The sequence below is a fragment of the Triticum aestivum genome, chromosome 5B (genome assembly GCF_018294505.1).
Source record: "Triticum aestivum cultivar Chinese Spring chromosome 5B, IWGSC CS RefSeq v2.1, whole genome shotgun sequence".
NCBI lineage: Eukaryota > Viridiplantae > Streptophyta > Magnoliopsida > Poales > Poaceae > Triticum > Triticum aestivum.
In genome coordinates this window covers 554,008,030-554,080,118 of record NC_057807.1, presented here as the reverse complement: position 1 = coordinate 554,080,118, position 72,089 = coordinate 554,008,030, and the positions used below count along the sequence as shown (strand labels likewise).

The 72,089-nt window shown below is 42.7% G+C and overlaps 2 protein-coding genes across 4 annotated transcripts; one reads left to right on the top strand and one right to left on the bottom strand.

Annotated features, from left to right (window-relative positions):
- The first annotated feature begins 34,975 nt into the window (after window positions 1-34,975).
- LOC123113166 (glutamyl-tRNA(Gln) amidotransferase subunit C, chloroplastic/mitochondrial) lies at window positions 34,976-37,805 on the top strand. The gene is made up of 5 exons (XM_044534320.1): window positions 34,976-35,274; window positions 35,372-35,412; window positions 35,749-35,804; window positions 37,235-37,289; window positions 37,374-37,805. Exons 1-5 carry the CDS (start codon window positions 35,062-35,064, stop codon window positions 37,447-37,449), a joined length of 441 nt encoding a protein of 146 aa, XP_044390255.1. The 5' UTR covers window positions 34,976-35,061; the 3' UTR covers window positions 37,450-37,805.
- Window positions 37,806-51,843: 14,038 nt separating this feature from the next.
- On the bottom strand, window positions 51,844-57,393 carry LOC123113165 (rhomboid-like protein 15). 3 transcript variants are annotated; one of them, XM_044534316.1, is made up of 13 exons: window positions 57,173-57,393; window positions 56,520-56,685; window positions 55,762-56,065; window positions 54,908-54,940; window positions 54,729-54,820; window positions 54,553-54,626; window positions 54,350-54,444; window positions 54,190-54,277; window positions 53,224-53,366; window positions 52,794-52,845; window positions 52,657-52,710; window positions 52,293-52,367; window positions 51,844-52,198 (listed from the first exon to the last, which is right to left on the bottom strand). In XM_044534316.1, the coding sequence occupies exons 1-13, from the start codon at window positions 57,194-57,196 to the stop codon at window positions 52,193-52,195; spliced, it is 1,206 nt and encodes a 401-aa protein (XP_044390251.1). In that variant the 5' UTR covers window positions 57,197-57,393; the 3' UTR covers window positions 51,844-52,192. The 3 variants fall into 3 exon arrangements, with proteins under 3 accessions (XP_044390251.1, XP_044390253.1, XP_044390254.1); XM_044534318.1 differs by having other exon boundaries at window positions 53,269-53,366; XM_044534319.1 differs by having other exon boundaries at window positions 56,596-56,685.
- Window positions 57,394-72,089: the final 14,696 nt, after the last annotated feature.

The window sequence follows — 72,089 nt, the reverse complement described above, 5'->3', positions numbered from 1 at the left end:
TGGAGGATTATATCAATGACCGAGTCATCTGGAAGATTAACTCCCAGTTGAGACAAGTGGTTATGCAACCCAGACATTTTGAGTATATACTCGCTGACAGAACTATTTTCCTCCATCTTACAACTATACAACTTGTCGGAGACTTCATATCTCTCGACCCGGACAAGAGCTTGGAAAACCATTTTCAGCTCTTGGAACATCTTGTATGCTCCGTGTTGCTCAAAACGCTTTTGGAGCGTCGGTTCTAAGCTGTAAAGCATGCCGCACTGAACCAGGGAGTAATCATCACGACGCGACTGCCAGGCGTTCATAACGTCTTGAGTTGCTGGGAAAATGGGTGCTTCACCTGGCGGTGCTTCAAGGACATATGCTTTATTGACAGCTATGAGGATGATCCTCAAGTTACGGACCCAATCCGTATAGTTGCTACCATCATCTTTCAGCTTGGTTTTCTCTAGGAACGCGTTGAAGTTGAGGGCAACATTAGAGTGGGCCATTGGATCTACATGATAGATTGTAAAGACAATTTTAGACTAAGTTCATGATAATTAAGTTCAGCTAATCAAATTATTTAATGAACTCCCACTCAGATAGACATCCGTCTAGTCATGTAAGTGATACATGATCCGAATCGACTAGGCCGTGTCCGATCATCACGTGAGACGGACTAGTCATCAACGGTGAACATCTCCATGTTGATCGCATCTACTATACGACTCATGTTCGACCTTTTGGTCTCTCGTGTTCCAAGGCCATGTCTTTACATGCTAGGCTCGTCAAGTCAACCTAAGTGTTTCGCATGTGTAAATCTGGCTTACACCCGTTGTATTCGAACATTATAATCTATCACACCCGATCATCATGTGGTGCTTCGAAACAACGAACCTTCGCAATGGTGCACACTTAGGGCGAACACATTTCTTGAAATTTTAGTGAGGGATCATCTTATTTATGCTACCGTCGTTCTAAGCAAATAAGATGTAAATAGGATAAACATCACATGCAGATCATAAAGTGACATGATATGGCCAATATCATCTTGCTCCTTTGATATCCATCTTCGAGGCGCGACATGATCACCATCATCACCGGCATGACACCATGATCTCCATCATCGTGTCTTCATGAAGTTGTCTCGCCAACTATTACTTCTACTACTATGTCTAACGGTTAGCAAAAAGTAAAGTAATTACATGGCGTTTATATTGACTCATAGGTCATACAATAAATTAAGACAACTCCTATGGCTCCTGCTGGTTGTCATACTCATTGACATGCAAGTCGTGATTCCTATTACAAGAACATGATCAATCTCATACATCACATATATAATTCATCACATTCTTTTGGCCATATCACATCACATAGCATACTGCTACCTCTTGAGCATGCGTTCGTTTTCCCTTGAAGAGGAAAGGGTGATGCAGCAAAGTGGCGTAAGTATTTCCCTCAGTTTTTGAGAACCAAGGTATCAATCCAGTAGGAGGTTACACGCAAGTCGCCTTGTACCTGCACAAACAAATAAGAACCTTGCAACCAACGCGATAAAGGGGTTGTCAATCCCTTCACGGCCACTTGCAAAAGTGAGATCTGATAGAGATAATAAGATAAATATTTTTTGTATTTTTGTTGTATAGATTGGAAAGTAAAGATTGAAAAATAGTAAACGAGATGCAATGTAAATAAAAGAGATATAATATGATGGAAAAGAGACCCGGGGGCCATAGGTTTCACTAGTGGCTTCTCTCAAGATAGCATATCTTATGGTGGGTGAACAAATTACTGTCGAGCAATTGATAGAAAGGTGCATAGTTATGATAATATCTAGGCATGATCATGTATATATGCATCACGTCTGTGAAAAGTAGATCGAAACGATTTTGCATCTACTACTATTACTCCACACATCGACCGCTATCCAGCATGCATCTAGAGTATTAAGTTCATAAGAACAGAGTAACGCATTAAGCAAGATGACATGATGTAGAGGGATAAAATCAAGCAATATGATATAAAACCCATCTTTTTATCCTCGATGGCAACAATACAATACGTGCCTTGCTGCCCCTGCTGTCGCTGGGAAAGGACACCGCAAGATTAAACCCAAAGCTAAGCACTTCTACTATTGCAAGAAAGATCAATCTAGTAGGCCAAACCAAACTAATAATTCGAAGAGACTTGCAAAGATAACAAAACATACATATAAGAATTCAGAGAAGAATCAAATATTGTTCATAGATAATCTTGATCATAAACCCACAATTCATCGGATCTCGACAAACACACCGCAAGAAGTATTACATCGAATAGATCTCCAAGAAGATTGAGGAGAACTTTGTATTGAGAACCAAAGCGAGAGAAGAAGCAATCTAGCTAATAATTATGGACCCGAAGGTCTGTGGTAAACTACTCATACATCATCGGAGAGGCTATGGTGTTGATGTAGAAGCCCTCCGTGATCGATTTCCCCTCCGGCGGAGTGCCGGAAAAGGCCCCAATATGGGATCTCATGGATACAGAAGGATGTGGCGGTGGAAATAGGGTTTCGTGGTGTTCCTGGATGTTTTGGGGGTATATGATATATATATAGGCGAAAGAAGTAGCTCGGTGGAGCCACGAGGGTGGGGGCGTGCCTACCCCCTGGGCGCGCCCTCCTACCTCGTGACCGCCTCGTTGCTTCCTTGACGTCCACTCTAAGTCTCCTAGATTGTGTTTGTTCCAAAAATGATTCTCCCGAAGGTTTCATTCCGTTTGGACTCCGCTTGATATTCCTTTTCTGCGAAACACTGAAATAGGCAAAAAACAGCAATTTGCACTGGGCCTCCAGTTAATAGGTTAGTCCCAAAAATAATATAAAAGTGCATAATAAAACCCATTAAACATCCAAAACAGATAATATAATAGCATGGAACAATCAAAAATTATAGATACGTTGGAGACGTATCACATACCCTGCAAAAACAAGTTAGACGTCCTCTAATTATTATCGCATGTTTTACGTGGCTGCTATGGGTTTCTGGCAAGAAAGTTTCTTACCTACGCAAAAGCCACAACAGTGATATGCCAATTGCTATTTACCCTTCATAAGGACCCTCTTCATCGAATCATATCCGACTAAAGTGGGAGAGACAGACACCTGCTAGCCATCCTATGCAACAAGTGCATGTCAGTCGATGGAACCTGTCTCACGTAAGCGTACGTGTAAGGTCGGTCCGGGACGCTTCATCCCACAATGTCGCCGAATCAAGATAGGACTAGTAACGGTAAGAAAATTAAACAAATCATCGCCATAAGTACTTGTGTTCTACTCATGCATAGAATCTACGCATAGACCTAGCTCTTATACCACCATTGGGGAACGTAGTAATAATTCAAAAAAATTCCTACGTGTCACCAAGATCAATCTAGGAGATGCTAGCAATGAGAGAGAGGGAGTGCATCTTCATACCCTTGAAGATTGCTAAGCGGAAGCGTTACAAGAACGCGGTTGATGGAGTCGTACTCGCGGCGATTCAAATCACGGAAGATCCGATCCAAGCGCTGAATGGATTGCGCCTCCGTGTTCAACACACGTACAACCCGGGGACGTCTCCTCCTTCTTGATCTAGCAAGGAGAGAGGATAAGTTGAGGGAGAACTCCGGCAGCACGACAGCGTGTGGTGGAGCTCGTGGTTCTCCGGCAGAGCTTCACTACGCTCAACGGAGGAGGAGGAGGAGTTGGAGGGGGAGGGCTACGCCAGGGGCAAGGGGTGCAGCTCCCATGCGCCTCCCCACTATATATAGGGGTGGAGGGGGCTGGTTTCTTGCACTCCAAGTCCATTGGGGCGTTGGCAAAGGTGGGAGAAAAGAAATCCCATCCTTTCCCTTTCCCACTGTTTGTTATCCCACCTTTTTAGGGATCTTGATCTTTTCCCTTCAGGATATGATATTATTCCTTCTAAGGGGGGATCTTGGTGCGCCTTGACCAGGGGTGTGGGGCCTTGCCCCCACTACCCACATTCATGTGGGCCCCCCCATGCAGGTGGGCCCTGATGACCCACAAGTGTAGGGGATCTATCGCAGTCCTTTCGATAAGTAAGAGTGTCGAACCCAACAAGGAGCAGAAGGAACTGACAAGCGGTTTTCAGTAAGGTATTCTCTGCAAATACTGAAATTATCGGTAACAGATAGTTTTGTGATAAGGTAATTCGTAATGGGTAACAAGTAACAAAAGTAAATAAAGTGTAGCAAGGTGGCCCAATCCTTTTTGTAGCAAAGGACAAGTTCTTATGTAGAGAAAAGCACTCCCGAGGACACATGGAAATTATCGTTAAGCTAGTTTTCATCACGCTCATATGATTCGCGTTCGTTACTTTGATAATTTGATATGTGGGTGAATCGGTGCTTGGGTACTTCCCTTTCTTGGACAAGCATCCCACTTATTATTAACCCCTATTGCAAGCATCCGCTACTACAAAAGAAGTACTAAGGTAAACCTAACCATAGCATGAAACATATGGATCCAAATCAACCCCTTACGAAGCACCGCATAAACTAGAGTTTAAGCTTCTGTCACTCTAGCAACCCATCATCTACTTATTACTTCTCAATGCCTTCGTCTAGGCCCAAACAATGGTGAAGTGTCATGTAGTCGACGTTCACATAACACCACTAGAGGAGAGACAACATACATCTCATCAAAATATCGAAGGAATACCAAATTCACATGACTACTTATAGTAAGACTTCTCCCATGTCCTCAAGAACAAATGTAACTACTCACAAATCATATTCATGTTCATAATCAGAGGGGTATTAATATGCATATAGGATTTGAACATATGATCTTCCACCGAATAAACCAACTAGCATCAACTACAAAAAGTAATCAACAGTACTAGTGACCCACAGGTACCAATCTGAGGTTTTGGGACAAAGATTGGATACAAGAGATGAACTAGGGCTTGAGAGGAGATGGTGCTGGTGAGGATGTTGATGGAGATTGTCCCCCTCCGGATGAGAGGATCGATGGTGATGATGATGGTGACGATTTCCCCCTCCCGGAGGGATGTTTCCCCGGCAGAACAGCTTCGTCGGAGCCCTAGATTAGTTCTGCCAAGGTTCCGCCTCGTGGCGGCGATGTTTCTTCCTGAAAGCTTGCTTATGATTTTTTTCCAGGGTAAAAGACTTCATATAGTAGAAGATGGCCACTGGAGGTCTGCCAGGGGGCCCACGAGGCAGGGGGCGCGCCCCCCACCCTCCTGGCCAAGGTGTGGGCCCCCTCTAGTACTTTCTTCGCCCAATATTTTTTATTAATTCCAAAAATAACTTTCGTGGAGTTTCGGGACTTTTGGAGTTGTTCAGAATAGGTCTCTAATATTTGCTCCTTTTCCAGACCAGAATTCCCGCTGCCGGCATTCTCCCTCTTCATGTAAACCTTGTAAAATAAGAGAGAATAGGCATAAGTATTGTGACATAACGTGTAATAACAGCCCATAATGCAATAAATATTGATATAAAATCATGATGCAAAATGGATGTATCAACTCCCCCAAGCTTAGACCTCGCTTGTCCTCAAGCGAAAGCCAAAATCGAAAAATATGTCCACATGTTTAGAGATAGAGGTGCCGATAAAATAAAATACGGATATGAGGGCATCATGATCATTCTTATAAGAGCAGCATATGAATCAGAAACCTCATTGAGAACCAACAAACTATGATCTCGGTCATTGAAGCAATTGCAATTTATCATAACATCGGAAAGAGTCAATATAAGAGATTTTCAGCAAGTCCACATACTCAACTATCATTTAGTCTTTCACAATGTCTGACACTCACACAATACTTATGGGTAATGAAGTTTTATTCGGACACAGATAAAGATAGGGGCTTATAGTGTTGCCTCCCAACCTTTTACCTCAAGGGTAATGTCAACAATAATAGTTCATGCTAACTTACATCCAATTGGATATATGTATCAGGATCTTTCCAGCACAAGGTGCTTGCCAAAGGATAAAATATAAAAGGGAAAGGTGAAGATCACCATGACTCTAGTAAAAGGTATAAGACAAAAGTAAAAGATAGGCCCTTCGCAGAGGGAAGCATAGGTTGTCATGTGCTTTTATGGTTGGATGCACGAAATCTTAATGCAAAAGAACGTTACTTCATATTGCCACTTGTGATATGGACCTTTATTATGCAGTCCGTCGCTTTTATTGCTTCCATATCACAAGATCGTATAAAGCTTATTTTCTCCACACTAATAAGTCATACATATTTGGAGAGCAATTTTTATTGCATGCAACATGACAACTTACTTGAAGGATCTTACTCAATCCATAGGTAGGTATGGTGGACTCTCATGGCAAGACTGGGTTTAAGGATATTTGGAAACACAAGTAGTATCTCTACTTGGTGCAAGGAATTTGGCTAGCATGAGGGGGAAAGGCAAGCTCAACATGTTGGATGATCCATGACAATATACTTCATTTCGGATATAAGAAAACATAACCCATTACGTTGTCTTCCTTGTCCAACATCAACTCTTTAGTATGTCATATTTTAATTAGTGCTCACAATCATAAAAGATGTCCAAGATAGTATATTTATATGTGAAAACCTCTCTTTCTTTATTACTTCCTATTAATTGCAACGATGACCAAAACTATGTTTGCAAACTCCCAACAACTTTTACTCATCATACTCTTTATGTGGAGTCATTACTCTCCATAAGATCAATATGATCTCTTTTATTTCTTTTTATTCTTTCTTTTATTCCCTCAAGATCAAGGTAAGATAACAAAGCCCTTGACTCAACACTAATCTTTATTATATATAGCTCACGGACTCGATTACATAGAGGAATCATAAAGCAAAACTCAAAACTAAATCATACTAAAACTTTATTCTACTAGATCAAGATATTACTAAAAGGATCGAACTAAGTAAAATGGTAAAGATAGGAGTGTGATGGTGATACGATACCGGGGCACCTCCCCGAAGCTTGGCAGTTGCCAAGGGGAGTGACATACCCATGTGATTATGTCTCCTTAGGAGGCGGTGGTGATGGAGTTGTTGATGATGTAAGCTTGTCGTCCGTTTTCCAAGGCATAGGCTCACCATCATAGAAGGATGATCGAGTCTCCGGGATCCTCAAATCTACAGCCAAACTCATCCTCTTGAATCTATATTCATACTAACAGTTTTGGTTTTGCAGGTCATAGATCTGGGCTTGGAGGTGCTCGATTTTCTCATGAAGCTGGAAGATGGCCTCCCCAATGTTCTTGTCGTCCAGCTTGTGGTTGTTGGTGAACTCCGCGATCATCATCTGGTTGGCATTGAGTCCACGTTCCACCATCCCTTGGCACTTGAAAACTTGTTGTTCCATTGCTTCGAATCTTGTCTCCACGCTTCCGGTCCTCCTTGGCCCCTCAACATCACGGATGTGCAGCACCCCCTCACGCATCTCAATGGTTTGAGGGTGTTGCAGCACCTCCGCGAGGTAGGGGTTGATGACCTTCTCGGAAAACTTGTCCTTTGGGGCACTTGAAGACGTCATGGTGATCTAGATCTGTTAGAAAAACAGCTCAAAACAAAGACATAGAATATTTGCGTGATACGGTGGTCAAAACCTTCGGGAGATTATATAATGAATTTTTACCGACCAAAAGAAGTATCATGCAAGAAAACGGAGTCCGGAGAGCACACGAGGTGCCCATGAGGCAGGGGGTGCGCCCAGGGGGGTAGGGCGCGCCCTCCACCCTCGTGGATGCCTCGTGTCCTTCCTGGACTACTTCTTATTTTCCTATTTTCTTAAATATTCCAAAACGGAGAAAAATTGCTATGAGAACTGTTTTGGAGTCGGTTTACTTACCGTACCACATACCTATTCCTTTTCGGAGTCTGAAATGTTCTGGAAAGTGTCCCTTATGTATTCCTCCGAGGTCACGGTTTCAATAACATTAGTTTCAACATTTATTGGATTACCTGCGATATAATGTTTGATTCTTTGGTCGTTCACCATATTTGGATTTGTGCCTTCGAAGTTGTTGATTTTTATGGCACCAAAACGGTAGACCTCCTCGATAATGTAAGGCCCTTCCCATTTAGAGAGAAGTTTTCCTACAAAAAACCTTAAACGAGAGTTGAAAAGCAACACATAATCACCTACATTAAACTCGCGCTTTTGTGTCCTTTTGTCATGCCATCTTTTAACTTTTTCTTTAAACAGTTTGGCATTCTCATAGGCTTGAGTTCTCCATTCATCAAGTGAGCTAATGTCAAATAACCTCTTCTCACCGGCAAGTTTGAAATCATAATTGAGCTCTTTAATGGCCCAATATGCCTTATGTTCTAGTACGAGAGGTAAGTGACATGCTTTTCCATAAACCATTTTATATGGAGACATACCCATAGAATTTTTATATGCAGTTCTATAAGCCCATAATGCATCATCAAGTTTCTTGGACCAATTCTTTCTAGATCTATTAACAGTCTTTTGCAAAATCAATTTAAGCTCTTTGTTACTCAATTCTACTTGGCTACTAGACTGTGGGTGATATGGAGATGCAATTCTATGATTAACATCATACTGAGCAAGCATTACGAAAAGCACCATGAATAAAATGTGAACCACCATCAGTCATTAGGTATCTAGGGACTCCAAACCTCAGAAAAATAACTTCTTTAGGCATCTTAATAGAGGTGTTATGATCAGCACTACTAGTTGGAATAGCTTCTACCCACTTAGTAATGTAATCAATAGCTACTAAAATATGTGTATACCCGTTAGAGGAAGGAAACAGTCCCATATAATCAAAGCCCCAAACATCAAATGGTTCAATAACAAGAGAATAATTCATAGGCATTTCTTGACGTCTACCAATATTACCAATTCTTTGACATTCTTCACAAGACAAAACAAACTTACGGGCATCTTTGAAGACAGTAGGCCAATAAAAAACAGACTGCAATACCTTATGCGCAGTTCTATCTCCAGCGTGGTGTCCTCCATAATCCTCAGAGTGACACTTGCGTAGGATCTGTTCCTGTTCATGCTCAGGTACACAACGTCTAATAACACCATCTACTCATTCTTTATAAAGGTGTGGGTCATCCCAGAAGTAATGTGTTAAATCATAGAAAAACTTTTTCTTTTGCTAGTATGTGAAACTAGGTGGTATGAATTTAGCAACAATGTAATTAGCATAATCAGCATACCGTGGAGTAGTACGAGAAGCATTTATGACAGCTAATTGTTCATCAGGCAAGCTATCATCAATAGGTAGTGGGTCATCAAGAACATTCTCTAACCTAGACAAGTTGTCTGCAATGGGGTTCTCAGCTCCCTTTCTATCAATAATATGCAAATCAAATTCTTGTAGGAGGAGAACCCATCTAATAAGTCTAGGTTTAACATCTTTCTTTTCCATAAGATAGTTAATAACAGCATAATCAGTGTGAACAGTTACTTTAGAATCAACGATATAAGGTCTGAACTTATCACAAGCAAATACAACTGCTAAAAATTCTTTTTCAGTAGTAGCATAATTTCTCTGGGCACTGTCTAGAGTTTTACTAGCATATTGAATAACATTTAGTTTCTTATCAACTCTTTGTCCTAAAATAGCACCTACGGCATAATCACTAGCATCGCACATAATTTCAAAGGGTAAAATCCAATCAAGTGGTTGAACGATAGGTGCAGAAATCAAAGCTTTCTTAAGTATTTCAACTACTTCTACACAATCATCATCGAAGACAAAAGGAACATCTTTTTGTAAGAGATTAGTCAGAGGCCTAGAAATTTTAGAGAAGTCCTTAATGAACCTCCTATAAAAACCGGCATGACCAAGGTAACTTCTTATACCTTTAATGTCCTTGGGACAGGGAATATTTTCAATACTATCAACTTTAGCTTTATCAACTTCAATACCTCTTTCAAAAATTTTATGCCCCAAGACAATGCCTTCATTAACCATAAAGTGGCACTTTTCCCAATTCAAGACAAGACTAGTATCTTCGCATCTCTGCAAAACTCGATCAAGGTTGCTCAAGCAATCATCAAAAGAAGATCCATAAACGGAGAAGTCATCCATGAAAACCTCAACAATCTTTTCACAAAAGTCAGAGAATATAGCCATCATGCATCTTTTAAAGGCAGTAGGTGCATTACATAAACCAAAAGGCATATGTATATAAGCAAAAGTACCGAAAGGGCAAGTAAAAGTGGTCTTTTCTTGATCCTCTTTTGACATAGGTATTTGAGAGAAACCAGAGTAACCATCTAGAAAGCAAAAATGTGTATGTTTGGATAATCTTTCTAGCATTTGATCAATAAAAGGTAAAGGGTAATGATCCTGTAACCTGTAACAATTCTTTGCAGGATCAATTCATCTTTATCATTAGGAACAACAGTAATACCTCCCTTCTTAGGGACACAATGGACAAGACTTACCCACTGACTATCAGCAACGGGATAAATTATACCTGCCTCCAGGAGCTTTAATATTTCTTTTCTTACCACTTCTTTCATCTTAGGATTTAACCAGCGTTGGTGATCAACAACTGGTTTGGCGTCTTTCTCCAATTTTATCTTGTGTTGGCATAGAGTGGGACTAATGCCCTTAAGATCATCAAGAGTATATCCAATAAAAACACGGTGCTTCTTCAGAGTTTTCAATGATTTATCCTCTTCTTGCTCTGAAAGGTTAGCACTAATAATAACAGGATATATCTTCTTTTCACCAAGATAAGCATATTTAAGAGTATCAGGTAATGGTTTAAGCTCAAACACGGGATCACCCTTGGGTGGAGGAGGATCCCCTAGGATTTCAACAGGCAAGTTGTGTTTCAAAATAGGTCCCTGTTTAAATAATACTTCATCTATCTCCCTTGTTTCATTCATAAACATATCATTTTCATGGTCTAGCAAATATTGTTCTAAAGGATCATTAGGAGGCACGAGAATATAAGCAAGACCAATAATTTCATCCTTACTAGGCTATTCTTTCATGGGGTTGTCTACGAAATTTAGCAAAGTTAAACTCATGAGACATATCCCCAAACCAATGGTAAGAACATCCTTCTTGCAGTCTATCTTAGCATTAACAGTATTCAAGAAGGGTCTACCAAATATAATGGGACAAAAGTCATCTTGTGGGGAACCAAGAACAAGAAAATCAGCAGGATATTTAACTTTCCCACATAAGACTTCAACATCTCGAACAATCCCAACTGGTGAAATAGTATCTCTATTGGCAAGCTTAATTGTAACATCAATTTCTTCTATCTCAGCAGGTGCAATATCATGCATAATTTATTTGTATAAGGAATGAGGTATTGCACTTGCACTAGCACCCATATCACATAAGCCATGATAACAATGATCTCCTATCTTAACAGAAATAACAGGCATGCCTACAATAGGTCTATGTTTATTCTTAGTATCAGGTCTAGCAATTCTAGCAGCTTCATCATAGAAATAAATAACATGCCCATCAATATTATCAGCCAAGAGATCTTTAACCATAGCCAACTTTAATTTGCTCAGGTGGTGTAGGTGTTTTAGTATTACTCTTACGAACCACAGTTGAAGCTTTAGCATGATCCTTTATCCTAACAGTGAAAGGTGGTTTCTCAATATAGGTAGTAGGAACAATAGGATCATTATAAGTGATAGTCTTTTCTTCAACTTTAATAGGTGCAACTACTTTTACTTCAGTGGGAGGATTATATTTAAACCACTTCTTCTTAGGGAGGTCAACATGAGTAGCAAATGATTCACAGAAAGAAGCTACTATCTCAGAGTCAAGTCCATATTTAGTGCTAAATTCACGAAAAGCATCAGTATCCATAAAATATTTAACACAATCAAACTTAGGTGTCATACCTGACTCCTTACCTTCGTCAAGATCCCAATCTTCAGAGTTGCGTTTAATTCTTTCCAATAAATCCCATCTGAATTCAATAGTCTTCATCATAAAGGATCCAGTACAAGAAGTATCTAGCATGGAGCGATTGTTGAGAGAAAGCCGAGCATAATTTTTTTGAATAATCATTTCTCTTGAGAGCTCATAATTGGGGCATGAATATAACATTGACTTAAGCCTCCCCCAAGCTTGAGTGATGCTTTCTCCTTCGCGAGGCCAAAAATTATATATGTAATTACAATCACGATGAACAAGATGCATACGATAAAACTTCTGATGAAATTCCAATTTCAATCGGTTGTAGTTCCATGATCCCATATCATCACATAGCCTAAACCATGTCAATGCCTCTCCCTTCAAAGATAAAGGGAAGACCTTCTTCTTGATAACATCCTCGGGCATACCTGCAAGCTTAAATAATCCACAAACTTCATCCATGTAGATTAGGTGCAAATTGGGATGCAATGTTCCATCTCCTGTAAAAGGATTACCTAGCAGTTTCTCTATCATACCTGAAGGAGTTTCAAAGTAAACATTTTTAGTAGGTTCAGTAGGTTGAGGAGCGACTCTTTGCTCTACTGGTTGGGGTGAAGATACCCCGAACAAGCCCCTCAAAGGATTATGTTCCATAGTAACAAGTGACAGTAAATTTTAGCACACTATATAAATTTTTCTTTAACAAGTTCCACTTACCAAAGGTGCTTCACTCTACGGCAACAGTTCCAGAAAAGAGTCTAGATAACCCACAAGTGTAGGGGATCTATAGTAGTCCTTTCGATAAGTAAGAGTGTCGAACCCAACAAGGAGCAGAAGGAAATGACAAGCCATTTTCAGTAAGGTATTCTTTGCAAGCACTGAAATTATTGGTAACAGATAGTTTTGTGATAATGTAATTCGTAACGGGTAACATGTAACAAAAGTAAATAAAGTGCAGAAAGGTGGCCCTATCCTTTTTGTAGCAAAGGACAAGCCTGGACAAATTTTTATATAGAGAAAAGCGCTCCTGAGGACACATGGGAATTATCGTCAAGCTAGTTTTCATCACGCTCATATGATTCATGTTCGTTACTTTGATAATTTGATATGTGGGTGAACCGGTGCTTGGGTACTGCCCTTTCTTGGACAAGCATCCCACTTATGATTAACCCCTATTGCAAGCATCCGCAACTACAAAAGAAGTGTTAAGGTAAACCTAACCATAGCATGAAACATATGGATCCAAATCAGCCCCTTACGAAGCAACACATAAACTAGGGTTTAAGCTTCTGTCACTCTAGCAACCCATCATCTACTTATTACTTCCCAATGCCTTCCTCTAGGCCCAAACAATGGTGAACTGTCATGTAGTCGACGTTCACATAACACCACTAGAGGAGAGACAACATACATCTCATCAAAATATCGAACGAATACCAAATTCACATGACTACTTATAGCAAGACTTCTCTCATGTCCTCAGGAACAAACATAACTACTCACAAATCATATTCATGTTCATAATCAGGGGGGTATTAATATGCATATAGGATCTGAACATATGATCTTCCACCGAATAAACCAACTAGCATCAACTACAAAGAGTAATCAACACTACTTGTGACCCATAGGTACCAGTCTGAGGTTTTGGGACAAATATTGGATACAAGAGATGAACTATGGTTTGAGAGGAGATGGTGCTGGTGAAGATGTTGATGGAGATTGACCCCCTCCCGATGAGAGGATCGGTGGTGATGATTTCCCCCTCCCGGAGGGATGTTTCCCCACCAGAACAGCTCCGCTGGAGCCCTAGATTGGTTCCGCCAAGGTTCCGCCTCGTGGCGGCGGTGTTTCTTCCCGAAAGCTTGCTTATGATTTTCTCCAGGGTAAAAGACTGCATATAGCAAAAGATGGCAGGGGGCCCACGAGGCAGGGGGCGCGCCCCCACCCTCGTGGCCAGGGTGTGGGCCCCCTCTGGTACTTTCTTCGCCCAATGTTTTTTATTAATTCCAAAAATAACTTTCGTGGAGTTTTAGGACTTTTGGAGTTGTTCAGAATAGGTCTCTAATATTTGCTCCTTTTCCAGCCCAGAATTCCAGCTGCCAGCATTCTCCCTCTTCATGTAAACCTTGTAAAATAAGAGAGAATAGGCATAAGTATTGTGACATAACGTGTAATAACAGCCCATAATGCAATAAATATCAATATAAAAGCATGAAGCAAAATGGACGTATCAGGCCCCACACTGGAACCTTCTAGAACCTTTCCGGCACAATACCGAAAAATCCCAAACATTTTCCGGTGGCCAAAATAGGACTTCCCATATATAAATCTTTACCTCTGGACCATTCCGGAACTCCTCTTGACGTCCAGGATCTCATCCGAGACTCCGAAAAACTTTCTGTAACCACATACTATTCCCATTACAACTCTAGCGTCACCGAACCTTAACTGTGTAGACCCTACGGGTCCGGGAACCATGCAGACATGACCGAGATGCCTCTCCGGCCAATAACCAATAGCGGGATCTAGATACCCATATTGGCTCCCACACGTTCCATGATGATCTCATCGGATGAACCACAATGTCGGGGATTCAATCAATCTCATATACAATTCCCTTTGTCCATCAGTATGTTACTTGCCCGAGATTCGATCATTGGTATCCCTATACCTTGTTCAATCTCATTACCGGCAAGTCTCTTTACTCGTCCCGTAACGCATGATCCTGTGTCTAACTCATTAGTCACATTGAGCTCATTATGATGATGCATTACCGAGTGGGCCCGGAGATACCTCTCCATCATACAGAGTGACAAATCCCAGTCTTGATTCATGCCAACCCAACAAACACTTTCGTAGATACCTGTAGTGCACCTTTATAGCCACCCAATTACGTAGTGACATTTGATACACCCAAAGCATTCCTATGGTATCTGGGAGTTGCACAATCTCATGGTCTAAGGAAATGATACTTGACATTAGAAAAGCTCTAGCAAATGAACTACACGATCTTGTGCTATGCTTAGGATTGGGTCTTATCCATCACATCATTCTCCTAATGATGTGATACTGTTATCAAGGACATCCAATGTCCATGGTCAGGAAACCACAACCATCTATTGACCCACGAGCTAGTCAACTAGAGGCTCACTAGGGACACGTTGTAGTCTATGGATTCACACATGTATTACGGTTGCCGGTTAATACAATTATAGCATGAACAATAGACAATTATCATGAACAAGGAAATATATTAATGAATATTTTATCATTGCCTCTAGGGCATATTTCCAACACTATACAGGATGCATATGAAGAGTCCGACCCAAGCAAACCAAATACCCCACTACCGATTTATCCCTTGATGCATTCCGTCCAACCTATCATGAGATACGTGACCGTAACAAGAATTTGTAAAGAAAGCATGAATGTAACGAGCACCCATGCTAATCCTAATGCCTCTTCCATCAGCTGATAGTCACTACTTCAGATATTGCTATTAGTGGTAGACACAAATGGCTATCAGCGACGAGCATCTGTAGCCATCTGCCACCGGTAGATAACTTACGGATAAGATAAATCAATAACCATACATATGTTCATATGTTTCTCCCCACTAGAAACATATATCTCTCCTCTCCTGTTTATCTATTGCTATGCTTTGAAGTTAGATAATCTTTGATGTGCATACCCCCCCCATTGAAATCAATTTCCAAGAAGGGTTTATTCTTATTGTTTTGTAGGTCAAATGGTAAGGGACCTGGACTTGCGCATGAAGCAGAATTATAATTGGAAAATCTTTGTAGAGGAGGATCATTGAGTGGAGCTGGAGAAAATAGATGTAACTTTCTTGGCAAAACATTCTTTTTCCTTGCACATGAAGCAAAATTATAGTTGGAAATTCTTTGTAGAGGAGGATCATTGAGTGGAGCTGGATAAAATAGATGTAACTTTCTTGGCAAAACATTCTTTTTCCTATGCACTTCAGTGTCCCCACAAGATAGTAGTCAAAATTCTGAAGCTTCAACTGAGGCTTGGATCTTCTGATTGATCACATCGGTGTCGAGCCTTGTCGGTCAAACCGAAGAACTGCTATGCATTGGTTAAATTTGACCTGGTGTCACCAAGGAGTTTGGATCGGAGAGACTGATTGCACATGATAAAGTAGGTTTTGTCAAGAATCATCTCACTTTGCAGTTATACCAGTAAAGGGTTTGCAATGAATTGATAGAGAAAATAGAAAGAAGATAAAATTAAAGAAGTTTTTGGTTTTTTATAATAAAAAATTCCAAATGATATCACAAGAAAAACATGAATCCGTTTCAGAAAAAAAATTATCCGTTTCGACAAGAAAAATATGAACATAAAGAAAAATATGAACAACAAAACACATGAAAGAAAATGCAAAACTTCAACTAAGATAGGGTCCGTGAGTAAGTCATCAATATTTGAGTACATTGGCTTAGAAGTCAAGTGAGAACACGTGATCATAGGTCGTACTCATTGTTTAAGCTCAAATAGGGTTGACATTTCAATGCATTCACATCTTCTAGAGTTACTTTGGCTCATGAATTGGAGTAAAACTTCCCTTAGATGTGCGGAATTACATTGGGGTTTGTTGTTGACGAAATCATGTAGTTGAACTTGTTGTCGATGCTCACGGATGATGATGTCCACCATGAGTTGGGAGCAATCCATTGAAGTTGAAGTTCATCTTCCTAATTAGTCACACAAGAAACAACATGTATACCCAAATTGATAAGAGTGAAGATTTGAATCATATGTTGTCAAAGGACACTTTTAGTTGTCTTGTTCCTTAAACACAACAAAGGAAGTCTTTGATACTTGGTTCATGTGAGGTTGCTCAATATACGAGCTGAAGCAATCTTGTAGAATGTAGCTCATCTAAGTATACAGTACAAGGAAGCAATGTATCCATGATATAGGATAGTCCATCATAAGAGAATTATTAAAGATTAGTCGTGAAAGCTCATATCCTTGTATGCATCCAATTGAGTTTCTAGTTCACATTGGAAACATCAAGAATGTTTAACTCACTCCTCAAGCGTCAAAATGTCTTCTCATCAAGTGATTTTGTGAAGATGTCCGTCACTTGTTTGTCGATACATACATGCTTAAGGTCAATACCATCATTAGCCACATGGTCAAGTATAAAGTGGTGATGAACATTAATATGCATAGTTCGAGAATGTTGAACGTAAGTGTGTGCAATCTTAATAGCACCCTCATTGTCACATAGTAATGGGACATGTCTCACAATCATGCCATAATCTTTAAGAGTTTGTATCATCCATAGTAATTGAGCACAACACGCAATGTATTCTACTTCGGCGGTAGATAGAGGTACCAAAATTTGCTTCTTGAAAGACCAAGACACAAGAGACCTTCCAAGGAATTGGCAAAAAAATCCGATTCAAGAGACCTCACAAGACACACTAAAATGCTGGAATTTTGTCTATTTTGGGCCAGCCCAATAGCAGTTTCAGAAATTCCTAATAAATCATAGAGGCCCACGCAGCCCATTCATGCAAGGCAAGAGGTGGAACTAAAGTTTAGTCCCACATTGCTAGTTTAGATGGAGTTGGACCTCTTTATAAGGGAGGTTCTTTACCCACATGTATGAGCATGAGAACAAGAGGGACATCCATGCGCGCTCCTCCTCCGCCGCCGCCCGCCTCACCACACCACGCCTCATCACGACGCGCCACGGGTTGCGGGAATGAGCCGAGCCGATGTCTAATTTTTGCCACGCATGATGGGATATGAACGGTCACACGGGAGCTGAAACGTTTTTGCTGTAGTGGAGATTGAATACGAACAGCGCACCTCTTCGCCTGTTGCCTGTTCGCTTCGTCTCCCTTTGTTGCTTCACCTCCCGTCGCAGCCTGTTCGCCTCTCTCTCTTGTGCCTATATAAGAGAGGTCGCTCCTCTCCAAAGACACACATCAGAAAGACGATCTCCCTCTCGCCACCAAGTTCCTGAGCACTGCGCTGCTGCTACGTTCTTCCCCATCCCGGCTTGCGGCGTGCACCGCAGGTGGGGCCAGTAGGCCTCCGAAACTGCACCTTTTGAGTCATGTACGGGAGAAGGCTGATAAGGTTTTTGGGGAGCGCTCTGCGCGACTACTGACTCCTTCGTCACGGACTCCGACAACTACTTCCCCGATGACGACTTCTTCCTCGACGTCGACAACCTCCTCGATGAGATGGCTGGCGAGGACACCGACCCTAAGTCTAGTGTTACCGCTACTGATGTTGTCCCGTACGTGTTCTTACTCTTTCTGTTAGAGGTCCTACCACTGTTCCTTGTTCTAGTGTTTGCCCTACATATGTTAGGCTCTACTTCATATATGTTGCTTGCTCTAGATATGTTTGCCTACAGTTCATATGTGAAGATGCTATTTACCTTCCCTCTGTCAGATTGCATGACTTACTTTATCACTGCTATATTAGTCATGCTTTATCTAGTATTTCCGTTAGTAAAATTATTCGGTAAATTGCTCATATTTCCAACATTCCAAAAACCTTACTATAGGCAATTTACCCCAAGTGGTTTTGCTGCTTCCATGAGACCTCCTATGTTTGAGGGTATACACTATAAGAGGTGGAGCGTGAGAGCCGTTCTATGGTTTCAAACCATGAGCTGCTATGACGCCACTCTTGGCAAACCTGGAGGAGAGCATGATGCTCAACAGGCACAAGCTTTTCACAAAATGGATACTCTATTTAAGCTTTTGAGTGTTCTTGGTGAGAACATAGTTGATGCTTATGCGTCAATTGATAATGGAAAAGATATGTGGGACGCACTCGAGGCCAAGTTTGGGGTCTCGGATGCCGGCACTGAGCTGTACATCATGGAGCAATTCTATGATTACATGATGACTGAAGAGCGCTCCGTGGTTGAGCAAGCTCATGAGATCTAGTCATTTGCTAGAGAACTTCAGCACTTCAATTGTATCCTACCAGACAAGTTTATTGCTGGAGGTATCATCACTAAGCTTCCTCCCACGTGGAGGAACTTTGCTACCTTACTGAAGCATAAGAGGCAGGAGTTTTCCGTTCCAGATCTCATTGGTACTCTTGATGTGGAAGAAAAGGCGAGAGCAAAGGACAACTGTGCTCGAGGTATTAAGGGAGGTTCTAGTGCAAATCTGGTACAGAAGAAAAAGTTCCAGCCCCACAAGTTCAAGAACAAGGGCAAGTTTGATGGTAAAGCAAAGTTTGATGGGAAGAACAAGGTTGTATAGCACACGGACTTCAAGAATAAGAATGACAAGAAGAAAGGTGTTTGTCATGTGTGTGGAGATCCTGATCATTGGGCACCTAGTTGCCCTAATCGCTATGACAAGTGTCATCTTGGGAAAGGCGACAAGACTGCTAATGTTGTCATTGGAGACACTGACATGAAGGATGCTGGGTATGGTATATTTCCCACTATTCTTTCAGTATGTCATTCTCCTAATTGGTTAATTGGCACGGGTGCTAATGTGCATGTATGCGGTGATATTTCCATGTTTTCATCTTATCATATGCAGGGACTTCCACCGTGCTGATGGGAAATGGTTCAAGTGCTTCTGTTCATGGTGTTGGCACGGTTGATCTAAAGTTTACTTCGGGGAAGATCGTGCGGCTAAAGAACGTGCATTATGTCCCCTCCGTCAATAAAAACCTTGTTAGCGGATCTCTTCTGTGTAGAGATGGCTACAAGCTTGTCTTTGAGTCAAATAAATTTGTAATATCCAAGTATGGAACCTTTGTTGGTAAAGGCTATGAGTCAGGAGGGTCTGTTTCATTTATCCTTATCAGATGTTTGCAATAAAGTTGTTAATCATGTTTGCAACAATAGTGAATCAAATGTGTGGCATTCATGTCTCTGTCATGTTAATTCTGGTTGCATGTCGCGACTAGCGAAATTAAACTTAATCCCTAGTTTCACCACTGTCAAGGGATCTAAGTGTCAAGTGTGTGTCCAAGCTAAGCAACCTCGTAAGTCTCATGTGACTGCGGAAACAAGAAATCTTGCACCACTAGAGCTCATACATTCAGATCTATGTGAAATGAATGGTGTTTTGACAAAAGGTGAAAAGAAGTATTTTATGACGTTAATTGATGACTCCACTAGATACAGTCATGTGTATCTTCTGAAATCTAAGGATGAGGCTTTGAACTATTTCAAGATCTATAAAGTTGAAGCGGAAAACCAACTTGATCGAAAGGTCAAGAGGCTTAGGTCCGATCGTGGTGGAGAGTATTTCTCAAATGAATTTGATTCCTTTTGTGCGGAACATGGTATAATCCATGAGAGGACGCCTCCCTATTCACCTTAGTCAAATGGGGTGGCTGAAAGAAAGAACCGTACTCTAACTGATTTGGTTAACGCCATGTTAGACACATCGGGTCTCTCCAAGGCATGGCGGGGGAGGCGATATTGACGGCATGTCATGTCCTAAACCGAGTACCCACAAAGAACAAAGAGATAACTCCATTCGAGGAATGGGAGAAGAAAAGGTTAAAGCTCTCTTATCTACGAACCTGGGGTTGTTTGGCGAAAGTCAATGTGCCAATTCCAAAGAAGCGGAAGATGGGACCAAAAAACTATGGATTGTTTTTCCTGGGATATGCTTTTCATAGCATTGGTTATAGATTCTTGGTTGTAAAATTGGAGGTACCAGACATGCATGTCGGTACGATCATGGAGTCGAATGATGCGACTTTCTTTGAAGATATCTTTCCCATGAAGGATATGGCTACCTCATCTAATTCGAAGATGCCTAGATCATCGAATCAGGAACCAGTTACAACTACTGAACCTGCCATTTTGATGGAACACTTTGAAAACCCTGTGGAGGAGAACAATGAAGTTCCTACTAGGAGCAAGAGACAGAGGATTGCAAAGTCCTTTGGTGATGATTTTCTTGTGTATCTCATAGATGACACTCCCAATTCTATTTCAAAGGCCTATGCATCTAAAGATGCTGACTACTAGAAGGAAGCGGTCTGTAGTGAGATGGATTCCATCTTGGCAAATGAAACTTGGGAGATAATTGATCGTCCTTATGGGTGCAAACCTATAGGGTGCAAATGGGTATTCAAGAAGAAACTTAGGCCTGATGGTACTATTGAAAAGTACAAGGCTCGGCTCGTGGCCAAGGGTTATACCCAAAAGGGAGGTGAAGACTTCTTTGATACTTACTCACCTGTGGCTCGACTTGTTGGGTAACGTAGCAGAAATTCAAAAATTTCCTACGTGTCACCAAGATCTATCTATGGAGAAACCAGCAACGAAGGGAAGGAGAGTGCATCTACATACCCTTGTAGATCGCTAAGCGGAAGCGTTCAAGAGAACGGGGTTGAAGGAGTCGTACTCGTCGTGATCCAAATCACCGGAGATCCTAGTGCCGAACGGACGGCACCTCCGTGTTCAACACACGTACAGCCCGGTGACGTCTCCCGCGCCTTGATCTAGCAAGGATAGAGGGAGAGGTTGAGGAAGAATCCGTCCAGCAGCAGCACAACGGTGTGGTGGTGGTGGAGGAGCGTGGCAATCCTGCAGGGCTTCGCCAAGCACCGCGGGAGAGGAGAAGGGAGAGAGGTAGGGCTGCGCCAAGAAGGAGAGAAACTCATGTGTTGGCAGCCCTCAAGACCTCAACTATATATAGGGGAGAGGGAGGAGGGTGCGCCCCCTCTAGGGTTTCCACCCCAAGGGGTGCGGCTTCCCCCAATCCCATCTAGGGTGGCGGCCAAGGGGGGGAGAGGGGAAACTTGCCCCCCAAGTTAGGTGGGTGCGCCCCCTCCCCCAACCCTAGGCGCCTTGGGCCCTTGTGGAGGGGTGCACCAGCCCACCTGGGGCTGGTCCCCTCCCACACTTGGCCCATGCAGCCCTTCGGGGCCGGTGGCCCCACTTGGTGGACCCCCGGGACCCTCCCGGTGGTCCCGGTACGTTACCGATAAAACCCGAAACTTTTCCGGTGACCAAAACAGGACTTCCCATATATAAATCTTTACCTCTGGACCATTCTGGAACTCCTCGTGACATCCGGGATCTCATCCGGGACTCCGAACAACATTCGGTAACCACATACAAACTTCCTTTATAACCCTAGCGTCATCGAACCTTAAGTGTGTAGACCCTATGGGTTCGGGAACCATGCAGACATGACCGAGACGTTCTCCGGTCAATAACCAACAGCGGGATCTGGATACCCATGTTGGCTCCCACATGTTCCACGATGATCTCATCGGATGAACCACGATGTCAAGGACTCAATCGATCCCGTATACAATTCCCTTTGTCTAGCGGTATTGTACTTGCCCGAGATTCGATCGTCGGTATGCCGATACCTTGTTCAATCTCGTTACCGGCAAGTCTCTTTACTCGTTCCGTAACACATCATCCCGTGATCAACCCCTTGGTCACATTGTGCACATTATGATGATGTCCTACCGAGTGGGCCCAGAGATACCTCTCCGTTTACACGGAGTGACAAATCCCAGTCTCGATTCGTGCCAACCCAACAGACACTTTCGGAGATACCTGTAGTGCACCTTTATAGCCACCCAGTTACGTTGTGACGTTTGGTACACCCAAAGCATTCCTACGGTATCCGGGAGTTGCACAATCTCATGGTCTAAGGAAATGATACTTGACATTAGAAAAGCTTTAGCATACGAACTACGATCTTTGTGCTAGGCTTAGGATTGGGTCTTGTCCATCACATCATTCTCCTAATGATGTGATCCCGTTATCAACGACATCCAATGTCCATGGTCAGGAAACCGTAACCATCTATTGATCAACGAGCTAGTCAATTAGAGGCTTACTAGGGACATGGTGTTGTCTATGTACCCACACATGTATCTGAGTTTCCTATCAATACAATTATAGCATGGATAATAAACGATTATCATGAACAAGGAAATATAATAATAATAACCAATTTATTATTGCCTCTAGGGCATATTTCCAACAGTCTCCCACTTGCACTAGAGTCAATAATCTAGTTCACATCGCTATGTGATTAACACTGATAGGTCACATCGCCATGTGACCAACATCCAAAGAGTTTACTAGTGTCACTAAACTAGTTCACATCACCATGTGATTAAGACTCAATGAGTTCTGGGGTTTGATCATGTTTTCCTTGTGAGAGAAGTTTTAGTCAACGGGTCTGCAGTATTCAGATCCGTATGTACTTTGCAATTCTCTATGTCATATTGTAAATGTTGCTTCCACGCTCCACTTGAAGCTATTCCAAATGGTTGCTCCACTATACGTATCCGGTTTGCTACTCAGAGTCACTCGGATAGGTGTTAAAGCTTGCATCGACGTAACCCTTTACGCCGAACTCTTTGTCACCTCTATAATCAAGAAACATGTCCTTATTTACTCCAAGGACAATTTTGACCGCTGTCCAATGATCCATTCCTGAATCATTCTTGTACCCCTTGACTGACTCATGGCAAGGCACACTTCCGGTGCGGTACACAGAATGGCATACTATAGAGCCTATGTCTGAAGCATAGGGGACGACCTTCGTCCTTTCTCTCTATTCTGCCGTGGTCGAGCTTTAAGTCTTAACTTCGTACCTTACATCTCAGGCAAGAACTCCTTCTTTGACTGATCCATCTTGAACACCTTCAAGATCATGTCAAGGTATGTGCTCATTTGAAAGTACCATTAAGCGTTTTGATCCATCCTCATAGATCTTGATGCTCAGTGTTCAAGTAGCTTAATCCAGGTTTTCCATTGAAAAACACTTTCAAATAACCCTATATGCTTTCCAGAAATTCTACATCATTTCTGATCAACAATATGTCAACAACATATACTCATCAGAAATTCTATAGTGCTCCCACTCACTTCTTTGGAAACACAAGTTTCTCACAAACTTTGTATAAACCCAAAATCTTTGATCATCTTATCAAAGTGCATATTCCAACTCCGAGATGCTTACTCCAGTCCATGGAAGGATCGCTGGAGCTAGCATACCTTTTAGCATCCTTAGGATCGACAAAACCTTTCTGATTGTATCACATACAACCTTTCCTTACGAAAACTGGTAAGGAAACTCGTTTTGACATCCATCTGCCAGATTTCATAAATGCAGCTAATGCTAACTTGATTCCGACGGACTTAAGCATCGCTACGGATGAGAAAATCTCATCGTAGTCAACTCCTTGAACTTGTGAAAAACTCTTCGCCACAAGTCGAGCTTCATAGACGGTGACATTACCGTCCACGTCCGTCTTCTTCTTAAAGATCCATTTATCTCAATGGCTTGCCGATCATCGGGCAAGTCCACCAAAGTCCATGCTTTGTTCTGATACATGGATCCTATCTCGGATTTCATGGTTTCTAACCATTTGTCGGAATTTGGGCCCACCATCGCTTCTCCATAGCTCGTAGGTTCAGTGTTGTCTAGCAACATGACCTTCAAGACAGGATTACTGTACCACTCTGAAGTAGTAGCATCCTTGTCACCCTACGAGGTACGGTAGTGACTTGATCTGAAACTTCATGATCACTATCATAAGCTTCTACTTCAATTGGTGTAGGTGCCACAGGAACAACTTCCTGTGCCCTGCTACACACTGGTTGAAGTAATGGTTCATTAACCTCATCAAGTCTCCACCATCCTCCCACTCAATTTTCGAGACAAACTTTTCCTCGAGAAAGGACCCGATTCAAGAAACAATCCCTATTGCTTTCGGATCTGAATTAGGAGGCATACCCAACTGTTTTGGGTGTCCTATGAAGATGCATTTTATCCGCTTTGGGTTCGAGCTTATCAACCTGAAACTTTTCACATAAGCGTCGCAGCCCCAAACTTTTAAGAAACGACAACTTGGGTTTCTCCAAACCATAGTTCAAACGGTGTCGTCTCAACGGAATTACGTGGTGCCCTATTAAAGTGAGTGCGGTTGTCTCTAATGCCTAACCCATGAACGATAGTGGTAATTCGATAAGAGACATCATGGTACGCACCATATCCAATAGGGTGCAACTATGATGTTCGGACACACCATCACACTATGGTGTTCCAGGCGGTATTAATTGTGAAACAATTTCCACAATGTCTTAATTGCGTGCCAAAGCTCGTAACTCAGATACTCATCTCTATGATCATATCATAGACATTTTATCCTCTTGTCACAATGATCTTCAACTTCACTCTGAAATTACTTGAACCATTCAATAATTCAGACTTGTGTTTCATCAAGTAAATATACTCAACATCTACTCGAATCATCTGTGAAGTAAGAACATAACGATATTCACTGCATGCCTCAGCACTCATTGGACTGCACACATCAAAATGTGTTACTTCCAACAAGTTGCTATCTTGTTCCATCTTACTGAAAACGAGGCTTTTCAGTCATCTTGCCCATGTGGTATGATTTGCATATCTCAAGTGATTCAAAATCAAGTGAGTCCAAACGATCCATCTGCATGGAGTTTCTTCATGCGTATACACCAATAGACATGGTTCGCATGTCTCAAACTTTTCAAAAACGAGTGAGTCCAAAGATCCATCAACATGGAGCTTCTTCATGCGTTTTATACCAATATGACTTACATGGCAGTGCCACAAGTAAGTGGTACTATCATTACTATCTTATATCTTTTGGCATGAAAATGTGTATCACTACGATCGAGATTCAATAAACCATTCCTTTAGGTGCAAGACCATTGAAGGTATTATTCAAATAAATAGAGTAACCATTATTCTCCTTAAATGAATAACCGTATTGCGATAGACATAATCCAATCATGTCTATGCTCAACGCAAACACCAAATGACAATTATTCAGGTTTAATACTAATCTTGATGGTAGAGGGAGCGTGCGATGTTTGATCACATCAAACTTGGAAACACTTCCAACACATATCGTCAGCTCACCTTTAGCTAGTCTCCGTTTATTCCGTAGCTCTTTTATTTCGAGTTACTAACACTTAGCAACCGAACCGGTATCTTAATACCCTGGTGCTACTAGGAGTACTAGTAAAGTACACATTAACATAATGTATATCCAATATACTTCTATCGACCTTGCCAGCCTTCTCATCTACCAAGTATCTAGGGTAATTCTGCTCCAGTGGCTGTTCCCCTTATTACAGAAGCACTTAGTCTCGGGTTTGGGTTCAACCTTGGGTTTCTTCACTAGAGCAGCAACTGATTTGCCGTTTCATGAAGTATCCCTTCTTGCCCTTGCCCTTCTTGAAACTAGTGGTTTCACCAACCATCAACAATTGATGCTCCTTCTTGATTTCTACTTTCGCGGTGTCAAACATCGCGAATACCTCAAGGATCATCATATCTATCCCTGATATGTTATAGTTCATCACGAAGCTCTAGCAGCTTGGTGGCAATGACTTTGGAGAAACATCACTATCTCATCTGGAAGATCAACTCCCACTCGATTCAAGTGATTGTTGCACTCAGACAATCTGAGCACAAGCTCAACGATTGAGCTTTTCTCCCTTAGTTTGCAGGCTAAGAAAATCGTCGGAGGTCTTATACCTCTTGACGTGGGCACGAGCCTGAAATCCCAATTTCAGCCCTCGAAACATCTCATATGTTCCGCGACGTTTCGAAAAACGTCTTTGGTGCCTCAACTCTAAACCGTTTAACTGAACTATCACGTAGTTATCAAAACGTGTATGTCCGATGTTCGCAACATCCACAAACGACGTTTGGGGTTCAGCACACTGAGCGGTGCATTAAGGACATAAGCTTTCTACTGTCCGCATAATCGCTACTGTCAACTTTCAACTATATTTTCTCTAGGAACATATCTAAACAGTGGAACTAAAGCGCGAGCTTACGACATAATTTGCAAAGATCTTTTGACTATGTTCAGGATAATTAAGTTCATCTTATGAACTCCCACTCAGATAGACATCCCTCTAGTCATCTAAGTGATTACATGATCCGAGTCAACTAGGCCGTGTCCGATCATCACGTGAGACGGACTAGTCATCATCGGTGAACATCTTCATGTTGATCGTATCTACTATACGACTCATGCTCGACCTTTCGGTCTCTTGTGTTCCGAGGCCATGTCTGTACATGCTAGGCTCGTCAAGTTAACCTAAGTGTTTCGCGTGTGTAAATCTGGCTTACACCCGTTGTATGTGAACGTAAGAATCTATCACACCCGATCATCACGTGGTGCTTCGAAACGACGAACTTTCGCAACGGTGCACAGTTAGGGGGAACACTTTCTTGAAATTTTAATGAGGGATCATCTTATTTACTACCGTCGTTCTAAGCAAATAAGATGCATAAACATGATAAACATCACATGCAATCAAATAGTGACATGATATGGCCAATATCATTTTGCTCCTTTTGATCTCCATCTTCGGGGCTCCATGATCATCATCGTCACCGGCATGACACCATGATCTCCATCATCATGATCTCCATCATCGTGTCTTCATGAAGTTGTCTCGCCAACTATTACTTCTACTACTATGGCTACCGGTTAGCAATAAAGTAAAGTAATTACATGGCGTTGTTAATGACACGCAGGTCATACAATAAATAAAGACAACTCCTATGGCTCCTGCCGGTTGTCATACTCATCGACATGCAAGTCGTGATTCCTATTACAAGAACATGATCAATCTCATACATCACATATCATTCATCACATTCTTCTTGGCCATATCACATCACATAGCATACCCTGCAAAAACAAGTTAGACGTCCTCTAATTGTTGTTTGCATGTTTTACGTGGCTGCTATGGGTTTCTAGCAAGAACGTTTCTTACCTACGCAAAACCACAACGTGATATGCCAATTGCTATTTACCCTTCATAAGGACCCTTTTCATCGAATCCGTTCCGACTAAAGTGGGAGAGACTGGCACCCGCTAGCCACCTTATGCACCAAGTGCATGTCAGTCGGTGGAACCTGTCTCACGTAAGAGTACGTGTAAGGTCGGTCCGGGCCGCTTCATCCCACAATACCGTCGAAACAAGATTGGACTAGTAACGGTAAGCATATTGAACAAAATCAACGCCCACAACTACTTTGTGTTCTACTCGTGCAAAGAATCTACGCAATAGACCTAGCTCATGATGCCACTGTTGGGGAACGTAGCAGAAATTCAAAATTTTCCTACGTGTCACCAAGATCTATCTATGGAGAAACCAGCAACGAGGGGAAGGAGAGTGCATCTACATACCCTTGTAGATCGCTAAGCGGAAGCGTTCAAGAGAACGGGGTTGAAGGAGTCGTACTCGTCGTGATCCAAATCACCGGAGATCCTAGTGCCGAACGGACGGCACCTCCGCGTTCAACACACGTACAGCCCAGTGACGTCTCCCGCGCCTTGATCCAGCAAGGAGAGAGGGAGAGGTTGAGGAAGAATCCGTCCAGCAGCAGCACAACGGCGTGGTGGTGGTGGAGGAGCGTGGCAATCCTGCAGGGCTTCGCCAAGCACCGCGGGAGAGGAGAAGGGAGAGAGGTAGGGCTGCGCCAAGAGGGAGAGAAACTCATGTGTTGGCAGCCCTCAAGACCTCAACTATATATAGGGGAGAGGGAGGGGGGTGCGCCCCCTCTAGGGTTTCCACCCTAAGGGGTGTGGCTGCCCCCAATCCCATCTAGGGTGGCGGCCAAGGGGGGGAGAGGGGAAACTTGCCCCCCAAGTTAGGTGGGTGCGCCCCCTCCCCCAACCCTAGGCGCCTTGGGCCCTTGTGGAGGGGCGCACCAGCCCACCTGGGGCTGGTCCCCTCCCACACTTGGCCCATGCAGCCCTCCGGGGCTGGTGGCCCCACTTGGTGGACCCCCGGGACCCTCCCGGTGGTCCCGGTACGTTACCGATAAAACCCAAAACTTTTCCGGTGACCAAAACAGGACTTCCCATATATAAATCTTTACCTCCGGACCATTCCGGAACTCCTCATGACGTCCGGGATCTCATCCGGGACTTCTAACAACATTCGGTAACCACATACAAACTTCCTTTATAACCCTAGCGTCATCGAACCTTAAGTGTGTAGACCCTACGGGTTCGGGAATCATGCAGACATGACCGAGACGTTCTCCGGTCAATAACCAACAGCGGGATCTGGATACCCATGTTGGCTCCCACATGTTCCACGATGATCTCATCGGATGAACCACGATGTCAAGGACTCAATCGATCCCGTATACAATTCCCTTTGTCTAGCGGTATTGTACTTGCCCGAGATTCGATCGTCGGTATGCCGATACCTTGTTCAATCTCGTTACCGGCAAGTCTCTTTACTCGTTCTGTAACACATCATCCCGTGATCAACCCCTTGGTCACATTGTGCACATTATGATGATGTCCTACCGAGTGGGCCCAGAGATACCTCTCCGTTTACACGGAGTGACAAATCCCAGTCTCGATTCGTGCCAACCCAACAGACACTTTCGGAGATACCTGTAGTGCACCTTTATAGCCACCCAGTTACGTTGTGACGTTTGGTACACCCAAAGCATTCCTACGGTATCCGGGAGTTGCACAATCTCATGGTCTAAGGAAATGATACTTGACATTAGAAAAGCTTTAGCATACGAACTACGATCTTTGTGCTAGGCTTAGGATTGGGTCTTGTCCATCACATCATTCTCCTAATGATGTGATCCCGTTATCAACGACATCCAATGTCCATGGTCAGGAAACCGTAACCATCTATTGATCAACGAGCTAGTCAATTATAGGCTTACTAGGGACATGGTGTTGTCTATGTACCCACACATGTATCTGAGTTTCCTATCAATACAATTATAGCATGGATAATAAATGATTATCATGAACAAGGAAATATAATAATAATAACCAATTTATTATTGCCTCTAGGGCATATTTCCAACACGACTGACCACTATTCGAGTACTAATTTCTCTAGCGGCCTCACATGGTCTTCTCGTTCATCAAATGGATGTTAAGACTGCTTTCCTAACTGGAGAATTGGAAGAGGAAATTTATATGGAACAACAAGATGGTTTTGTAGTACAAGGTCAGGAAAGGAAAGTGTGCAAGTTGTTGAAGTCTTTGTATGGACTTAAGCAAGCACCCAAGCAGTGGCATGAGAAGTTTGAAAGAACTTTAACAGCCGCAGGCTTTGTTGTAAACGAAGCTGATAAATGTGTGTATTATCGCCATGGTGGGGCGAGGGAGTTATCATTTGCTTGTATGTTGTTGACATACTGATTTTCAGAACAAATATGAAGGTTATTAAGGAGGTCAAGGATTTCCTATCTCATTGCTTTGAGATGAAGGATTTATGAGTGGCTGATGTCATTCTGAACATCAAGTTGTTGAGAGACGATGATGGTGGGATTACATTGCTGCAATCCCACTATGTGGAAAAGATCTTGAGTCGCTTTGGCTACAGTGACTATAAGCCCTCTCCAACACCATATGATGCTAGTGTGTTGCTTCGAAAGAATCAAAGAATTGCCAGAGACCAATTGAAATATTCTCAGATTATTGGCTCGCTTATGTATTTAACCAGTGCTACAAGACCTGACATCTCTTTTGCTGTTAGCAAACTGAGCTGGTTTGTCTCAAAACCAGGAGATGTGCATTGGAAAGCTCTAGAGAGAGTTTTGCGTTATTTGAAAGGCACTGCGAATTATGGAATTCACTACACTGGGCACCCAAAGGTGCTTGAATGGTATAGTGACTCAAACTGGATCTCAGATGCTGATGAGATAAAGGCCACGAGCGGATATGTATTCACTCATGGAGGTGACGCTGTTTCTTGGAAGTCTTGTAAGCAGACCATCTTAACGAGGTCAACAATGGAAGCAAAACTCACAACACTAGATACAACTACGGTCGAAGCGGATTGGCTTCGTCAGCTCTTGAATGACTTGTCGGTTGTTGAGAAACATGTACCGGATATCCTTATGAACTGCGACAATCAAACTGTGATCACGAAAGTGAGCAGCTCAAAGGATAACATGAAGTCATCAAGACACGTTTAGAGAAGGTTAAAGTCTGTCAGGAAAATGAGAAACTCCGGAGTTATTGCATTGGATTATATCCAAACATCTAAAAATCTGGCAGATCCTTTTACTAAGGGTCTATCACGTAATATGATAGATAATGCATCGAGGGAGATGGGTATGAGACCCACAATATGAGTTGTTATCAATGGTAACCTATTCTTTGTGATCGGAGATCCCGTGAATTAGATGTGGAAGACAAGCTGTTGGTCAACTGGGAGGAGAGTATCCTTACTATTAAAAATACCACTCCATGAAGATGCAATACTCTCCTAAATTTGCATGGCAGGTTGATGCATATCTTAATGTGTTCTAAGAGGCTCTTTGAAGCAAATATGTTATCATGCAGAACATCTTTTGAAGAACACACCTATATGAGTCTGATTGTTAAACGTTGCAATCTATCAGAGTAGGGTTCTCTCTAGTAAACTCATGAAAGGTCTCGGAGTATGACGCATAAGCTCCACCCGCGGGGAAGACCTGCGGTAGCCACGTATCGGTCAAGGCTTTGTGTGAAGCTAGATTCACAGAAAACTTGCAGTTCAAGGCCCAGTCCACTGTTCAAGTTGCTTACTAGTGTAGCATAGAATTCTAGGTGGAAGTTCAACTTAATAGTCTTCACTGCAGTACCGGTATATAAAACAGTGTTTTGGAACCAAAGGTAAATTTTGTGTGCCTCTGGGATCTGGTGGGGGATTGCTGGAATTTTGTCTATTTTGGGTCAGCCCAATAGCAGTTTCAGAAATTTCTAATAAATCCTAGAGGCCCACGCAGCCCATTTGTGCAAGGCAAGAGGTGCAACTAAAGTTTAGTCCCACATTGCTAGTTTAGAGGGAGTTGGACCTCTTTATAAGGGAGGTTCTTTCCCCACATGTATGAGCATGAGAACAAGAGGGACATCCGCGCGCGCTCCTCCTCCGCCGCCCGCCACACCACGCCACGACGCGCCGCGCCGCACCGCGGGAATGAGCCGAGCCGATGTCTAAAATTTTGCCACGCACGATGGGTATACGAACGGTTACACTGGAGCTGAAACGTTTTTGCTGTAGTGGAGATTGAATACGAACGGCGCACCTCTTCGCCTGCTGCCTGTTCGCTTCGTCTCCCTTTGTTGCTTCACCTCCCGTCGCAGCCTGTTTGCCTCTCTCTCCTGTGCCTATATAAGAGAGGTCGCTCCTCTCCAGAGAGACACATCAGAAAGACGATCTCCCTCTCGCCACCAAGTTCCTGAGCACTGCGCTGCTGCTACGTTCTTCCCCATCTCGTCTTGCGGCGTGCATCGCAAGTCGGGACAGTAGGTCTCCGAAACTGCACCTTTTGAGTCCTGTACGGGAGAAAGGTGATAAGGTTTTTGGGGAGCGCTCTGCGCGACTACTGACTCCTTCGTCACGGACTCCGACGACTACTGCCCCGATGATGACTTCTTCCCCGACGTCGACAACCTCCTCGATGACATGGCTGGCGAGGACACCGACCCCAAGTCCAGTGCTACCGCTACTGCTGCTGTCTCGTATGTGTTCTTACTCTTTCTGTTAGAGGTCCTGCCACTGTTCCTTGTTCTAGTGTTTTCCCTACATATGTTAGGCTCTACTTCATATATGTTGCTTGCTCTAGATATGTTTGCCTACAGTTCATATGTGAAGATGCTATTTACCTTCTCTCTGTCAGATTGCATGACTTACTTTATCTCTGCTATATTAGTCATGCTTTATCTAGTATTTTCGTTAGTAAAATTATACGGTAAATTGCTCATATTTCCAACATAAAACGCATCTATATACATCTGATTCAAAAAGCTAGAATATCTTATAATTTAAAAACCTGAGTATTATTAATATTTACCTACTAATAAAGCGGCTATCGCTTCTGCCCATCCGTCATTAAAACTGCCCCTAAAGTTGCAAAAAATTACCCACCAATGCCACCATTAAGTGAGAAAAACGTTTGGCCTTTTTCTTTTTTTTGTCCGCGCTAGCCCATCACTTAAAAAGCGTAGATCCCCTCAAGGACAACAACCATAGGACCATCGCACTGGTTGGTTCCTTGGCCTAGCTAGCTGCAGGTTGTGGGTTCGATTCCCACACCCTCCTTTTTTCTTTCAAAGATCAAATATTTTTGAAATTTTCATATCTTTAAAACCCTTACTCAATGTGACATGTCATATATGAAAGTTCATCAGAAAAATGTGTAGATTCCAAATATGCTATTATCATTAATTTTTAAAATTATGTTCAGGGTGCAAACTTAAATAATACCTTCTTTATATGATGAGATATTTTAGAAATGCCTATTGCATATGTCCTTATAGATTGGTTATTTTTGGTGGAGCTATCCAATATGTTTGCAACCAGATTAAGTAACTGAATTATGATGCTAAACACACACAAACTACATAGATTCCAAATATGCTATCATCATTAATTTTTAAAATTATGTACAGGGTGCAAACTTAAACAATACCTTCTTTATATGATGAGATATTTTAGAAATGCCTATTGCATATGTCCTTTATAGATTGGTTGTTTTTGGTGGAGCTATCCAATATATTTGCAACCAAATGAAGTAACTGAATTATGATTGCAAACACACACAAAATACGTAGATTTCAAATATGCTATCATCATTAAATCTAACTTGGTGCTAGATACATCCATTTGAGGGACAAGTTTGGGACATGCTTTTTTGGATGGGGGGAGTATATGACAAAAATAATGCTCTTATGCACATGTTATCATTAAATACTAAAATGTACTTTGCTATTTTCATTCTAATGCAATATTTTTTTGGGCATCACCGAGAAACAACAACAAATGCGTAAACATATACTGGCAACTAGGTAGATATTTGTGTTGTATAATGAATTCTAAACACCTTGAGTACACTTCAAAAATCATCACACCTTTATGTTTTTGCACAACACCACTTATCATGTTGCTTGTTGTGTGGCATATCTTTAAAACCCTTACTCAATGTGACATGTCATATATGAAAGTTCATCAGAAAAATGTGTAGATTCCAAATATGCCATTATCATTAATTTTTAAAATTATGTTCAGGGTGCAAACTTAAATAATACCTTCTTTATATGATGAGATATTTTAGAAATGCCTATTGCATATGTCCTTATAGATTGGTTATTTTTGGTGGAGCTATCCAATATGTTTGCAACCAGATTAAGTAACTGAATTATGATGCTAAACACACACAAACTACATAGATTCCAAATATGCTATCATCATTAATTTTTAAAATTATGTACAGGGTGCAAACTTAAACAATACCTTCTTTATATGATGAGATATTTTAGAAATGCCTATTGCATATGTCCTTTATAGATTGGTTGTTTTTGGTAGAGCTATCCAATATATTTGCAACCAAATTAAGTAACTGAATTATGATTGCAAACACACACAAAATACGTAGATTTCAAATATGCTATCATCATTAAATCTAACTTGGTGCTAGATACATCCATTTGAGGGACAAGTTTGGGACATGCTTTTTTGGATGGGGGGAGTATATGACAAAAATAATGCTCTTATGCACATGTTATCATTAAATACTAAAATGTATTTTGCTATTTTCATTCTAATGCAATATTTTTTTGGGCATCACCGAGAAACAACAACAAATGCGTAAACATATACTGGCAACTAGGTAGATATTTGTGTTGTATAATGAATTCTAAACACCTTGAGTACACTTCAAAAATCATCACACCTTTATGTTTTTGCACAACACCACTTATCATGTTGCTTGTTGTGTGGCATAATGAAAGATTTTAAGGGATTTGTTGATGTCGTTGTGTTTATAAGGCATGCATTTTTTTTCTCCCGTTGCAACGCACGGGCATATTTGCTAGTTAATCTAAATGTTATATATGTAAAATCTGACACGTTTTTTTTTAGCCACGTGAACCGTGACGAGGCTCGCAGCACAGCAAATCGGAGGCGCGGCCCAGCCACCAGGCGAGGTGGATCCATAAAGCCCAGCCAGAGCTCCATCAAATGTCGCAGCCCTCATCACAGCCGTAGAGTAGAGATCGGACGGTGCACATGGAGAGTGGAGAGCGTCAGCAGTGGATAATCCGCTCGGATCGCCTCTGGTCCAAATCCAAACCCCTCCTCTCTTTTAGCATCGCCGGCAGCAACGACGGCCATGCTCTCCGCCGCCGCCTCGGCCATTCCCAGGCTCCGCTGGGCCGCCGCGCCGCCGGGGCACGCTTCGCCGAGCAACCGGTGGTCTCTGCTGCGGCGGCGCCCGCTCTCCTCCTTCCCGAACGTAGCGCCCACCGCGGGGCCGGGGCCCCTGGAGCCGCCGGACCTTCCCCGCCTCGCCAACTCTGCCCGCATATCTCTCTCGCCGCAAGAGGTCAGCACGCCACTCTTTCTCTCTCGATGGGAACCCTCTCGAAACTTCCCGTGCGCTGCGTATAAGGCTGATGATTTGCTGCCTGTTCGACTGCTAGGCCGAGGAGTTCGCGCCCAAGATTCAGCAGGTGGTTGACTGGTAATTTACGACCCCTTACCTGTTTTTATCACTCTGCACAATGCAAACCTTAGCGTTTGCTACCTGGTAGTTGGAATTGTTGGAGTCTGTATGTAGATTAGACTCGAACGGTGGTTAGAAGGAACATCCTGTGGTTCTTCATGGCAAATTGACGGTTCCTGTAAACCCATCAGAAGTGATTACCACAAGCGCTCACGGTTGACTTAAGCCCAGTAAATTATGCTCTTTGTGGTGGTGGTTGTTTAGGTGGGCTGTGAGAAACCGTGCTTGATTCGGGAGACTGAATTTATGCCATCAGAAGCAGTTAGAAATTATTATTTTCTCTTTTCCTTGCAGGTTTGGGCAACTTCAGTCGGTTGATCTTGAATCCATTGAGCCTTCACTTAGAGCTGGTACTCATCCATGTAACTCTTCACATTTCCATGTAGCATGGTTGCTTATCACTTACTAGTGTGCTAGTGCCCCTTAGGCTAGTCACAGTGGGGAGTAAATTGACTAGTGTCATGCATATGACACTAGTCTATGTTACTACCTTCATAGTGCAAAGTAACATAGAAGTAGTATCATAGATGATTGCATTTATTATCTTGTAGACTCATTTATCCTTTGGAAGCGCTATGTTACACTAACATATTATCTTACTAAGCAAATTTGTCCTTTGGAAGCACCTCTCTCCTCATTAGTTCTTGCTACATAAGCAAATTTATCCTTTGGAAGCACCTCTCTCATTAATTCTTGCTACATAAGCAAATTTGCATTGGGGTGTGTTATGTTACTAGCTAAGTTACTCCCACTATGACCAGCCTTAGTCCAAAGACAATTTCGAATGCTTATGATGTACGTTGATCATGCCATATGGTATAGCAAGATCCCTCAAAATAATCTCAATAGCTATGACAAAGTATCATGCCTTGCTGTGTTTAACTAACAAAATTACGCATTTGCTTCAGGATTGCCTCTCTGTTTTATGCCATTGTGCAGTTCATAATATTATGTCCATTTTTTATTAGACAAGTTCATTATAACAGTATGCATGTGCTCTTGAATCTTGACATGTATGTGTTCGGTAGTACCACATTTGACAATAGTCACAGTCCATACTTTATACCCTTTTTTCTCTCTGTACCCAGATTTTCTGACTGCACGGCGACTTTTTAAGTTCTCTTAAATTAATGTATAATATAGGGAACAGACCTGAAATCGAAGGATTAGAGAAGAACAAAAAGAATCTCGTGAATTATTTATGTTTGTAACAACTAATTTTGAATTTTAATATGTAGCAGAACAAGACAGTGAGCCATCTGAGTTGTGAGAGAAAATATATCTTTGCTTTCTTCTTTGACTAATTTAATTCACTGTTTCTAACATTGTATATCTTTCGTCATGCAATAATTGATCCATGGTATGTGGCGCAAACGGAACCTTTTGAACACACGCAATAATTGATCCACCAACATGCTGTCCTCAGGCAGCCGAGATGCTGTTGCGCGGCGTCCTGTGCAAAATTGTAGTGGATGAAAGGAGCCACACTGTATCCCGGCTGCATGGCACACATAGGCATTGGTGGATCAATTGTTGCACATGCTCACTGAAATATTGTTTTTCTACAAAATAAGTTCCTTCATCTACACACATTTATGTTGCTTAAAATATACTATAATCTTGCTCCCTTGGTTTGCATTTGTTGTACAAACCTACAGCTTTTTTTAAGCTATCAGAGTTCCTAGAAATTCCACTAAGCAATTATGTTGCCCATGTCTTTTATTCTGTCTGTCTGCCACCTTCTGTTTCCTGTTTTCATGTTTGACTATCTTGGTCACAGATACTGCAGCTGGTAGTTCTTTAAGAGAAGATAAGGCGGAACCATTTGCTAACAGGTAACAAGGCTCCATGTCTTCGATTGACCTGTTATCAAGCTTTGCAGCAAAGGCTGAGTATCTTTTCTGTTTCTGTCAATGCAGAGATGCCATAATAGAGGCCCTTCCGAGTTATGATGATCCATACATCAAAGTGCCAAATGCGCTGACCAAAGAATGACATGTGGGTCTGTAAATCAAAGTTATGATATTGTTAACATTCTATTTCATTATACAATGAGGCATGGTGAATCAACTGCGCTCAAAGCATCGAGCGAGCAATCAGCAAGCCTGAGTTAATTTTGACATCCTCGGCTAGAACAGTACAACTCAACAATATGAGCGGTGGATCTGCAGTGCCTGCAACAGAAGATCCATCCTTGCGTGCCATCATGCGTTCGGACCAAATACATGTCATTTTCTTAATATGCTTTTATTTATGTTTCTGGAATGTGGGGGCTTCTAGCGCTATGCCTCCCAAACGGCGATAGGATTCATGTGATGCTATCACCCGGTAATTTGTCTTCAATTTGTTAATCTTGTAAGTTTTCTGGGTTAGGGTGAACCTCAGGACTTATCGTGATTTCTGTTTGAGTTTTCTGCAGGTTTTAGCTTTTTAATCCTGTAAAATATTCTGGGTTAGGCGGAATTCTATAGTTCAATCTTGCATTGGCCAGATCATGTTCCCGTACTGTTGGAGTGCAATAACTAGGGTTGGTCATTCTCTCTCTAGTCTACGCAAATCGGATGATAATAAGCTGGATAGTGCGACAATAAAAAAATGGTACCAAATGAACGCAGTGTGGAGTCATTGGGATGTCATGCCTTCTTCAAACATCAGTCACACTTTTTTTGACAAAGAAGTTTGATGGCTGTTCTCAGATAGAAAGCTATTGTGTTGGCCAGAACATGCAGTGTTTTCTTTTTAAAATTTCCAGTCAAGTTGCGCAACCCCAAGCCTAAAATTTAAATTTAAGTTATTTATCTTTGGTGCATTTATTGTTGAGGCGTCCAAACACAAATGATAGAGATACGCAAGTGTGACCAGAAATGTCACACTAATTCAGAAGCCAGGGCCAAAAAGTTAAAGAAGCTGGAAAGTGTGATCATCACAAAAATAGTGCCAGAAATGTCACACTAATTCAGTAGCCAGGGCCAAAAAGTTAAGCTGGATAGTGTGATCATCACAAAAATAGTGCCAAATGAATGCAGTTTTGGAATCAAACGGATGCCATCCCTTCTTCAAATTCTCAGTCACGCTTTCCCCAATCCTTGCCGCTTATATATATACACTCATGGATGTTGCTGTTAGATGGAAAATTAGCATATTGGCCACAACCTGCTCTGTTTTCAGGTTCCATGTTACAATTCGTTTGTGCATTTATTGTGTGGGCGTTCAGGCTCGTGTGAGGGATTGGAGAAAAACAAATTATGAATGGACGAACGACGTGAATCTACTAGGTTGGTGACACTTGACTTCCGATCCATCCTATCGCCTTGCAAGGGTACCACTGCTCCACTGATCATGATCCATGGTGGATCAGGAAGGCAGCTATCTTTGACAATGCGACCTCACCGGCCTGCTCAACAGGGGCGTAGCCAGGCCCAGGGCTGCCAGGGTCATGCCCTGAGGCGTGGGGTGTGGTTTCTTCGTTGACGCTAGTTGTAGTACCGCAATTGCTACTGTATATACACTCCTGGCCCGGGGGCGTACGAGGAACCTGGCTACGGCACTGCTGCTCGACAAAGTCACCCATAGGCGAAAGCGGTGTAAATTTGGAGTGTTGGCACCGTCATGGTTTGTACATAGAAATTTATTCTACCAGTGCACAAGATGCAGAGGTTTTGCTTGTTCCTCCGGAAGAAAAATGCCCACTAGCGCAGATTCTTGGGTTCGTCAACTTCTTTTGAGGAGGTGTATACGCGGTGATGATATTAGTCAGCTAATGCTTGGAACTGGAGCCCTTGACACTTCCATGTTCCAGCATAATCAATGGCACCTTTTCCGGAAAACCATGCTGTCACCAAGATCTCCTCTGTGCTCCGTTCTCAAAGTGCACTATCCATCCAGACTGAACCTAACCTTCAGATAGGCAACAGATATGTTGCTCGAATGCTTGTGCTGATTCATGTGAATAAAATACCAGACATTGGTCATGTCATATGGTACAGCAACATTCCTCAAAATAATCTCAGTACTATAATCTTGCTCACTCGGGTTGCATTTGTTGTACAAACATACAATTTTTTTAAAAGTTATCAGAGTTCCTAGAAATTCCACTAAGCAATTATGTTGCCCATGTCTTTTATTCTGGCTGTCTGCCACCTTCTGTTAATTGTTTTCATGTTTGACTATCTCGGTCACAGACTCACAGATACCGCAGCTGGTAGTTCTTTGAGAGAAGATAAGGCGGAACCATTTGCAAACAGGTAACAAGGCTCCATGTCTTCGATTGACCTGTTGTCAAGCTTTGAAGCAAAGGCTGAGTATCTTTTTCTGTTTCCATCAATGCAGAGATGCCATAATAAAGGCCCTTCCGAGTTATATGATCTATACATCAAAGTGCACATGTGGTCTGTAAATCAGAAGTATGACATTGTTAACGTTCTATTCCATTGTACAATGAGGCATGGTGAAACAACTGAACTTGCAAAGCATTGAGCGAGCAATCAGCAAGCCTGAGTTAAGTTCAGCCATCCTCTCGGCTAGAACAGCACGACTCGACAATTTGAGAGGCGGATTTGGGGTGCCTGCAATAGAAGATCCCTCCTTACATGCCCTTGTGCATTCGGACCAAATACATGTCATTTTCTTAATATGCTTTTATGTTTCTGGAATGTGGGGGGCTTCTCGGGCTATGCGTCTCAAACAGCAATAGGGAATATGTGATGCTATGCCTAATAATTTGTCTTTAATTTGTTAATCTTGTAAGTGTTTTGGATTAGGCTTAACATCAGGGCTTGTCTTGCTTTCTGTTTGTGTTTTCTGCGGGTTTTAGCCTTTTAATCCTGTAAAATATTCTGGGTTATTCAGAGTGTTATCTCTAAATTTTGCATTAGCCAGATCATGTTCCTGGACTGTTGGAGTGCAACAACTAGGATTGGTCATTCTACCTCTAGTGCACACAAATCGGATGATAGAAAGCTGGACAGTGGGACCATAAAAAAATGGCACTAAGTGAACGCAGTGCGGAACAAAGGGGTGTCATGCCTTCTTCAAACCATCAGTCATGCTTTTTTCAAGTATATACATGTGAAAGTTCGATGGTTGTTGTTCAGATGGAAAACTATCGTGTTGCGCAGAACATGCACTTTTTTTAATCTCATTCAAGTTGCACAACCCCAAGCCTAAAATTTAAATTTAAATTATATTTATTTGACAAGGCGTCCAAACTCAAATGAGGGATTGGAGAAAAACGCATGTACTACCAGAAATGTCACACTAATTCAGAAACCAGGGCCAAAAAGTTAAAAGAAGCTGGAATGTGTGATCATCACAAAAAAAAGTGCCAAATGAACGCATTTGTGGAATCAAACGGATGTCATGCCTTCATTAAATCCTCAGTCACACTTTCTTTGATCCTCGCAACATATATATACACTCATGGTTGTGGCTCTCAGATAGCAAATTATCGTGTTGGCCGCAACCTGCTCCGTTTCCAAGTTCCATGTTACAATTCTTTGTGCATTTAGTGTGGGCGTTCAGACTAAGTGGGGGATTGGAGAAAGACAAACGAAAATGTGTATTGGTTAGTCGGATAGGCGGTGACATAAAGGGTCGAAATAGCCAGAAATGTACCGGTTTTTTTGGTGCTGGGAGAAAGGGATGGAGCACCGGAATTCGTAACATGTCGCCGTTGGTGTTACCTGTTTCCGTTTGACATGTCCTACAGCCGCAAGTTGCTTGTTTCATTGAAAATCATATCAGATTTGTTATAGTTGACATACTCTGGAGAGGAAAGTGCCCACTTAGGGCAGGTTGTTAGGTTCGTCAAGATCTTTTGAGGAGGTGTATGCGCGGTGATGAAAAATCAGTTAAGTGATGCCCGGAGCCCTTGACACTTCCGTGTTACTGTAGTACATAAGATTGGAGAAATGTAGGCACTAAGCAGGTAGTAGCTTCTGCACCTATACAAATTGCATAATCAATGGCACCATTTTCTGAAACCACTCTGTTATGAAGATCTCCTCTATCACTCTATGCTCCGTTCTCAAACTCCACTATCCATTCCGAACCTAACTTTCAGATAAGCAAGAGGGCAATATGCTGCTCGATAACTGCACTCACTTTGAATAGAATTGTGTGGCTAATCCCTAATTCTGGAAAGCGAAAGTAACGTCAGAAGGAGTCACAGAACTCTGACAATCAATTTAAAGACAATATCTGTAGGAACCTGCTTACTCAAGAGAATCTCAATGGCAACATTTGGGTCTCCGTCAGCGGTGGCAAGAGCAACTTGAGCCTGAGCCTGCAACAACGAAAAAACCATCCGTGAGATTCTTGCAAACCCCTGACTGTACCTAAAACAGTTCAGGCCTCCAACATAAATATTGCTTTAGATTGAGTTGAGTTGGCTTGTCCTCCGATACTAGTAACATCAAGCATGACCGTCAACATATATTTTCTTAAATCATCTAAGTAATCCAGTTTGTTTTACCCACTTGCTTCAATTCTAGTATGGGTCTCTTACATACCAATGGAATTATAAGACATGCATTAGCATGATACAAACTGCAAGCAGGTTGTGCGGAGCAAGTACCCTTTCAAAGCCCATCCCAACCAGCTTCTTAAGCTCTTCATCTAATGTATCAGTCTGCAGAGGATAATTTGTCCAGTAATCATTACTAAACCAATAGCAACATCCGACGGGAAATCAAAGAGTACATAACACAATACCTGGTAAGCTGTTACTGTTGCATCAGCTCTCACTGTGTTTGCTGTTGTATGCCTATTACAACCAAGGTCCAAAATTACAAACTAAATAAGTAGTGCCTCTTTTTTCAAGTAATATAACCCTCGAAAAGCTAGATAGCGGCTTATGTAAGCTTATTCCATTTCCTGAAGAGACACTAAGCAAAACAATTTATCCTTGCTATTACATAACACAATTCTGAAGTAGTATTTACGGAGTTTTTTTCCAATATGTACCTAATTAAGTGTTCTTTTTCATCAAAATAAAATCATCCTTAAAATGACGACCCCTTGATTATATGCTTGAAGCTTTTTATTAAAAAATATGCTTGTGATTATATCCTTCTAAACACTACCGCTTTTCTGATTTCAATATACAAGTGACAACAACATAAATGTCTAATACATTGACAAGCTGTCGAGCGGAAAATGCATTTCTGTGAATTTTTTAGAATGTCACATTGGTTGTGTTTGTTAGAGATTAGGAGTTAGAGATAAGATAGGTTTAGACCATATACGACTTGCCCTCTACTCCAAGTCTCTCTCCCTCATATTGTACTCTACATATACCCTACACAAGGGTCAGACCAAAACAACGAATATTGTAGGTTCTATACTCTTTCTACAGTGTTATCCAACAACCTAGCATGCAAATCTGCACTGGCCTGCCTTGCAGTTGGTTCAGTTCCTGTAGAAGCACTGGCCTCCCTGGCAGCTGGTTTAGTTTCTGTAGAAGCATGCAATCCTCACCAGGCAGCCGAGACTCTGTTGTGCTGCGTCCTGTGCAAAATGGTAGTGGATGGAAGAAGCCACACAGCATTCCGGCTGCATGGCGCACATAGGCATTGGTGGATCAATTGTTGCACATACTCACTGAATTATGTTTTTGGTACAGAATAAGTTCCTTCATCTTCATACATGTATGTTGCTTAAATGATTATACTATAATCTTGCTCCCTTGGGTTGCATTTGTTGTACAAACATATACTCTCTCCTTTCAAATTTTAACTAAAACCACGAGAAGAAATATGGAGCGGAGGGAGTAGCTTTTTTAAGCTATCAGAGTTCCTAGGAAATTCCACTTAAGCAATTATGTTGCCCATGTCTTTTATTCTGTCTGTCTGCCACCTTCTGTTACTTGTTTTCATGTTTGACTATCTTGGTCACAGATACTACAGCTGGTAGTTCTTTGAGAGAAGATAAGGTGGAACCATTTGTTAACAGGTAACAAGGCTCAATGTCTTCGATTGACCTGTTATCAAGCTTTGCAGCAAAGGCTGAGTATCTTTTCTGTTTCCATCAATGCAGAGATGCCATAATAGAGGCCCTTCCAAGTTATGATGATCCATACATCAAAGTGCCAAATGCCCTGACCAAAGAATGACATGTGGGTCTGTACCGAAACTATGGCATTGTTGACATCCTATTCCATTGTACAACGAGGCATGGTGAATCAGTTGAACTTGCAAAGCACCGAGTGGGCAATCAGCAAGCCGAGTTAATTTGACATCCTTCCGGCTAGGACAGTATGACTCAACAATTTCAGCGGCGGATTTGGAGTGCTTGCAACAGAAGATCCACCCTTACATGCCATTATGCGTTCGTACCAAATACATTTCATTTTCTTGATATGCTTTTATGTTTCTGGAATGTGGGCGGCTTCTGGGGCTATGCCTCCCCACACGGCAATAGGGATTTTGTGATGCTATCACCTGGTAATTTGTCTTTAATTTGTTTATCCTGTAAGTGTTTTGGGTTAGGGGAATTCTATGTTTCATGTTCCCGGACTGTTGGAGTGCAATAACTAGGATTAGTTCTCTCTCTAGTGCACACAAATCGGATGATAAAAAGGTGGATAGTGGGACCATAAAAAAATGGTACCAACTGAACGCGGCGTGGAGTCAATGGGATGTCATGCCTTCTTCAAACCATCAGTCATGCTTTGTCGGTTATATACAGGCGAAAGTTAGATGGATTTTGCTTAGATGAAAAACTATCTATTATATACAGGCGGAAGTTAGATGGATGTTGCTCAGATGGAAAACTATTGTGTTGGCCAGACCATGTGCTGTTTTATTCTAAAAAAAATCTCACTGAAGTTGCACAACCCCAAGCCTAAAATTTAAATTTCCATTATTTTCCTCTGGTGCATTTATTGCCTAGGCGTTCAAATTCAAATGAGGGATTGGAGAAAAACGCGTGTATAGACAGGAATGTCACACTGAGACAGAAACCAGCACCAAAAGATTAAAGAAGCTGAAAAGCGTGATCATCACAAAATTAGTGCCAAATGAACATATTTGTGGAATCAAACGGATGACATGCCTTCTTTAAATCCTCAGTCACGCTTTCTTTGGTCCTCGCGGCCTATATATACACTCATAGCTGTGGCTCTCATATGGCAAATTATCTTGCTGTTCGCATCCTGCTCTGTTTTCAGGTTTCATGTTGCATTTCGTTTGTGCATTTAGTGTGTGGGCTTCAGACTTCAGACTCGAGTGAGGTATTGGTGAAAAACAAACTCTAACTGGGTGGACACCGAGAATGTGGCTTGCTTAGTCGGGTACATAGACACAAGGGTATAAATAGCTCGAAATGTAGGGGTAGGAGCACCGGCTCGTTTACTAATTACCCCGCTATTCTCCTCCTGTTTTGATAGAATAAGTTCAAAGAAGTAAAGCCAGTAAGAAGCTAATGCTTGTCTGAGCTTATTCTCGAACATACGGTAATCATACTTCTCTATCTCATGTTTCTCTATCTCATGTTTCTCTATCTCATGTTTCTCAAGTATGGTCTTCTTTTATAAATGCCTTGTCGTCCAGCAACAAGGGGCTGAATCATACTCTTGGCCATCGTTTGGGATAGTATTGTGTATAGAACACAAGACCGCAACCATAGCGGATGGTACGGTATGTGTTGCAACGATGCTATCCTTCCGACAAGATGGTATCAAGTTGCAAGTTACTAGGTTTGTTTGATGAAAAATCATGTCAGATTTGTTAATAGTTGTAGGTCACATTTTTACCTTACTGTCCCTTTTGACTCTCTCTCTCTATTAGAGAATGTTAGTGTCCACACCATGCGTACGTCCATACGCGCAGCGCCGCGGCACTAATTGGCACACGCTGGAGAGGAAATGCCCACTAGGGCAGGTTGTTGGGTTCGGGTTCGTCAAGTTCTTTTGAGGCGGTGATGATATCAGTCAGCAGATGCCTGGAACTGGAGCCCTCGACACTTCCATGTTTCAGTAGATAAGATTTGAGAAATGCAAGTAGGCAGGCACTAGGCAGTATCTCTGCACCTATACAAATTGGATAACCAGCATTATCATTTTGGATAATACTTTGAAGTCTGAGGTGTATACGAGGTGATGAAATCAGTCGACTGATGCCTGGAGCCCTTGACACTTCCATGTTCAGTACTATACTGAAGTACTCCCTCTGTAAACTACTAATATATTGATCTAAAAAGTCTTATACGAGTATTAGTTTACATAGGGAGGCACTAGTCAGTAGCTTCTGCACCTATACAAATTGCATATGCAATGGCACCTTTTTTGAAAACCACCATCTCCTCGATGCTCTGTTCTGAAAGTCCACTATCCATCCACAGACTGAACCTAACCTTCATATAAGCAAGAGATATGCTCTCGATAACTGCACTCACTTTGAATAAAATTGTGTGGCTAATCCCCAATCCTGGAAAGTTTCCACAGTAAAGGCAAAAAAAAGGAATACAGAACTGTGAAAAAATCATTGAAGAGAATATCAGTACGAATCTGCTGACTCATGAGAATCTCAATGGCAACATTTGGATCTCCGTCCGCAGCAGCAAGAGCAACTTCAGCCTGAGTCTGCAGCATGGAAACCAATTCATTCGTGAGATTCCTGTCAACCCCTGTACCTAAAACACTTCTGATAAATATGGCTTTAGATTGAGTTGGTCTATCCTCCGATACTATAGTAACACCAAGCATGACCGTCAATATATTTGCTTAAATCATATTCCCTTCGTCCCAAAATAACTGTCGCTGATTTACTTAAGAGGGAGTATAAGTAATCTGGTTTGTTCTACCCATTTGCTTCGAATCTAATATGGGTCTCTTGCACACCAACGGCATTATAAAACATGCACTGGCGTGACAAGTGGGAGCACAGTACGAACTGCAAGAAGGCTGCGAGGAGCAAGTTCCCTTTCAAAGCCCATCCCAACCAGCTTCTTTTTTTTGTTGATGGTGCTACAGCGGGCTTACGCCGGCCTGAACCATTTCATTAATAGAACAGAGTACATTTACATAGCGCGAGAGTGGGAGGTAAGGTTGAGAGTACAAAGCATTTGGGTTACAATCATTACTGTTGCATCAGCTCTCAGCCTCTCACTGTTGCTGCTGCACGCCTGTTACAACCAAGGTCCAAACATACAAACTAAAATAAGTAGTGCCTCTTTTTTCAGGTAATAATATAACCCTTGAAAAGCTAGATACCGGCTTATGCAAGCTTATTCCATTTCCTGGAGACATTAAGCAGAACCATTTCTCCTTGCTATTACATAACAAACTTCTCAAGTAGCAATGAAGGCATTTTCTTTCAATATGATAATATGCCTAATTAAGTGTTCCTTTTCATCAAAATATGATCATCCTTTAAATGACGACCGCCTTGATTATATGCTTGAAGTTTTTTATTAAAAATAATATTCTTGTGATTATATTCTTCTAAACACTGCTGCTTTTCTGATTTCAATATACAAAGTGACAACAACATAAATGTGTAATCCATTGACGAGGTGTCGAGTAGAAAATGCAACACTGTGAATTTGTTAGAAGGTCAATTGGGGTTGTGTTATCCAACAACCTAGCACGCAAATTTGCACTGGCCTCCCTTGCAGTTGGTTCAGTTCCTGTAGAAGCACTGGACTCCCTTTTCTGTAGAAGCATGCAATCCTCAGCAGGCAGCCGAGATGCTGTTATGCGGCGTCCTGCGCAAAATGGTAGTGGATGGAAGGAGCCACACAGCATTCTGGCTGCATGGCGCACATAGGCATTGGTGGATGAATTGTTGCACATACTCACTAAATTATTGTCTTTTTTACAAAATAAGTTCCTTCGTCTTCATACATTTATGTTGCTTAAATGATTATACTATAATCTTGCTCCCTTGGGTTACATTTGTTGTACAAACATATATTCCCTCTGTTCAAATTAGCTAAAACCACAACAAGAATTATGAAACGGAGGGAGTAGCTTTTTTAAGCTATCAAAGTTCCTAAGAAATTCCACTTCACAATTATGTTGCCCTTGTCTTTTGTTCCATATGTCCGCCACCTTCCGTTACTTGTTTTCATGTTTGACAAATCTTGGTCACAGACACTGCAGCTGGTAGTTCTTTGAGAGAAGACAAGGCGGAACCATTTGCTAACAGGTAACAAGTCTCCATGTCTTCGATTGACCTGTTGTCAAGCTTGGTAGCAAAGGTTGAGTATCTTTTCAGTTTGCATCAATGCAGAGATGCCATAATAGAGGCCCTTCCGAGTTATGATGATCCATATATCAAAGTGCCAAACGCGCTGACCAAAGAATGACATGTGGGTCTCTGTAAATGAATCAAACTTATGACACTGAAACAATTGAACTTGCAAAGCATCGAGCGAGTAATCAGCAAGCCGAGTTAAGTTTGACATCCTTCTGGCTAGAACAGTACGACAATTTGAGCGATGTATTTGGAGCGCCTCAACAGAAGATTCATCCTTACGTTCCATTATGCTTTCAGACCAAATACATTTCATTTTCTTTATATGCTTTTATGTTTCTGGAATGTGGGGCTCTTCTGGGGCTATGCCTCCCACACCGCAATAGGGATTATGTGATGCTATCACCTGGTAATTTTTCTTTAATTTGTTAGTCCTGTAAGTGTTCTGGGTTAGGCGGAATTCTATGTTCAAATTTTGCATTGGCCAGATTATGTTCCCGGACTGTTAGAGTGCAATAACTAGGATTGGTTGTTCTCTCTAGTGCACATAAATTGGATGATAAAAAGCTGGATAGTGTGACAAAAAAATGGATCCCAATAGCTCGCGAACGTGTTTGCTGGGAGGGGTGGCATTTGTGAACGTTTTTGTTGGCAGTTTCTTGAAAGAGACATGGCAATTTCTTCAGAGACGCATGTCATTTTCTAGATAGAAGAAAATTTTGCAACAAAAATGGGCAGAAATTGCCATCTCTTACCACCTAAAAATGGCATAAAAAACGTTTCTTTGCCACCCCCGCGGAACGTATGCAGTGCGGAATCAAAGGGATGACATGCCTTCTTCAAACCAGTAGTCACGCTTTTTTTGCTATATACATGCGGAAGTTCGATGGCTGTTGCTCAGATGGAAAACTATCGTGTTGGCCAGAACGTACACTGTTTATTTTTTATTAAACTCTCATTCAACCTGCACAACCCCAAGCCTAAACTTTGAATTTTCATTATTTTTCTTTGGCGCACTTATTGTAAGGTGTCCAACTTAAATGAGAGATTGGAGAAAAATGCATGTATGGCCAGAAATGTCACACTGATTCACAAACCAAACCAGGACCATCACAAAAAATAGTGCCAAATGAACGCATTGTGGATTCCAACGGATGCCATGCCTTCTTCAAATGCTTAGTCACGCTTTCTGTGATCCTCGCAGCTTATATATACACTCATGGTTGTGGCTCTCAGATGGCAAATTATCGTGCTGGCCACAACCTGCTCTGTTTTCATGTTCCGTGTTACATTTCGTTTGTGCATTCAGTGTGTGGGGTTGGCGTTCAGTCTCAAGTGAGGGATTGGAGAAAAGCAAATTAAAACTGGACGAATGACGTGAATCTACCAGATTGGTGACACTTCTTCCGATCCATCCTATGGCCTTGCGCAAGGGTACTACTGCTCCACTGATCATGCTCCATGGTGGATCAGGAAGTATCATAATGCAGCGATCTTTGACAACGCACAGCCTGACCTCACCGGCCTGCTCGGCACAATAGCCCATACGCGGGAGAGGGGATGGTGGCTCCAAGGTGTTGTAAATTTGGACGGCTAGCACCCTCACGGTTTGTACATAGACTTTTATATTCCCTCAATGCATCAAGACACAGAGGTTTTGTGTTTTCTCGAGAGGAAAAATGCCCACTAGGGCATGTTGTTGGGTTTGTCAACTTATTTTTAGGAGGTGTGCACGCTGTTATGATTTCAGTCAGCTGATGCCTGGTACTGGAGTCCTTGGCACTTCCATGTTTAGTACTACCAGTGCATGTAGGTACTAGGCAGTAGCTTCTGCACCTATACAAATTGCATAATCAGTGGCGCCATTTTCAAAAACCACTCGGTCACCAGGATCTCCTCTATGCTCGGTTCTCAAAATCAACTATCCATCCACAGTCTGAACCTAACCTTTAGATATGATGCTTGATAACTGGACTCACTTTGAATAGAATTGTGTGGCTAATCTCTAATCCTGGAAAATTTCCACAACAAAGGCAAACGAAAGGAACGTCAAAAGGAGTCACAGAACTATGAACAATCAGTGAAAGACAATATCAGTACGAAACCTGCTGACTCATGAGAATCACAATGGCAACATGTGGATAAAATTATGAATTGTTAACATTCTATTCCATTGTACAATGAGGCATGGTGAAACAATTGAACTTGAAAAGCATCAAGCGAGCAATCAGTAAGCCTGAGTTAAGTTCGACATCCTTTCGGCTTGAACAGTACGACTCAACAATTTGAGCGACGGATTTGGACCAAATACATGTCATTTTCTTGATATGCTATTATGTTTCTGGAATGTGGGGGCCTTCCGGGGCTATGCCTCCGAAACAGCGATAGGGTTTCTGTGATATGCCATACCTGGTAATTTGTCTTTAATTTGTTAATCCTGTAAATGTTCTGGGTTAGGCACCTCAAGGCTTGTCTTGCTTTCTGTTTGAGTTTTCTGCAAGTTTTAGCTTTTAGTCCTGTAATAAAATATTCTGGGTCAGGCGGAATTCTATGTTTAAAATTTCCCAAATGATACGTGCCACATATGTCGCACGATGCACTCGGGCCCTGATGTTTTTTTGCAACTAAAATTGTCACCCGAAAAGAAAAAACAATCTAAAAAAAACTGAAACCTGCCGTCCGAAAAGAAGTTGCCATAAAAAAACATTCAAAAAACATTCCATAAAAAAAACATTCCTAAAAAAAACTGAAACCTCGTGTCCCTAAACTTTCCATAAAAAAACATTCAAAGTTGCCATGTGTTCGTGTCACACGTGTGGCAGATCATGTTCCCGGACTGCTGGGTACAGCCACTAGGATCGGTCATTCTCTCTCTAGTGTGCACACAAATCAGATGATAAAAATCTGGATAGTAAAAAAAAAGGGTACCAAATGAACGAAGTGTGGAGTCAAATGGGATGCCATGCCTTCAGTCACGCCTTTTCCGATGGCTGTTGCTCGGACGGAAAAGTGTAAGCCTAAGATTAAAGAAGCTGGAAGAAGTAGTGCCAAATGCCTTCTTCTTACATATGCTCCCTCCGTCCCATAACCTGCTCTGTTTTCCAGGTTCGATGCTACATTTGGTTTGTGCATTTAGCGAGGGGTTGGTTAGTCGGACTGAAATGTCAAACGGATGCACATGGACTGCAAGTAGGGGTAGGAGCACCAGACAACATAAAAGTAACCCTCCAAAAAAAATGTCCTCCATTGCCGGGATTTGAACCCGGGTCGCCTGGGTGAAAGCCAGGTAACCTAACCGGGCTGGACGACAATGGACTGTGTCATGTTACTTTTGGCGCAGATATTTATCTCCTATGTCCTACGGTTCCGCAACGATATTGCTTCACTGATGATGCTACATGGTGGATCAGGAAGCATCGTAATGAATTCATCTTTGCCCCCACCGCCGCCGGGTACTGCACTCTTCATGTCTGATGCTGTTACCTGTAGGGGTGCTGTGGTAGTTTTTTTTTTTTTTTTTTTTTTTTTTTTTTTGCGAGGGCTAGTGGTGTGGTAGCTGTGAAAAAAGTAGTTTAACTGCGTAGTGGCATGTACTGAACCAATTCCTAATGCCCTGGATCCTCAACTGGCTGAGGCCCCCTTTCGCCCAACGCCTCAACTGCCCTATTCAAGATCGTTCATTTGTTGGTGCAGTGGTGGCGGACACCAAACATGTGGCATTCGACTGACTCTGTGATCTTCAAGCACGTTCGTCGGCATCTTAATGTTTCTGCTCATGTGCTGGTCTTGTTTGAACTCTAGTACGTTTTTCTTTCTGCTCCGGAGTGTATCCCGGGACCATGTAATTTCTTTACTTAATTATAATAAATGCCTATGTTTCTTAAAAAAATGCAGTTATCTTTGACAATGCACAACCTGACCTCATCGGTTCATAGGCAGAAGCAGGCCTATCACGGTTTGTAAATAAACTTTCATTTTACCAATGCATAAGACACAGAATTTTTGCGTTTTTCTCAAGAGGAAAAACAGGTTGCTGGGCTGATCAAGTTCTTTTGAGGTGTAAACGCCGGTGATGATAACAGTTCGCCTATGCCTGGTACTGGAGCCCTTGACAGTTCCATGTTTCAGTAGATAAGATTCGAGAAATGCAAGTAGGCAGGCACTAGGCAGTAGCTTCTGCGCCTATACAACAAACTGGATAATCAGCGTCATCGTTTTGGATAAAACTTTCAAGTCTAAGGTGTATACGCGCGCGGGGTGATGAAATCAGTCAACTGATGCCTGGAACTGGAGCCCTTGACACTTCCATGTTCAGTACTAGCACTACATAAGCTTGGACAAATGCAAGCAGGCACTACGCAGTAGCTTCTGCACCTATACAAACTGCATAATCAATGGCACATTTTCCGAAAACCACTCTGTCACCAAGATCTCCTCTACAAAATCCACTATCCATCCACAGCCTGAACCTAACCTCCAGATAAGCAAGAGATATGCTGCTCGATAACTGCACTCGCTCTGATATAGAATTGTGTGGCTAATCCCTAATCCTGGAATGTTTCCACAATAACGGCAAAAGAAAGTAACGTCAGAAGGAGTCACAGAACACTGAACGATTAATTTGAAGACAATATCAGTACAAACCTGCTGGCTCATGAGAATCTCAATGGCAACATTTGGATCTCCGTCGGCAGCGGCAAGAGCAACTTCAGCCTGAGTCTGCAGCAAGGAAACCAATCCATCCGTGAGATACTTGCGACCCCCTCTACGTAAAACAGATCTGGCCTCTAACATAAATATGGCTTTAGATTGAGTTGGTTTGTCCTGTGATGCTTACTATAGTAACATCAAGCATGGCCGTCAATATATTTGCTTAAATCATCTAGGTAATCCGGTTAGTTTTACCCATTTTTTACTTCAAACTAGTATGGGTCTCTTGCACACCAACGTGCACTAGCATGGCAAGTGGGACCAGAGTACAAACTGCAGAAAGGCTGTGAGCAAATACCCTTTCAAAGCCCATCGCAACCAGCTTCTTAAGCTCTTCATCAAATGTATCAGTCTGCAGAGGATAAGTTGTCCACTAATCATTACTGAACCAATAGCAACAGCCGACAGGAAATCAAAGGGTACATAACACAATACCTCGTCAGCTGTTACTGTTGCATCAGCTCTGACAGCGTTTGCTGCTGTATGCCTGTTACAACGAAGGTCCAAAATTACAAAACTAAATAAGCTTATGAAAGCTTATGCAAGCTTATGCCATTTCCTGGAGAGACATTAAGCAAAACCATTTCTCCTTGCTATTACATAACACACTTCTGAAGTAGTAACTATGGCATTTTCTTTCAATACGACAATGTACCTAATTAAGTGTTAATTTTTTTTATCAAAACAAGATCATCCTTTAAATGACGACCCCCATCATTATATGCTTAAAGTTTTTTATTAAAAAATTATGCTTGTGATTATATATATCCTTCTAAACACTGCTGCTTTTCTGATTTCAATATACAAGTGACGACAACGTAAATGTGTAATACATTGACGAAGTGTCGAGTAGAAAATGCATTACTGTGAATTTGTTAGAAGGTCGCTTGGGGTTGAGTTATCCAACAACCTAGCATGCAAATTTGCATTGGCCTCCCTTGTAGTTGGTTCAGTTCCTGTAGAAGCAAGCGTCCGCCCTCTCCCTGGAAATCTCGGGTCTTCTTGTTCCTACAAGAGAATATTTGGCAAAGTCTTTCAGCTATGCATTACAGGGATAACCCATATTTCAGAGAGACTACATATCTTTCTAGTGTATGGATTACATGAAGACAAAGAACCTTGTAAGCTTAGGACAGCATCATCTTGATGGCTGCCAAAAATAAGTGCTATTTATATACTTGAACTGAGCTACCGTAAAATTGATAGGACATATGAGCTAACACATTTTCAACTGACTGAGTCAAGCAGGACCGGTTTCAACGAGGAACGGTCCAATGTACAATACAATCTACGTATTAGTTTATAGTTCGCAAAAACAAAGTTTACAGTTCTGTATATAAATTTCGTATACACGATCTTCTATGAATGCATATATTGCACTAGCAACTGTAGCTTTTCGTTCTATCCACTATCTACACAATTGCTTGGAATAAGTTTATTCACACTCAAACAGCCAAGTTACAAAATATTAACAGCAAAACTAACTATTACTAGTCATATACTCTATCTGTGAAATGATTCAATCTCAATAAAGTCTTTTAGAGCTCATAGAAGCTTCACAAGAAAGCTTCCAGGAAAAGCTCCATGAATCAATAGCCCTGCCTCCATATCACATGGTTATTTTTCCAGTAGATCCAGAACAATAACATAAACCAAGTGCAGCTCTAGAAACTTCCAGTCTACAACAATGTTCAGATTATCTCTTCTTGATGGGTGAAAACCCGGTCAGATTGGCGAAGCCATATAGTGTCAGCACCATACATTACTACAATAGTAGGCCATGAGATCAACAGCAGACATGAGTAGTAAACTGTGTTCTTACTTTTCATACCTGACCAGTAGACGTCTGAACAGTGGATGTCCGCCTACTTGGCATCCATGACGAAATATTTCTCAAGAAATTTGCATTTATCAGAGCGCTGTAAATTCAAGAACTTGATTCATTACTTTCCTGGACAGCAAAACAATAAAAATAAATATGGAAACAATACCTGGGTGGAGTGGACATGTTAGAATGTGTAGGAAGCTGGCCGTATGTTGTTCCTCCAGTACAGAGAATAAAGCCAGGACGCCTAACACAAACAGACTGATATCCAACATCTCAGGCAAAACATATCAACAGAAAGAAATTTCTCCCGGAGGAGAATGGAACCATGATAAGGACAAGTTGATTCATTTGGAAAAGAAAACTTACTAGCATGGACAAGCCTTCAATAGAAGAGTAAAATGAAGGTCCAGGCAGCAAGTAGTTGAACAGCCCATAAGTGTCTGAGGGAAGTAAAGAAAAGCTCAATAAGGGTGATAAAAATAACTAATCTAGCTCATAAATACTCAAAAAAGGAGAAGGTCAAATGGGTACAAGGGACAAACATGCAAATCCAGACAAGATGCCAGAGAGGTGCCCCAGTAATGAAACATTACTAGCGAGAAACTGAAACAGTATCAGCAAAATCCATGCATACCTGACAATGCAAACATATAAATATTGCTGTATAATTAAACATAGTAAACTGGATGGAAGAAATTCAACAGGTGCATAGATTGAATACCATTTTGCAGGGACATTGAAGAGACCGAAGACACTGGCAAATGAGAGAGGATGTTACTTCACATGCATTAAATGTCATAAAATAAAATAAAGTAATGGCTTCATTTAAAATTTGGGTATCTGTGGACTTTCAAGAAGGGGTATTTTCTTTCAGAAAATGGAGAAAGTTTCAATTTAACTTCTCTAGATGCTTGGCTAATGAGTGATGATGCTCTTGCCATATCAAGGAAATATAAAGGCAACAACCAAAAAAAATAATGATATGTAGAAAATTATAGTCCGTCAAGATATCTAGTGAAAACTGAAAATATATATTTGCTTGCATTTGTGCAACCTTTGATCGTTGACCCCTGGGTTAGTGGAGAACCTTCTATATTTACAGAACTTAATAAATGTTTTCTCAATAGCCCCTCATATGCAGGAATGTTCTTTAGCCACACATTTGAGCCATCTATCCTTCATACAGAAGTCTATGTCTAGCATGCCTAATTGGGTTTAAATATGATTTTGCACTAGATATAACTCTATATAGCAGAGTGAGTTTTCCTCATTTATTAATTGGACGTAATAAATGAAAATAATTGACACTTTTCAATTATGGCCGTCAATTGACCATATCTATACTAGTCCGAAAGCATTACAAACTTATCACATAGCATGATATCATGTTTCAAGATTTTGACAACAGTTTACAATCTTATATTCAGCATGCCAAAAAAGGGTACGACCTCAAGAGACAGTTTGAGTAAGCAAACATTTTTAACATTAGACATATAATCAATCCATCCAATAAACTGAACCCTCATGCAAATCATAAAAGTGGGTGTAGCATTAACAACCAGAGAAGCAATGCACCTTCGATATTGCACTCCACTCAGGCTTGTCTCAATGACTATCATTGAGAATATAACTCCAGAAAAACCAATCGAACATTCATCCACAAGATATGAGACATGGTATAAAGGATTATAAGCCACCAAGAAGGCAACGATGAGATGGAAAATTGCATTAGTCGTTGCAAGAAGGAACATCAGGAACAAGAGACGGACTGATCCCATAATTCTCTCCAACTCGGTCCCCAAGGGTACAAAGGTCAGCATGTTGAATAGCACATGAAGCAAAGAGCCGTGAAACAGAACAGATGTGTAGAACCTATACACTGAAAGAAAATAAGCACCACGTCAGGGTAGACGTACCAAAAGAAAATGAGAAGTAACATAAATTTTACAAGTAGCCTTGAGCTTGCTCAGCATTTGGATCTGTAGAAGGTTGGATATCCCCAACTAGCATGAGTCTTTTGTCGTTTATTTCAATGATTATGAACATTTCAGCAGGTAGTATTAACCTCTGAAGAATTGAACAGGTGTTTCGTGAATTGACGGCATATTGGCATGTGTAAATAGTACTTCTCGTGTTATATGCATGAATGGAACTTGAATGTGCACCATTAAAACAATTATTGTGAATGAAAGGTTTAATCCAGGTGACCTTTAACAGAATCTATATGATCGGCATAAATGATACATTCGCTGTTTCCAGAAAGAATCATGTTTCAGCATTGTCAGAGGAACTCGTATTTATGCTCCGTGAAAAGGAAGGTGAATTAAACAGACCTTGAAAATGTGAGACCACTGCAGAAGGCAAGAAGCATATCTCGGCATAGGAGTCATATCCAACCAACAAGCATACCAGATATATCGCCGCACATATTATGGTAACGCCAGAAGTAATGAACGGGGTGCTGCTCCACCACTGGTTCAGCCTAGTTGAAACCCCAGCCTGCATCCACGGAAACATAGACATGTAATTAAGAAGAATGAAACGCCAAAACTTCGCCACATTTCCTGCTGTGGTGTCCTCCGTTCCAGTAAACGCACTGCATAAACGCTGCTCTAAGAGCTCTTACAGCAATCCCATACAAACCTAACAGCGAAGCAGCAGGCTCATCAAACCAGGGGAACCAAACCCACTGCCAAAAATAGAACCCATTCATAATCTGGCTCGAAACTTGTAAGCCCCTCTTTCTAGCTTAACTCAAGCAACCGGTGCCCCCCGGGGGGAAAACCCCCGCACCAACGCGGCTCGATTCCTATCGATTGGAGCTATGGCTTCCCACGAAACCTTCGGAGCGCTTCTCCGCGGAACCCCTAGGATTTAGCTCGTGGCGAGAGGAACTCGGCAGCGATTTGGGGCTAGTTTCTATCAGATCCGAAGGCGCCCCGCGGAAATTCACCCGGAAATCGGAACTGGGGACAGGAACCCGCACCTCCGTGATGATGTTGGGGCGCATCTCGGGCGCGCCTCCGGTGCTGGTGGCTCCGCCGGGCTGGGATCGAGAGCTGGAGGTTGGGGTTATTTGGGTGGGGGATGCAGACTAGCGAGATCTCGAGGGTTTTGGGGGCGCCGGCCGCGACCTCGGGAAGAAGAAGAAATGTGCCGTTGCTGTAAAAGACGAGCATTACTTGGGCTCGAAGGGGCCTGAACAGATCCCAGGGTCCACGCGGTGGTGATTTATGGAAAAACAAAAATAACCATGAAATTAGAAAATACGTATAGCCTGTCAAAGAAAAACCTAACTGAATACTTGCATTGTTAATAGAATACTTAAGGCTTGTTCGGTTGAGGTGAATTTGAAGGGGATTGAGGGGGATTAAATTCTCTACAAGCTAAAATCCCTCCAAATCCCCTCCAATACCGCGGGGAGGGGATTAACCCAACAAGACCTTACGTCGGTGTGTGTGTGCTGGCAATGCAAAATTGTTTTTTTCATGTGCCTTCTTTTTTATGCTCTCTGATAATTTTTTGACACTTTTGCCTTCTTGGTCGCAACTTGCTAAATAAAAGGAAAGGATGTAAGTTTGGTGTCATAATGTGCAAAACATGGATATTGACATATGATTTATAGTAAAAATAGTGATGTAAACTGTGTATCAGCGAAACAAAGAAATACAAAGGGGGAGCCTAGAGACGCCCACCCTGTCGGCTAGAGTCATCGTGGCATAGGACCTACTGGTTGTATAAAGATTGGATGATATCTAATTGTTCCCTGCGCGGGGATCTAGCTAGCGGCCCGGTGTGGGGCATACCATGGATTTCTTCGGAGTCCTGAGTGGTGTATGTCAAGCCGACTAAGTCGGCTTCACGTAGTGTCCCTTAGGAACACCCTCACATCTCATCACGAGTCACTGTGCCTAAGGCCTCTATTTAGGGGTTCAACTCTCGACCTCGCAAGGGGTACAATGATCACCCTTGCTCGGGTGTGCCCAAGCAGCTTAGATTCAGATGTCAGAACCTATTATTGTCTGCGCTTGGGAGCTAAAAGGCTTAGTTTTTGCGTCTGCCCTCTTTGTTGTGCCTAACTCCTTTCCCATCTCCATGGGAGTATCCCTCGAGCCCTCGCTTGGTTGGCCGAACCGAGTGGGGGGGGGGGTCTTGTAGAGCTTGGCCTTGACTACTCGTCTCCCTTTAGTACAGTTGTACATGGTGCACCCCCAACTTGCGCTAAGACTAGGTCAAGGTCCTAATGATAAAGATTCAGGGCGCGGGATCTCGAGGTTCTCCAAAGCATGGATGATCTTCTATTAAGGGAGTTCAAAGCGATGGCGAGCGCGGATGTGCAAGTTGTGCCCCTTCTGAAGGGGCATGTCAAGCGGATGAGGAGCTCCCTTTCAAGTTAGTGGGCGATGTCAGTTGCCGGTTGTAGAGGTCTGTTCTTACCGAGTGTTCTCTAGTGTGGCGATCATCATGGTATCCAGTGTAGCGATTGCAACACCCGATACCTCAAGTAGATCCAGATCGCTGGTGGATTAATGTGGCAAGGCGATCGCCTCCGGCTTCACAGCTCCATCTAGGGCGCACATGGGGGATCTCATACATGTCTAGGGGTAATTCGTGCCTAGGCTTTGGCGCACCTTCCGCGCACCCGAGCTTAGGGCTTTGTCATGCTTTGAACATACCCCATTCCGGAGATAAATGCCTGCTGAGTTGCGGCTTCCTTGGGCTACATGTGGAGCTCGTTGTGGCCCTTCAATACTTCTGGGGCCTCGACCACGCATGTCGTAGCCGCGACGTTTGTGGTGCTTTGACTCAGGGAGGTAACAATCGGATTGTCATCCACTACTAGGGAAAAGCCTATACACAGAATCTTACCAGCAGCGCGCCCTAAAAACAGGCGTTGCTGCTACTTAGCAATAGCGCGTGTCGTCAAGGCGCGCTGCTGATATAATTGTAGCAGTACCGCGTCCACTAAAAGCAGTGCTACTGCTACAATTGCCATGACCCCGCCGCCACGCTAGTTATAGCAACAACGCGTTAATACAAAGAGCGCTGTTGTTAAAGACCATAGCAGTAGCGCTTTCTCACAATGTCCGCTATTGCTAAGCTTACTACAAAAGTTTAGTCTCACCTCGCTCCGCGAACAAGTTTTTACCACCTTAAATATGTTTCTTCTCAAACTATCACAAGCACTTGGTCTTCATTGAACTCTATGTGTAGAATTTGTGGTCGCAATATGAGTCTTCTTCGGTTTCTAAACCGGTGAGGACTCATATTGACAATTCAGATTATACACAAAAAGACCATTGATGATCAATGTATTTTTGTTGTATATTTTTACATGTTTACACATAGCAGTAGCGATTTTCTTGTGAAAGGCGCTACTGCTAGGTCACTTAGCAGTAGCGCATTTATCTGTAGCGCGCTACTGCTAAGCCATTCTATCCACCCCTTCCTCTCCTATGTCTACTCACACTCACACTCTCACTCGATCTCTCCCCCTCAATGCCCCGCGCTCGCCCTCGCCCCCGCCGGCCGCCGTCGCCTACCCCTCCTCCCTCTGCGCCGCCGTCACCTCCTCCTTCTCCCTGGATGTGTAATCATTCGCCGGTCGCCCTCCTCCTTCGTCCTCCCTCCACTCCTCTGTTCGCCGCCGGCCAGCCCCTCCTCGCTCTGCCTTCCTCCTTCCTCCTCCAGTCGCCCCTCTTTCTCCCTCCTCCCTCCTCCATCCACAACCCCTCCTCCCTGCTACATTTTGATTTAGTAGGCTAGTTCATATGCAACATTTTGATTTAGTTGATATGATTTAGTTGATTTTGTAGGCTAGTTGATTTAGTTGATTTAGTTGGTTTAGTAGGCTAGTTCATATGCAACATTTTGATTTAGTTGATATGATTTAGTTGATTTAGTAGGCTAGTTGATTTAGAACATTTTTATTTAGTTTATTTAGTAGGCTAGTTCATATGCAACATTTTGATTTAGTTGATATGATTTAGTTGATTTAGTAGGCTAGTTGATTTCTAACATTTTGATTTAGTTGATTTAGTAGGCTAGTTGATAGGCAACATTTAGAGAGAGAGACAAAGAGAGATATGATAGTTGATAGTTTTTAGTTGATATGATTAATTGCTTAGTAACAATTTAGACATAGTTGATAGTTTTTAGTTGATATAAGCCTCTGGTCATATATAACACTTTGATATAGGATAGTCTCTAGGGTTTTTGTGTTCCTCACAATAGTTGTTTTTTAATGCTATATTGAAGTTGGTGTACCACTGTTTTTGTTATATGGCAGTTCTTGTTATATGTAATGTGTGTTGCTAACCTCATATCATCTTATATGTTAATTTTAGTTACTAAGCCTGAATATTTTGTTTTTTGATTAAGATCGATGCATTGAGAACTTTATGTTATTGTTTTCCTTTCCTGTGAAGTGGATCGTTTATCTTTGCTCATATTGCTTTAGGAAAATGGCGCGACTCTTGGAAATATGCCCTAGAGGCAATAATAAAATGATTATTATTATATTTCCTTGTTCATGCTAATTGTCTATTGTTCATGCTATAATTGTATTAACCGGAAACCGTAATACATGTGTGAATACATAGACCACAACACGTCCCTAGTAAGCCTCTAGTTGACTAGCTCGTTGATCAATAGATGGTTGTGGTTTCCTGACCATGGACATTGGATGTCATTGATAACGGGATCAAATCATTAGGAGAATGATGTGATGGACAAGACCCAATCCTAAACATAGCACAAGATCATGTAGTTCGTTTGCTAAGAGCTTTTCTAATGTCAAGTATCATTTCCTTAGACCATGAGATTGTGCAACTCCCGGATACCGTAGGAATGCTTTGGGTGTACCAAACGTCACAATGTAACTGGGTGGCTATAAAGGTGCACTACAGGTATCTCCAAAAGTGTCTGTCGGGTTGGCATGAATCGAGACTGGGATTTGTCACTCTGTATGACGGAGAGGTATCTTTGGGCCCACTCGGTAATGCATCATCATAATGAGCTCAATGTGACTAATGAATTAGCCACGGGATCATGCATTACAGAACGAGTAAAGAGACTTGCCGGTAACGAGATTGAACAAGGTATAGGGATACCGACGATCGAATCTCGGGCAAGTAACATACCGATGGACAAAGGGGATTGTATATGGGATTGATTGAATCCCCGACATCGTGGTTCATCCGATGAGATCATCATGGAACATGTGGGAGCCAACATGGGTATCCAGATCCCGATGTTGGTTATTGGCCAGAGAGATGTCTCGGTCATGTCTGCATGGTTCCCGAACCCGTAGGGTCTACACACTTAAGGTTCGATGATGCTAGAGTTGTTATGGGAAATTGTATGTGGTTGTCGAAGGTTTTTCGGAGTCCCGGATGAGATCCCGGACATGACGAGGAACTCCGGAATGGTCCGGAGGTGAAGATCGATATATTGGACGAAGGGTATTGGAGTTCGGAATTGTTCCGGGGGTACCAGGTGATGACCAGTGTGTCCGAAAGGAGTTTCGGAGGCCCCGACAAGTGTTGGGGGGCTTATGGGCCAAGGGGAGGGGCACACCAGCCCACTAAGGGGATGTGCGCCCCTCCCACCCCATCTCACGTAACCTGGAGAGGTGGGGGTGCCTCCCCTAGGGCAGCCGCCCCTACCAGCTTGGGGGGCAAGTCTCCTAGGGGTGGGGGCGCCCAAACCCATCTAGGGTTTACCCTGTGGCCGCCGCCCCTCCCCTAGGGAAACCCTAGGGCGCCTCCTCCTTTCCCCTTCCCCCTATATATAGTGAGGAAGAGAGAGGGCAGCTGCAACCCCTTCCCTCGGTGCAGCCCCTCCCTCCTCCAACACCTCCTCCTCCTCCGTAGTGCTTGGTGAAGCCCTGCAGGAGAACCACAAGCTCCACCACCATGCCGTCGTGCTGTCGGAGCTCTCCCTCAACTTCTCCTCTCCCCTTGCTGGATCAAGAAGGAGGAGACGTCCCCGGGTTGTACGTGTGTTGAACGCGGAGGCGCCGTCCGTTCGGTGCTAGATCGGATCTTCCGCGATTTGAACCACCGCGAGTACGACTCCACCAACCGCGTTCTTGTAACGCTTCCGCTTAGCGATCTTCAAGGGTATGAAGATGCACTCCCTCTCTCTCTCATTGCTATCATCTCCTAGATTGATCTTGGTGACATGTAGGAAAATTTTGAATTATTACTACGTTCCCCAACAGTGGCATCATGAGCTAGGTCTATGCGTAGATTCTATGCACGAGTAGAACACAAAGTAGTTGTGGGCGATGATTTGTTCAATTTGCTTACCGTTACTAGTATTATCTTGATTCGGCGGCATTGTAGGATGAAGCGGCCCGGACCGACCTTACACGTACGCTTACGTGAGACAGGTTCCACTGACTGACATGCACTTGATGCATAAGGTGGCTAGCGGGTGTCTGTCTCTCCCACTTTAGTCAGATCGGATTCGATGAAAAGGGTCCTTATGAAGGGTAAATAGCAATTGGCATATCACCTTGTGGTTTTGCGTAGGCAAGAAACATTCTTGCTAGAAACCCATAGCAGCCACGTAAAACATGCAACAATAATTAGAGGACGTCTAACTTGTTTTTGCAGGGTATGCTATGTGATGTGATATGGCCAAAAGGATGTGATGAATTATATATGTGATGTATGAGATTGATCATGTTCTTGTAATAGGAATCACGACTTGCATGTCGATGAGGATGACAACCAGCAGGAGCCATAGGAGTTGTCTTAATTTATTGTATGACCTGCGTGTCAATGAAAACGTCATGTGATTACTTTACTTTATTGCTAACTGTTAGCCATAGTAGTAGAAGTAATAGTTGGCGAGACAACTTCATGAAGACACGATGATGGAGATCATGGTGTCATGCCGGTGAAAAAGGTGATCATGTCACGCCTTGAAGATGGAGATCAAAGGCGCAAGATGATATTGGTCATATCATGTCACTTTATGATTTGCATGTGATGTTTGTCATGTTTACATCTTATTTTCTTAGAACGACGTTAGCATAAATAAGATGATCCCTCACTAAAATTTCAAGAAAGTGTTCCCCCTAACTGTGCATCATTGCGAAGGTTCGTTGTTTCGAAGGACCATGTGATGATCGGGTGTGATAGATTCTAACGTTCGCATACAACGGGTGTAAGCCAGATTTACACACGCAAAACACTTAGGTTGACTTGACGAGCCTAGCATGTACATACATGGCCTCAAAACATGTCACGCCCAATATGCGACCCTATCCTAAAGGAACTCGAAGGTCCCACCAAGGATAGAAGCGCATATTGGAGACGCTTTTGCAAGGTGGATATCATTACATCAACATTACATAATAGTTGGGGATACATACAAGAGGCAAACAATGCCACATGAATACAACATCTCAATACATAAGAGCAACATCCGACTATGGATGAAAACAAACGGAAACTCAAACAACATCCACCCTGCTAGCCCAGGCTGCCGACCTGGAACCTATCCCCTGATCGAAGAAGCAGAAGAAGAACTCCAAAACAAGTAAACATCGCTCTTGCGTCATGATCATCGCATAACCCGTACCTGCAACTATTGTTGTAGTAATCTGTGAGCCATGAGGACTCAGTAATCCCATTACCATGGGTATCAAGACTAGCAAAGCTTAATGGGAAAGGAAGGGGTAAAGTGGTGAGGTTGCAGCAGCGACTAAGCATGATATGGTGGTTAACATACGCAAAAAAGAGCGAGAAGAGAAGCAACCGGAACGGTCGTGAAGCTAGCAATGATTAAGAAGTGATCCTGAACTCCTACTTACGTCAAACATAACCCAAAACCGTGTTCACTTCCTGGACTCCGCCGAAAAGAGACCATCACGGCTACACACGCGGTTGATGCATTTTAATTCAAATCTGGTGTCAACTTATATACAACCGGACGTTAACAAATTCCCATCTGCCGCATAACCGCGGGCACGGCTTTCGAGAGTTTAAACCCTGCAGGGGTGTCCCAACTTAGCCCATCACAAGCTCTCACGGTCAACAAAGGATATTCCTTCTCCCAGGAAGACCCGATCAGACTCGGAATCTCGGTTACAAGACATTTCGACAATGGTAAAACAAGACCAGCAAAGCCGCCTGGATGTGCCGACAAATCCCGATAGGAGCTGCACATATCTCGTTCTCAGGGCACACCGGATTGTCCAAACTTTCGGTAGGCCAGACCAGAGTTGCCCCTGGTGGCCATCGGCGGCTGACAGGTTGGACCAACACTCACGACGAGCACTGGCCCGGGGGGGGGGGTAAAAATAAGATGACCCTCGGGCTCCGGAAACCCAAGGGAAAAAGGCTTAGGTAGGCAAATGGTAAAGCCAAGGTTGGGCCTTGCTGGAGGAGTTTTATTCAAAGCAAACTGTCAAGGGGTCCCATAAATCACCCAACCGCGTAAGGAACGCAAAATCAAGGAACATAACACCGGTATGACGGAAACTAGGGCGGCAAGAGTGGAACAAAACACCAAACATAAGGCCGAGCCTTCCACCCTTTACCAAGTATATAGATGCATTAATTAAATAAGATATTGTGATATCCCAACATAATCTTGTCCATCATGGAGCAATCTTCAACTTCACCTGCAACTAACAACGCTATAAGAGGGGCTGAACAAAGCGGTAACATAGCCAAACAACGGTTTGCTAGGAAGGGTGAAAAAGGTTAGAGGCTGACATGGCAAATTGGGAGGCTTGAGAAACAAGTGATAGGTAGTGCAACATAGCGATAGAACGAAACAACTAGCATAGCAATGATAGTAGTGAGATCAAGAGTAACGGTCATCTTGCCTGAAATCCCGCTAGGAAGAAGAACGAGTCTGTGAAGAAGACAAGCGGACGTGATCGAACGAATCCTCACAACTCCGGAATGAAACCAAAGCTAACGAGAAAAGCAACCTGGAAAGAAGCAAACAACATGGTAAACACACAAGCATAATCATGGCATGATGCACAATCAAGTATGATGCATGTCCGGTTTAATGAGGCATGGCATGGCAAAGTGCAACAAACAACACTACAAATTAAGTGGAGCTCAATATGCAACGAGTTGCATATTGACGAAACCTCACATTGACATATTTAGTTTAATCTTGTTTAAGCTACCAAACAATATTAAATGTTGTTAAACATGGCAAGAGGTGAAGCATAATAAAGCTACCTATCTAGGCAAGTTTTAAATGAGGCCGGAACAACAAACAACACTTCCGGAAAATCCCCATATGCATATTTTGAATTGGTGCTGTTCTGCCCTAAACCATATTTTAATGTTGTTAAACAGTAAAACAAAGTGCACCAAGTTAAACTAGGCATTTTTTCACCCCATTTACATATAAAGTTTATTTAAAACCGAGCTACGGTTATTTAGTTATGAAATAAATCATTTTAGCATGGCATTTATGCAAAATTAAACAAACAACAAGTTTAAACATTTTAAAACATGGATGCAAGAAGCATATTATGAAACTAGATGAAAAACTAAGCATTTTACATGTTTAAACCATTTTAATCCGATGCATCGTTTATTAGTTATTATATGCATGAACATGGAGGGGTTTTCTGCAAATTTGTAAAACCTGGATAATAGCTAAATTCGTCCAGAGGAAAAAAACATGCGTTGGGCCGAAACTGACTGGCCCAACAGAGCAGAGGGGCTGTAGGGGCTTCTCACCATGGGCCATGGCCTGGTCGGTGGAGATGCTGCTGGCTGGAGCCGTGGGAGCTGGGCCAGAGGAGCTGGCAGCGCTGGGCCTTGGCGCAAGAAGTGGCCCATGGCGTGGTGGGAAGCTGCGGTCAATGCGCGAGGGGACAGGGGCTGATGCTCGTCCTCCTGCTCGAACTGAGACAAGTAGAAACGACGGTGGACCAAGGCGAAGCAGGGGAGGTCCGGCAGGGGCACGGGTCTCCAGGACGGCGGATCTGGCCGGGAACGGGCTTGGACGGTGGCTTGGACGAGGCAGCGGCAAGTTCGGCTGAGCAGATGGGCGACGGCCTTGGCGCGATGACGATGAGGCGGGCGACGGCTGGGAAACCCCGGCATGGACGAGCCAAATCCGAAGGCCGACGAGGACGCCCGGAGAACGGGGCAAGCTCAGGCACGACCATGGCGTGGTGGAGAAGTTCCTGGAGAGGGAGAGAGAGGTTACGGGGAGGAGAGAACAAAGCAGAAGAGAAGATGAAGGGCAGGGGCGTCGCGACCTGGTTTTCTGCTGCGGGGTCGACGGGGCACGGTCCAGGTGGCTGGGATACCGGTGTGAGGAGGCTCGGGATGGCACGAGGCCGAGGGATGGAGGCGTTCGTCTTGGGCAGCGAGAGGAAGCACAAGGAGGCGCCATGGACGAGCTCCTGCTTGTTTCGACGGACAGCAGGCGAGGAACTCGGGCGCCTCGACGCGGAGGTGCCAGGGATCGAGAGGATGGAGCTCGGGGACGGGAGGATCCAGGAGGCGGGGATGGTGGGCGACGGGCAGAGGGGGAGCTCCTCTCCTTTGGGTTTGACGAGGCAAGGAAGAGGATTTGGTGGTGGCTGGCTGGTGATCGAGAGGAGGCTGCGGGATTGGTCCGGTGAAGAAAACGAGGGAGGTGGGTGGCTCTGCGGATGGATGGATTTGATGGGTGGCGGCGGCTGATCCGAGGAGGGAGGAGGCTGTAGGTGGCGGCGGCTAGGGGGACAAAGGAGAGGATTTCTAGGGTTTGCCAAAATGGACTAGGGGTGGACTATATATGGAAAGGAGGGGAGTTTGGATCGTCCGATCGAAATCCGACGGACGAGAATAAAAATGCTAGGGAGTCCAAAAAATAAAACGATGATGTTTTAGGGGTGAATGGGGATGATCCGGACCCATTGGTAACGACAGACCAGGTCGGGTTCGGGACAACTTTTCGGACGCGCGCAAGAGGGGGTGGAGTAAAGAGTAGAGGGGGTCAAATGTCGAGACAAGAGGGAATCGAAAACCTGGTTAGACTCGGATCGGTCAAGGAAGGCAAGGGGGGAACGTGGCAACTACGAACGGAAGCAAGCTTTATGAAAACATGCAGATGCAATGCGCATGATGCTATGAGATGAAATGCAAGACATGAACAAAATGCAAAACAAAAGACAAAAACCCAACCACGGAGGAAATAACATACCACATAGCCAAAAATGGCAAGAGTTGGAGTTACAATTATGGAAAGTTGTATCTGGGGTGTTACAACACTTCACCACTACAAGAGGATCTCGTCCCGAGATCTAGGATGGCACCGGAGGGAAAAGAAAGAGGAAGATAAGAGGTAAAACTAAGTTGCTTCTTCGACAAAAGAGTGAATGCAAAGAACCTTGAGAGGTTGAAAAGTTGAAAGAAAGAACACAACGGAGTTGAACACAATTGAGAGCACTGCGGTAGAAAATAGAAACAAGGAACACCATGTGAACCATGGAGGTTGCAAAGCTATGAATGACGAGTACAATGGACAAGAAGGAATTGGAACCACTCTGGTTGAAACGAGATAAACAAGGAACAAGGAAGATCAAAATTGGATAGCACTCCGGTTGAAAAGAGGCGCAAGACTTGATAAGATGAAAAGAACTTGAATGGCGGACACGACACGCCAGTTAAATGGATAAGCATGAAAATAATATGATCTTGACAAAATGAGATGATGAGTGAAAAGAGCAACATTACAATGCCTCCGGAAGAAAGAATAGAAGATAGATCATTAGAATAACAGATGGAGGAGAAAATGCCAACTTCTGCCACAAATGAGCTTGGAAAGCATCCTTCCGAGAAGGTTATAACGGAGTCGTTGGAAAACCAACAACGAAAAAAATAAGCTTGTAGTGGGCTTATTGAAACATCTCAACACTTGAGGTGAAATTTTGCCACTAACGAAAAACAATTGCTTGCTTGAGATCAACGAAGAGATGAAAAACCTCTTTCACCGAGAAGGATATGGAGAAAGCTTGGATCATTGATAAGCACCACAAATAGCAACATTCCTTAGGGAAGGCTTTAGGTGAAATCTATACCAAGATAACTCCAACGAAGAGACTGATGGATTTAAAATACCTCATTCTTCACAACATGTGAATCACGAAGCATGAATGGAAATTGTCAAGAATGATATAACACCACCTCAAAAGATAAGGTGGAAAGAATTGCACTTCGACATGCAAGAAGAAGAATACTTGAGCTTTTCCAAGAACAATCTTGAAGAACACTTCGAGAATGAGTTAACTCTTTAGCAAACCATCATGTAGAGCCTCCATGAAGAACTCTGGTAATAAAAGAATGATAGAAAGGAAGAGAAGTTGAAAGAACAAGGTGAAGCCTTGCAATGATTTAGATGGAGCTTTGCAACGATATAACCAAGAAAACTTGGAACTCCGGAAGTAAAAGAATTGAATCACCTCGAGGAAATAAGAATAAGATTTATTGTATGCTTATCCTTCATCAAATTCAATTGATGACAAGCAATGGATTTGGCACACTACTTATTCTCGTAGAAAGGATTAAAACAGATATAACACAAACTTGATAAGGTATTGATGGAACCACCGGTGGGATTTGGAAACAACGAATATTTGATATGATAACGAAGGAAGTGATATCTTGAACGAACCACCGTAAGAATTGAAAATGAAAGTAGCAAAGGCACAATTCACCGGGAAGAATTGGAAAACGAATGAATATACTTGAGGGGATTTAGATACATGAGAATGAAGAGATCATGAACTGATTAGAGGGTATTTGAACGATGCACCGGTAAGATTTGGAGAATGAGATCTGAAAGCTGGAATGAAAAATACTAAGATGATGGCTCCGGAGAATCAAACTGAAAAGACTCCTGAATTGCTCCGGATGGGTGAAAAGAATTTAAGAGAACCATGAATCTTCAAGAGAACGGACAAGATTTAAGAGAAACTCTTCTTCGGTCTTCTATGTTGAGCATGACGATGAGAAACAACACCATGAATTGTTGACACACTCCGGGATGAAGAATAGAAATGTTGAACCAACGATCAAAAGAATTTGTAAGCGGTCTTGTAGAAGACATCTCACTAATGAAAATTCATTCTTACGTCAAACTTCAAAAAGAATTTGGGAATGGCTCCTCGAAAATTAGAAGAGTCAAGTAAGATCCTGGAAAAAGACCTGTGGGTAGAGCCCACTCAAAAGAAAACACCATTGGAAATGATTTTAAAGAGAGATTGCACCGCTTGAATTAAATGACTTGAATGAGATAATAATCTCCAAATAGCTTGAACAATGAACGGAAACATGATTCTTCTGAGATATCTTGAGCACTCCGGATATGAATAGAGAGAGGTGAGCAATTAAGAGGTGCACCGGCATGGGAAAGCATTTGCAACAAGGAAAAGAGTATGATCAACACCGCAAGCTTGAATTGGATCCATCGGAGAAGAAAAAAATAACGAAGAATGATGAACTCAAAGCTCCGTTAGTATCTTCCTGAGAATCACCGGATAAGAACATTGACGGGAAAAGAATGGAGAAACTTCACATGAATACAATGAATACTTGATTAAGATATATGAGTCCTTGAAGAAAAAGGGTGGGAGGGCGGGAAAAACAAAGGCAACTTGGGGAGATGGAATGGATACCGTTGAGAAAACTTAGAATTGATCTCGCGAATGTTGAAATGATTGGATCCACTTGAAGAGAAGCACGCCGGTTGAAAAAGAATTAACATGACGACCTCGATGATCAAGAAGGATTAGTATTCACATAGCAATATGAGAACACCGTTTAGGAAAGGTATGGATTCAACATTTGACTTTGAAGCAACTCGAATACCACAAATAAAACAAAACAAAGGATTTGGCTTGCAGAATAAGCCGGAACAAATACATATGATAGAGATTTTCCCAATACCATATCATGCATCTGTCGGAAAGATATTCTAGGAGCTACTTGAATTCCAACCTATAAAACTCCCGAAACTTTCTGGTTATGCAATCTGGTGTTGGGGATACAGGGGAAGCAATAAATATCTCACCCAAACTAACAATACCTACATCCAAGCTGTATCCATCCGTCAACACATAACCAAGAAACCTTCGGAAATCGTGTACCTCAACCTTCGGAAAGCATCCGTTATGCGAGCTATGGCAATACTCCCAAACTCCCGCCCCAGTACTGGGTGGCGTCGAGGTTATCTCACCAACAACTGCATAAAAGAGATTTCGATGTCGGCAAAACTCAGGTATTCCAGAACTGCAGCGATAAAATTATGACAACAACACCTCGAAGCTCAACTCCCCGGGACACTGCCACAACCCCTAAATGTTAGGAGGCACCAAGAACAATGTTCTCGTCATAAGAATATCGGAACGATCCCAAGATACCCGCGTGATCCTAAAAAAATTAGTGAAATTTGAGGAGAGGAAAGACAAAACATCTACGTCAGGAGACCTCACCAGAGCGACGAAGGGGCCGAGGAGTAAAATGAATCCTACTCTCCGATATAGATAATCCTAAGACTCAAAAATAGTTTTCTTCTAGACTCAACAATGGCCAACAATCAAGGGGGCTCCTATGGTCGGTCGAGGCTCTGATACCAACTTGTCATGCCCAATATGCGACCCTATCCTAAAGGAACTTGAAGGTCCCACCAAGGATAGAAGCGCATATTGGAGACGCTTTTGCAAGGTGGATATCATTATGTCAACATTACATAATAGTTGGGGATACATACAAGAGGCAAACAATGCCACATGAATACAACATCACAATACATAAGAGCAACATCCGACTACGGATGAAAACAAACAGAAACTCAAACAACATCCACCCTGCTAGCCCAGGCTACCGACATGGAACCTATCCCCTGATCGAAGAAGAAGCAGAAGAAGAACTCCAAAACAAGTAAACATCGCTCTCGCATCATGATCATCGCATAAAATGTACCTGCAACTGTTGTTGTAGTAATCTGTGAGCCACGAGGACTCAACAATCTCATTACCGTGGGTATGGCAAAGCTTAATGGGAAAGGAAGGGGTAAAGTGGTGAGGTTGCAGCAGCGACTAAGCATGATATGGTGGCCAACATACGCAAAAAAGAGCGAGAAGAGAAGCAAACGGAACGGTCGTGAAGCTAGCAATGATCAAGAAGTGATCCTGAACTCCTACTTACGTCAAACATAACCCAAAACCGTGTTGACTTCCCGGACTCCGCCGAAAAGGGACCATCACGGCGACACATGCGGTTGATGCATTTTAATTCGAATCTAGTGTCAAGTTATCTACAACCGGACGTTAACAAATTCCCATCTGTCGCATAACCGCGGGCACGGCTTTCGAAAGTTTAAACCCTACAGGGGTGTCCCAACTTAGCCGATCACAAGCTCTCACGGTCAACGAAGGATATTCCTTCTCCCAGGAAGACCCGATCAGACTCGGAATCCCGGTTACAAGACATTTCGACAATGGTAAAACAAGACCAGCAAAAGCCACCCGGATGTGCCGACAAATCCCGATAGGAGCTGCACATATCTCGTTCTTAGGGCACACTGGATTGTCCAAACTTCTGGTAGGCCAGACCAGAGTTGCCCCTGGTGGCCACCGGTGGCTGACAGGTTGGACCAACACTCACGACGAGCACTGGCCCGGGGGGGGGGGGGGTAAAAATAAGATGACCCTCGGGCTCCGGAAACCCAAGGGAAAAAGGCTTAGGTAGGAAAATGGTAAAACTAAGGTTGGGCCTTGCTGGAGGAGTTTTATTCAAAGCGAACTGTCAAGGGGGTCCCATAAATCACCCAACCGCGTAAGGAACGCAAAATCAAGGAACATAACACCAGTATGACGGAAACTAGGGCGGCAAGAGTGGAACAAAACACCAGGCATAAGG

Bases quoted from the DNA above. Each gene is read 5' to 3' on its own strand.
- LOC123113165 (XM_044534316.1), bottom strand. From the start codon at position 57,196: ATGCGCCCCAACATCATCACGGAG. The intron at 54,941-55,761 runs GTGCATTGCTTC...CTCATTTGCCAG, and splicing joins AGTGGAGTGCAATATCGAAG to TGTCTTCGGTCTCTTCAATG. The intron at 52,846-53,223 runs GTAATGCATTTT...TCGTTGTAACAG, and splicing joins GACCTTCTAACAAATTCACA to GCATACAGCAGCAAACGCTG.
- LOC123113166 (XM_044534320.1), top strand. From the start codon at position 35,062: ATGCTCTCCGCCGCCGCCTCGGCCATTCCCAGGCTCCGCTGGGCCGCC. The intron at 35,275-35,371 runs GTCAGCACGCCA...TTCGACTGCTAG, and splicing joins TATCTCTCTCGCCGCAAGAG to GCCGAGGAGTTCGCGCCCAA. The intron at 35,413-35,748 runs GTAATTTACGAC...TTTTCCTTGCAG, and splicing joins ATTCAGCAGGTGGTTGACTG to GTTTGGGCAACTTCAGTCGG.